The 72,089-nt window shown below is 45.3% G+C and overlaps 1 protein-coding gene across 1 annotated transcript; it reads left to right on the top strand.

The window, feature by feature from the left end:
* The first annotated feature begins 33,595 nt into the window (after window positions 1-33,595).
* On the top strand, window positions 33,596-62,633 carry FOXF2 (forkhead box F2). The gene is made up of 2 exons (XM_085607142.1): window positions 33,596-36,617; window positions 61,571-62,633. Exons 1-2 carry the CDS (start codon window positions 35,699-35,701, stop codon window positions 61,735-61,737), a joined length of 1,086 nt encoding a protein of 361 aa, XP_085463268.1. The 5' UTR covers window positions 33,596-35,698; the 3' UTR covers window positions 61,738-62,633.
* The last annotated feature ends 9,456 nt before the right edge of the window (window positions 62,634-72,089 follow it).

Raw genomic sequence — 72,089 nt, 5'->3', positions numbered from 1 at the left:
TTCCCACACAGAAATGTGAGAAAAATTTGATTTTTTTCAGCTAAATTTGAGGTTTGCAGAGGATTCTGGGTAGTAAAACGTTGGGGGTCCATGCAAGCCTTCCGTCCCTGGACTCCCTCGGTTGTCTATTTTCAGAAATGTGTGGGTTTGGTAGGTTTCCCTAGATGGCTGTCGAACCCGGGGGCAAAATCCAAGGTGACCCCCGTTGCAAAACCAGGTAGTTTTATGATAGGTAATTTTGATGTCCCCACAATACATTTTGGGCCCTTGCCTGTCGCAGGAACTTGGCCCACCCACACGAGTGAGGTACCATTTTTATCTGAATACTTTGGGGAATGTGGTGTGGGTGGAATTTTGTGGATCCACGCAGATTCCAGAACTTTCCATCACAGTAATATGAGGAAAATGTGTTTTTTTTAAAGTAACTTTGAGGTTTGCATGGGATTCTGGGTAATAGAACCAGGTGAGAGACGCACAAGTCACCTCATCCTGTATTCCCCTTGGTGTCTAGTTTTCACAAATGCACAGGTTTGCCAGGTTTCCCTAGGTGCCAGCTGCGCTAGGGCCCAAAATCCACAGGTAGGCACATAGCGAAAAAAAGGTAAGTGCCTAGTTCTGCCACCTGGGGGGGGGAGTTGCCCTGATATGCCCTCAAGGACGGCAGAAAGACTGTGGCTATATTTTTTTGGGGTGGGGGATAACCATGCCCATTCTGGCAGGCCACACCCCTATATATAAAGAAAAAATCCTTGGTGCCTAGTTGGCTTTCTAGATGAGGGGCTACTGTCCCCATCTGCCCCCTGAGGGAGCAGAAAGACAGTGGCATTTTTTTTGGGGGGGGGCATTGGCATGCCCATCTTGAGCAGCCCCCAACCCCTAAATCAAATTTTTAAAAATCCCTGGTTTCTAGTGGGCTTTCTGCCCCCCAGGGGGGCAGATTAGGGAATACTGCCCCATCTGCCCCCCAGGGAGGGCAGAAAGACTGGAATTTTGCTGAGGGGGTGTGGGGTATTGGCATGCCTATCTTGGGCAGCCCCCACCCCTAAATATTTATTTTTTTAAATCCCTGGCTTCTAGTGGGCTTTCTGCCCCCGTGGGTCTGGGGGGCATTGTCATGCCCATCTTGAGCAGCCCCCACCACTATAGCAATACAAAAGAAATCCCTGGATCTAGTGGGTTTTTTGCCCCCCCGGGGGCAGATTGGGGGCTACTGTCCCCATATGCCCCCGAGGGGGAAGAAAGACTGAATTGCCCCCCAAAAAACTGGGGGAGCAAAGGCCCTTGCCCATGGGGCCACTCCCCCTCCCTGGTGTCTAGTGGGTGGATCCCTGCTTGGGGATCACCTCCTGGGGCAATCCCAAAGCAGGGATCCACTAGGTTGGGGTACCATTGGAATGGGGAAATTCTCCTCTTTCCAATGATACCTCTCCTGACTTTCTACATGCTCAGGGGGATGAGATAGCCCCTTGACCACGTGGCAAGAGAAACTGAAATGAGCCTATCGGCTCACTTTAGTTTTGGTTTCTATGAAACAAAGTGCGCGCTGATTGTCATTTCACAGAAACCAGGGGAACAGCCTCGGGAGCCGGGAAACCTCTTCCCCCGGCTCCCGAGGCTGTTGGGACAAAAAGTAAATCCCTCTGGTGCCCGCACCAGAAGGATTTCCAGTGCTATGTGTGAGGACGGCCGGGAGCCGTCCTGAGCACACGAGCACCGTGGCTCTGGACGGCTCCCGGCCATCCAGAGCACTGAAGAGGTTAAGAACAGAACTCCGATGGCTGATAAGTTGCTCAAGGTGTACAAATCTCATTCGACGAGGGTGTTACCAAGCTCACTGAGAGAAACACTGATAGTAGAAATTGAAGATCAACTGGATGTTCGCTCATATCATCCCCTGGCCCTTCTAAACCAGGATTACAAAATCCTGAGTCGTGTCTTCGTAAATCGGATGTTCCCCCATCTCACCATACTTGTCCACACTGAACAAAACAGGTTTATTCCTTTTCACAGTACATTTTTAAACTTGTGCACTGTTTACATTGATGGACACAGTTGGATTGACAGACGGGAAAGTAGCTGAGGTATCCCTGGATTTTGAAAAGTCATTCACCACCCCCAGTTGGGCACAAATGGGTCTAGTGCTCCAGTGCATGGGCTTCAGTTTGGTGTTCCGGTGCTGGGTGAGGTAACTGTACACAAGACTGCACATGGGGCAGTGCATCTCAACAGAATTTCCAATAGCGAAGGGCACCCGTTAGGGGTTTCCCTTGTTGACAATTCTTTTTGCCCTGGCCATGGAACCACTCGTCTGCATGCTCCAGCTAAGGGCAGCGGAGTGAGGTAATCCCTACAGTGGTAACTATCATCTAATATCTCTTTATGCGGACGATACGCTTGTGTTTCTGTGCAAATCCAGGGACTCCCAGACAGCACTGATGGCAACCCTAGATGACTTTGGGACCGAGTCGGTCTCAGGGTGAACTGGGAGAAGTCCTGTCTCTTTCCGCTTTGGAGGCAAACGCTCCATGATGAGGCAGTGACCCTTGAAACCAGATTGATGTGGGCACCTGACACTTTTAAAGATCTTGTGCGTCATGTGTACCATGAAAACGCTGACCTGTTGACACACAATTTGGGTAGGGTTTTAGCGAGCTCTAACTAGAAGCTAGCAATTTGGTGCATGCTACCTCTTTATACAGTGATCTGCATTGATGTTGCCAAAATGCTTTTCATGTTGTGGTTACTGTATAAGTTTTCGGCAATTCTGGTATTGCCGCAGAGCTCTTTCTTTACCGATTTGAATTTGTTGCTCTGGGACTTGATCTGGGGGCAAGCAGAAGAGAATGGCACTGCATAAGACTCAATGTCCACTTTAGGAGGTCCACAATTATCAATGGTATTACGCTTTAGTGCAATTACATTGACTAATGAGATGGTTGCATGCCTCCGCGGATCCGTAATGTATAACACTAGAGTCAAAGATTGGGCATACCAGACTAGTGGAATGTTTTTTTTCCTGCCAAGTCGCCCGGGGTATGGTTGCCATGCAAATGGTGCATTGGCTTGTGCCCGGGCGTCCAAATGGGGTCCCAATGCACCGCACTCAAATGCAGTACCCCATTGCCTGCTGACGCACGGGGGCGGGAAGGGCTGTAGAGTAATTATATGGTGCCCTGGAGGAACAACTGACAAGGCCTAGTCATGGCACGAGGGCCAAGTGGGTCCAATGTATGCAGATGGATATTACCGACGTCCAGTGGAAAGCAGCAAAACAATACACTAAGGATCTCATGGAATGCACACTTTAAATACTTGCAGTTTAATTATCTGCCTCAGGAATACCTCTCTGCAAGGCGTATTGGGCATAAGTTCGCAGGGAAGGCACCGTCCACTGGCCAGCGATGAGCCACACCAGAGGCATCCTTCTACCATATGATATGGGAATGCCCCGAGATTCAACGAGCCTGGATGGAAGTGATGACCCGGGTGCTGGACCATGTCGGCAGAGAACTCCCACCCACACCTGGGCTTTTATGCTAGGGTGAATGGCATGAAATACCAATAAGTTGGAATGTTGTATGGTAGACCTGGCACTGGCGTTGTACTAACGTCGCATCGCGATGGCTTGGAAAGCTTTGGGTCCCCCTCAGTGGCATCCTGGATGGATGACCTCCGAAAACGGGCCGTGGCAGAGCAGGCATCTCTAGACATGGCCGGTCGCCGGAGTGGGGTGGTCCAGGGCATAACAATATGGGACGCCTACATCATCAAAGTGGAGGTAAGACTTGAGTATAGACCACGATGAGTGAAGAGAGGCACTGGCTCTTTTCATGTGGGGGACACTGGTGACAGATAAGACGGGTGAATGTTAGATAAACAATGGAGCACTGGCTGGGAGCCTTGGTCAAGCAGGGTCCTTCACAAAGGCTTCTCAATTGTATGGAGAGGGTGCGGGCTGCTGGGATACTTGACAATCTTGTTATTCAGGCAAGATACATTGCAGTTGTTTGTGTTCATGGTTTGCCATTTTGTTCAGCAGCACTTCACGTAGAACATAATTAATCTATTAGTTGTGATACATACACATGCTACCTCCCACCCACCATGCTGGACCCCCTGCTGGAATGTGAGAAGTAGGGATATGGTAATTCAAACTGTGTCACTTTGCAGTGACAGGAAGGGGCTTCCTGTTCAACTGTACAGTGGTCTTGTGGAGTGGACTGGTATAAACTAATGAAGAGCAATAATATGTAAATAATGTTGAAAAATAAATGTAACACAATGAAAACATTCCAATATAATTGATATGTTTTATTTAATAATACATTTGTATTGAAATGTTATTTATATATCACTATGATTATTTTTATATAAGTACAAATATATATATTAAAAATATATACATCAAATAAATATGAATAAAATAAATTCAAATTACAAATTGGGTTGTGTACCTTCATTATAATCAAATATGTAATTATTATTACTGTACACAAGAAGTACACAACCAACTCCTATGAGAAGTATTTTTCTAAAAATGTTGGATGCTAGTTCAATTACATTAACTACTCCTACTTCATACAAAACCATTTTAACAAAGGTGTGGGACACTAGAAGGATCAGATTTACTATTCCAACTCCGATCGAAATCATTTTGAGGATGGCGTTGAACACTAAAGGGGTTACAGTTACTATTCCAACTCCAATCTAAACCATTTTGGAAAAGCTGTTGGACACTAAAGGGTTTACATTTAATATTCCCCCTTCAAATCTAAACGATGGTGGGCAAGGTGCTGGGCACTAAAAGGGTTACATTTACTATTCCTGCACCAATCTCGACTATTTTGGGGAAGGTATTGTACACTAAGGGGCCGATTCCGATCCGGGTCGGAAGGGCACCGAACGTGATCCGGCCGGAAAAATGACGAGCCGAACGCGTGTTTTCTGCCCGACTCGTACAGCTGTACGAGCGAGCAAGTACGATGTGAGCTACGTGAAATTCACCGACCGAGTCGTTTCCGGGTCCGAACCTCTCCGTACGTCTCGGTCGGAAGCTAACCGTGGTGTGCAATGTGGCGATTTATGACCGAGCCAGTACGATACACGCATCGGACAGCCTGTGCGAGCCTGAGTGTCCGGCTCGCAAAACGTCTGGGTCATTGCCTTTGGGGGTCCGCGTCGGACCCCCTGTCACCCGAAGCCCTACGACTCGGACACAGGGGGAGACCCAAGGGTACCCCCAACACAGGCATGTACGGTGCGGATGGCACCGAAGCGTACCCACTTGCACGAGACGTACCTATTCAGTCAATGGGAGCCCATGTACGCGTCGTACGACCGGCTCCATTGACTTCTATGGGAGTCCGACCGAACCGAGTCTGGCAGCATACGGCCACATCGTACTCGCTCGGTCAGACTGCAGGACTCCGGCTCGGTCAGAAAACACTCCGGATCTGGCTCCGTTGGAGTGCTTTCCGACCCGGATCGGAATCGGCACCTAAAAGAGCTACATTTACTATTCCCACTCCAATCTAAACCCTTTTGGTGAAGGTGTTGGACACTAAAGGGGTTACATTTATTATTCCCACTTCAACATAAACCATTTTGGGGAAGAGTTGGACACTAAAGACTTTGGGCCCGATTACGATGTCAGGCGAACCGCAGCTGACTGACTGTAGGTTGCGGTCCAACCGACATCTGACAATGCGGTCCGCCCTTCAAATTATGATGCAGCAGGCGGCGGCATCAGGTGGAAGGACCGTCCGCAACACTTCCAACAGGCTGTACGTCGGAAGCCATCCATAATCCCCTGATGACGGCGGAGCCAGGCTCTGCTCTGCCATCGGAATTATGAGGACAGTTTCTGACAGACCTTTCATGTTGGCCTTTCTGACATGGAAAGGCTGTCTGAAAGTGTTTTTGGGGGCCCCATAGCCCCATTGGCCCTCCACTTTTGGGCCTGGGGGGCCCCATAAACATCCCTGCACTGTGTGGCAGGCACCTTTTTAAAATTTATTTTATAGATAAAAAAATATATATGTTTGACTGTGGGATGTGGGAAGTTTATGCTGCTTGCCACACGTGCAGGCATGTTTAAAAAACATCCAATTTACAATTTAAGTTTGTGCTGCAGGCCTTTTCCACTTGCCGTACAAGCTTCCATTGTAGAATGGATGTTTCTGACCACCCTATGGGCGATTGCATCCTAATACAGAGATCAAACCGCTGAACTATGGTTGGGCAGTTCCAGACCGATACGTGTTGCCGTCCGACATAGTAATCAGGGCTCTAATAATTACTATTCCCACTCCAATTTAAACCATTTTCAGGAAGATGTGGGACACTAAAGGGTCACATTAGCTATTCCGACTCCAATCTAATCCATTTTGGAGAAGGTGTTGGACACTAAAGTGGCTAGATTTACTATTCCCACTCCAATCTAAACCATTTTGCAGAAGGTGTTGGATAATATTAAAGGAGTTAGATTTATCACTCCCCCTCCAATCTAACCCATTTTGGGAACAGTGTTGGACACTAAAGGGGATCACATTTACTATTCCCACTCTAATCTAAACTATTTTAGGCCAGATGTTGGACACTAAAGGGGTTACATTTACTAGTCCCAGTCCAATCTAAACCATTTTGAGGAAAGTGTTGGACACTAAAGGGGTTACACTTACAATTCCCACTCCAATCTAAACTATTTTGGGGAAGGTACAGAACACTAGCAGGGCTACATTTAGGGCTACCACTCCAATCTAAACTATTTTGGGGAACGAAGAGGACACTAAAAGGTTTATGTTTACTATTCCCAAACCAATCAAAACCATATGGGAGAAGGTGGTGGAAACGAAAAGGGTTATATTCACCATCCATATTCCACATTCAATGGTATATATGTTTTTATTTACAAAAATGTTAGAACACATTGGAAGCAATTAAAATCTGTATAGATTAACATTACACATTAACCTATTCCATATTTTTATTGTTTAAAAATGTATTCATATAACAAAATGTAAATATACAAAAATAAAAATAATGATATACAGAAAATAATAAAATATTTTAACATTATATATAAAAATAAATATTAAAAAATTTACATAATTATAAAATATATTCTTAAAAATATATATATATTGTATTCTCATCTATTTTATAACAAAAATAATACATAATATTTTTATTAATAAAAAATGTGTGTTTGGAAATTATAATACACAATAAATTATAAATATGAATCTAGTGTTTTATAAATATATTAAGTTTCATACATATTTATTACAAATTCATAAAACAAATTCACATATAAAATATTATTTATAAATGTATTAAACATTAACAATTAAAATATAACATTTTTAATACACAATTTATTAATAATAACACTAAAATAATCCACAGTTCTAAAGGAAGACCAAAACATATATAATGTACGTAAATATTAAAAAAGAAAACAAAGTTATGATTTTTATTTTTTTTTGTAATTAAAATAATAATTTTACTTAAATGTTTATAATGAATAATAAAAACTGTAATAGTTTACTTAGAAAAATAATCATTTCCAAATTTTTTAAAACTATAAAAACATATACAATTTACATTAAATGAAAATGTTGATAATATTTTTTACTTATCGATTTGTATTAATAAATAAAAAACATAATTTGACAATTTTACAATACAAAAATTCATATTTATAAAAATGTTACATACAAATCAATTTTAACATTTTAAAACTCTCTTAAAAACACTTATCCCCTAACATGCCAACATCACGCTCCTAACCAACAATAACATAAACATTAATTATACACATTTCTAAAATTGAAAAAAATATTTCAAATTTTGCATAAATAAAATTCTTTACAAAATACATTAACCAAAATAATTACCAACCAACTAAAATAAAAAACAATACAATAGAATACATATAAAATAACAAATAAAATGATATTAATGAAAAACAATATTTTTCTAACAATATTTTTTACGATATTAAAAACAAAACTTAAAACAATATTCTTACCTTCGATATTCCAGTTGATGATATTTTTGACATCTTGATATTTTTCATTCGATATTTTGTCCAAACACCAATAAAAAGATATTCTAGAACCAGTGAATTGGCCAAGGAGGCCTTTGTGACTTTGAAACAAGCATGGTCCTCTCACACTGCCCATTTATAATAAATCATTCACATTGTACTGTTATGAAAAAGATGGGTTTGCCTCGGGGGCACTGATGAAAGACCAAGGTCAAAAGAAACCTGTTTCATACTTCTCCTCTGCTCTCAAAGTCTTGTTTCCCAATTGTTTTCCATACACGTTATGTACATATATTGTGTGTGTTCGCTGTTGAAAATTTATAGATTCTGAAGACCTTGCTTCCACCAGCTTTCTGAGACATGCTGTCACTCTGCCGACTTTATCATGGGTACCTATGGTCGATTGCAAACACGTAAGATACATACATACTTACTTTGAGTTCTGCATTTATGTTAAAAAAAACACAATATAGCTAACTCGAAATCCATTTATTGGCTAACAACACAGAACTACATAATTCAAATTACTAAATAATCGTGTACATCACAGAATTAAAGATTGTCTCTGCTGGTTGATATATTCCCTTTTTTGCTCATATCCATGAGTAAGTATGCGCAGATGACAATTATCCGAATACTTATTCATATCTGGTCAAGTATAATGAACCTTTCCCTGATGTAGAGGGCTCCGCATACAACACCCTTCAAAGCATAGAAACAAGTTTAAACAAGCCTTGAAAAGGTGACAGTGTTGCAAAACACGTCAGCTATTCCAAGGACCTTATTACGAGTACGGCGGTCTAGAGACCGCCTTACTGTCATTCTGACCGACGCCTTCTCGTCGGTCAAACCGCCCAATTACGAGAAGGGCAATTGGACCGCCACAAGACCACCTCAACCGCCAGGATCTTGGATCCCGACGGGGTGGCAGTGGGGAAAGCGGCGGTGCCAATGCTGGCACTGACGTGCAGCTTACGACCTGCCTTACCGCCGACCTGTGTGCATCCACATGGAGTAAGGCACAAGGGGGCCCTGTAGGGCCCCTTTTCTTTCCTCCCTGCCACTGTTTTCATGGAGGAAAGACCTCTATGAAATCAGGGGTGATGAGGAAAGTCAAACTGCAGTGATCCTGCCAAGCATATTACTGCCTCAAGCCTGCTGTGCCACCGCCAGAGAACAACGGTTCCCTGGCGGAGTCGGTGGTCCCAGGGCGGCAGGACCGCCAAGGTCGTAATGTGGCAGTCGGAAAACCACAAGTCTGGTGGTCCGAGGACGGCTAGGCTCATAATTAGGCCCTAAAAGTCCTGCTCTCATGCCTGGCATTGTGGACAACTGATTCTTGGATAACTTGCTCAGCACTGAAAGTTTACATTTCAGGATCATTTTGAAGGTCAATTGTACCCTATCTTGTGTCTACTTTGTTCGGGTTTGTCACTTGATGTCCTGTGCATGAAAACATATAAATATATCCTCTGTTATTGCTCTCTTAGCTTTTTGCTTGAAGATCCTCTTGTTGCCAACCTCTGTGAATCAGACAAATTTTTCGTTCTGTTAATAAACATTAACAGACTTCGAATTGGCATGTGTGCATATACCTTTAACAATCTGAATCAGTGTAACAGTGGTGTCTCGTGGGCCATGTAATCTCCGGTACAAATAAATGGAAAATACCATGGTTTGAGAACAAATCCTGCAATCGGTATCAATAGCTTTCTCTTATTTTTAGAGCTATTTTGGCTGCATGGGATAAAGTAAATGGTGTCCTGGGCCTAACCTCATTCCCACTGCCATGCTCACCAATAGTAGGTGTCTTGGCTTCAAACTAAATAAACTAGTGCACCTTGACATACATTTCAAAAATATAGCCAAGAATGCCAGATTTCCTATAAAACTTCTCCACAGCCTTAAGCCTTTCCACTCAAAACAAGACCTTAAGCTGATCATTCTAACCTCAGTAATTTCACTGACAGATTACGGAAAAGCACTACTGACCAAATTGGTTACATTTCGCATATCTCCCCTTAAAGCAGTCCTCCATACGACAGCATGTCTTGTCTCATATACAAAAATATCTTAGCGCATCATACCAGTTCTTTCATCACTAGGTTGGATTCCATGTATCGTCACCACAAATTTAATAATGCATGCATCATCTAGAAGACAATTCCCATGAACAGTTCCTCAATACAGATCTCAAAAACGTTAGCTTTTTCATTAGAAACAAGATTAAGAAGCTAAGCTCTATTCAAGCTGGAGACACTACATATTTAGAAACTCTTTTAACCTGAAACAAACATACTCTGAAAATACATCAAGAAGCTTTAAAAGCGAACCGACACAGCACTTCCTAAAAGGCCTTTTACGACCTGCACTCCCCTATTGTTTCTCATCTCACCAAACCTGCACTACAAAGATGCCAGTATTTTTCAAAGACTTAATCTCCTGTTCTTGTGACATGGGGCCCATTAGGATAGCGGGCGGATCGCCCCCGCCGGTCCGGCGGTAGCCACCGTTGGCCCGGCGGGGGCAATCCGTCCGCCATCCATGCCTGATTGACCCCTGCAATATTAGTATGGCTGGGGTCCGCGGCGGACGGGAAGACCACCCGCCGCCTTTCTGCCGGTCGACTCGTGACCGGGGGGAAAAGGGTCACAATATGGTGGTGGTGTCTGCAAGACACCGCCATCCATATTATGATGCATGTGGAGAGTCGCCCGTTGCCGCCATGGAAAGGCATGTGGTGTCTGGTGCTGGGGGCCCGTTGCGGGCCCCCAGGGTGTGGGGGGTGCACATGGGGAGGTACCTATGATACCCCCCCTCATTGCCATGCACTACATGGCAGGCACCACGTGGTGCCTGCCATGTAGTGCATGGCAAAGATGTGCGCACTCCTATTGCATTGCGGGCCGGTCTGCAGCCAGCAGATCCACCCGCAATGTAATAGGCCCAGGATGCGCCCGCCAGTGTGGCGGGCGCATCATAATATGCATTGCGGGACCACTGCAACTTCGGCGGTCGGTCCCTGGCTCCGTTGCAATGGTAATGGACCCCTTAGTGTTTGTTTACTGTAATTTCTATGCCGTTCTCTGTAAAGCGCTGTGACCCCTTCTGCCCTCTCTGCCAAAGGTTTTGACACATAATATACACTATCTAAATGCATAAATAAATGCATAACTGGCCTCTCTTGTGGAAGGGTTCTCATTGGTAGAGCTCTAAAGCAAAAAAAGGATCTTGCCTGCCTCAAGGACCCGAGTGACTGTAGCTGCACTTCTGCACACTAGGGAGAAGCAAACATGAGCCAGATTGGTAACCACCCCCTAAGAAACCCTCAGAGCCTGTTTGAGCAAAATACTTCTGTAGAGAAAATGAAAACTAGAAGCAGGATTGAATGGGGAAAGACTGAAAACTTCTCTGATAAGAGGGCAGAAGACCATCAGTGGAAAAGCTGCTGCGGTTGTCTAGCTTTGAAAAAGTGATTATGGTGGGAAAATGGAGACAGAAGGAGGAAAACAATAGATAGTAAACCAGTGACAAAAAGAGAAATTAGGGGCAAAAAAGTAATCTGCAAGACTGGGGTAAAGTGGCAGGGGCTCTATTAACAAAGGTATTTTGTCTGTAAACTAGGTTAATCTGTGCACAAATGTTTTGACTCCAGAATCCTGAACCGGGTCCAGGAAGTTTAAGGTGGTGGAACAAAGAAGCAGGCGGTGGAATCAACACTAGAGCCCTTAATACGCGTGGCGTGGCTAATTGTGACATGAATGTAACTAAAATTATCGCAATGAGGAGTTTGGTTGCTAAAAACGCACTCCCATAGTTTTCAGGTGATACATTTCAGCAGGTCATACCTGAAGAAATTTATTGGGTGAAAAATGCCTCATAATTATCGGTACGTGTGACTTTTGTGAAGGCTGAAGCTAACCTGGTATCTGGCTGCAGCAGCTGGCCATGTCGCTTGTAGAGTGACAATAGAGTGGACAGAGTCTTAGTGTTTTCCATATTGCCGATAAAAAGAATGTATGTCTTCTGTGGCCACGACAGAGAAATCTTGGGTGGTGCGGGAACTGCTGCCCTAGTTAAAGCGCACAAGATACGCCTGCGTGCCTCTACAAGATTTGGGATGGGGGCTATTTAAGAGGGCTCCCAGCAGCTACTCGGCCTCAGACCCTACCTATGGGCCAATAATGGTAATAAACTTGTGGCAGTTTCTCCTAACCATAAACTGCGTGGTCTACTCTTGTGTTGCATATAGAATCATCAATGATTGGGTTGCAATAACAAACAAGGCTTGGTGTGGAAATACTTGGCTGCTGGTCATGTCGCCTGCAGAGTGATGATAGAGTGGACAGCCTCTTCATGTTTTCCATCAGCCAATAAAAGCAAAGTATGTCTTCTGTTGCCACCACAGAGAAATCGCGGCCAGTGCTGGAACTGTTGCCCCAAGGAACAGCGCAGAAGTCACACCTGGCTGCGCCTCAAGATTTGGGAAGGGGGCAATTTAAGAAGGCTCACAGCTGCTGCTTGTCCTCTTTCCTCCTGCATGGCCGCAGTGAAAACCACCCAGTCGCCCAGCTTTGAGAACAAGAAGTTATTACATAATGTTTCTGGTTTTCATTGTTGCAAGAGGAGTTACATGGCGGGCCTAATGCAAAAAGTAAAATATGCCCCAAAAAATGGAGCTGGAACCATAAACTTGATGGCCTCTGGCCACAGGAGGGCCCTGAGAAGAAAGCAAATGGCAACCCCTTTACCCGCTAAAGGAAAGTTGGTATCCTGACAACTGGGGGTTGTCTTTTAATTGCTGTGTGTCTCACCGGTGCAGCAACTCTGCAAAGCGCGAAATTCAAGAAGCGCGCCATTAGGGCCCGGCACCCTGGGGTCCAGGCCCCGCCCACCTCTTGCACCGGGGTAGGACGATTGGTGACCGGGCGAGGCAAGTACTTCCGGGGCAGATGATGATGCACTTCCGGCGGGGACCGGCAGGGGGTGGAGCTGGGGCCTATTTAGGTCATGGCGCCCAGGCCCTCGTCCTCTCTTCCTACAGCCCCGGCCCCAGTCGCATCGCGTCCGCGAAGAATCTCCAGGATTGCCATACGTTTTCTTTCTCCCTCTTTTGCAGGTGGCTGTCAGAGAAGCTACGGAGTCGACGTAACGTTGGTGGGCCGGCGCTCTTCATCGATAAACTGCGATCGGCATAGGTGAGCTTCACGGTGGTCCCAGGATTTCGAAGACCGGGAAATTTGCAGAGGGAGTGTGGCACAGATTAGGAGGAGTACGGCGAAACTGGAAAGGCGGGCAGTGAGAGTTAATGTACTCACGGTACACTGAGGTAAAGGGAGGGGGGCCTTGGATTGTGGCACGGGGCAGTCGCGGGGAAAGCTGCGTTATTGTTTGGCTTGGAAATTGTTGAAGGGGTTTGCACTAGGTGATCCTGCACGCCTCCGGTTCCTGTGGCTGCCCGGTGAGCACAATTAAAGATGCGCGTAGCGGGTGGTGCACGCCAGTTATAGTCGGCCCCTCTCCTCCTCAAAGTATCAGCTGCTAGGCTTTGGGGGTCTTCGAGAGCAGTAAGATACAGCGATTAGCCACGCTTAGAGGGAGCGGAACTCTTGCGGCGAGCCTCCAAGTGAAGGGGCTAATCTTGAGCACATACAGAGACCCACTATGGGCCAGAGTCACGCGGGAGATTAATTAACCGGAACAATAAGGCACAGGGCAAGGCCAGGACTCTTAAGCCTTTTTGCAAGGAAGCTAGGCAATGCCTGCCAAAGGGCGTAATGCGAAGAGAAAGGACAGCGAGCCTAACCTTTCCCAGCTGTTGAAACTGGTTTTGGCTAAATTAAGCCAGAATGAAGAAAGCGAGGATGAGGGAGTGGGGCCTGACCCAGAACAGGAACAGGGTACTTGGGGGGGGAGGATCGCCCCCATAGAGCTAATGTCCCTCCCAGGACAGCATTCCCACCTTTAGAGAAAAGGCCCAGGGCTCGCCCTAGTAAGGAAAAGAGTAAGAGTGGGAGAGGGGGAAGAAAGAATGATAAAAGTGGAGAGGAGGAACCGGGGGAAAGCCCCCATCCAATGAGGCACCTCAGGGGGCACCTAGTGTACCAACCACTCCCGCGCCATCGCAAGAAGTACCTAATGTAGCAGAGCAAAGTGATGTGGGGGCAATGTTGGCAGAGATAAGGGGCACACTGAGAGCATTAGCGCTCGCGCCTCAACCTCCAAGCACCATGGTGAATGTTGGGCCCCGAGTAGAGGGAGCAGTACAGGGCATGCAAAAAGACGTAGCACCTGCGGTAATACTAGCTCCAGTGGCACAGAGTGTGTTAGGAGGGGGAGTGCCAGCTCAGGTCAATGCATCTGGGGGGATGCCGGCTCCCACATTAGGGAATCCCGAGGGGTCATCGGAGCTAACACAAGGGTCCACAGCAAGCATATTAGCCTCTGTGGCGACGTTATTAGCACAGTTTGCAGCGCCTGCGACAGGAGGTCAGGTCAGCAGCTTCCCAGTCGCTCCATGGGCATCGCCACCAGCCTTGGGAAGCACGGTCAGTGAAATTAGTAAACAAGTGGGTCTCATGGCGAGGGCGCAGGAAAAAGATTTGAGCACAGCCCCTTCAGCGGAGGGTCAAGCGGCCCCTGCACAATCCATTGCAGCAACAGTTGCCCCAACAGGTAAGGGGGCTGAGAATGCAGGCAAAAGTGTCAATTGCGGGGGGGGGGAAGCCATTGGGGGGCAGGATACACTACTGTCCAAGCCAGGTAAATTGGCTTCTCATGTCCCGATGGACGTTAGAGAAAAGATTTGGAAGGGTGAATTCATAGATATATTCTCATTAATCAGGCCAAAAGGAGGGAAGTGGAGACTAAAGAAAAGGATGGGAAAGATAGCTCTTTCAAAGACAGGAAACCAAGGGTTGAGGAGTAAATTACGAATTGACTGTTTGGTTTTAATGTGTTTACAATGGTGATGCTTGAAAAAAGGCCTGAGTTGGAGGCACTGTTGGTATTTTATACTAATAAAATTCTGAAGGCTCACACAAGGTACGGCGGGATGGCATGGCTGTATTACAATAGGGATTTCAGATGGGCTAAGGTTGAGGACCCAGAGATGGGTTAGGATCAGACAGAAGTGAATGTCTGGTTAGAAAGTGTTAACAACAAAAGACCAATGAAGCAGCCCTTTCGAACTTCACAAGGGGGTCATGCTAGAAGAAAGGGACTTGCTGGCATTCAACCGGTAAATATGTACACGGCCGGCTGAATCGTGAACTATTAAGCATGCCTGTGCCTTTTGTGGCCACCCATCGCACCCAGTATTCAAATGCATCAAGAAATCAAAAGACAGAGGTAGGGATCCCCAGGCATCTTCACAATAGGTTGTTGCCCACGCCAGTTGAGATTGAGAAACTGATTTTCTGGCTGAATCAGTATCCCAAAAGGAATGGAGCCAAGATATTGTAGCAAGGTTTTTCCACAGGTTTTTGCATTCCCGCGCAGGGGGTACCACCTGTTAGCCATTGCAATAACCTGCTATCGGTGCGCACACATTCCACTGTGGTTTCTCAAAAGGCAAGTAAGGAAAGCGCATTGGGGCGGATAGCGGGCCCCTTCACCACCCCTCCATGGCCTGATTATGTTTGTTCACCATTGGGGGTAGTACCTAAGAAGGACCCAGGTCAGTTCAGGATGATACATAATTTACCTGGAACCTAAGGGGGCATCAGTGAATGACGCAATAGACCCGGCATTATGCTTGGTGACATACTCTTCCTTTGACACGGCACTGCAGAAGTTGCGTGACCTGGGCCCCAACGCCTTAATGGCAAAAACAGACATTGAGTCAGCCTTTCGGCTCATGCCCGTGCACCCTGAGGATTACCACTTATTAGGTTTCCAGCTAAATAACCAGTAATACTATGACAAATGTATGCCAATGGGGTGCGCTGTATCTTGTACATATTTTGAGCTGTTTAGCTCTATGCTGCATTGGTTGTTCACTTGCAGAACAGGGCACTCAGACATCGTGCATTATTTGGATGACTTCATGGTGATGGGCCCGTCTTCGTCAGAGACATGTGGGCAAGCTTTGAGAGAACTGGTGTCCATGTTGGAGGAGTTTGGGGTGCCGTTGGCGCCTGGGAAAACAGTAGATCCTGCGACATCCATGTCATTCCTGGGGATTGAGATAGACACAGTGGTAGGAGAGTGCAGGTTACCAAGGGACAAAGTGCAGGCCTTCTCCCAGGCAATTGATTCTGCACTTGCAGGAGCAAAAGTGACGTTACATCAACTCCAGGTGTTGGTGGGCCAGCTGAATTTTGCATTGTGTATCATCCCTATGGGGCGCCCCTTCTCCAGATCAATTGCAAGACCAATGGCGGGCTTGACGCAGAAGCACCACCATGTGAGGCTGTGGGCTGAAGTGAGGTAGGACCTGAAAGGATTTTAAGGGGAAAGAAGTGTGGCCGGCGCCACCAGTCACCAGTGAGGCCTTAGCTCACCGATTCAGCAGGTAGTGTAGATTTTGGAGCAGTGTTGGGACCTCACTGGTGCAGGGACGATTGGCCGGCGGCTTGGCACGAGAAATGGTTGAGCAGGAACGTAGTCTTCTTAGAATTGTTCCCAAATGTGGTGGCAGTTACGGTGTGGGCTGACTTCTTTAGGAATAAATCTGTTGTTTTTTGGTCTGACAACATGGCTGTAGTAGAGGCAATTAACAGGCAAGGGGCTACTTGTACTCATGTTTTGAGGCTTTTAAAACATCTAGTGCTGTTATGTTTGAGACTGAATTTGTTATTTAGAGCTGCACATATCCCAGGTGTAGAGAATCAGGCGGCTGATGCTTTGTCTCGCTCCAAGTTGCAGGAATTCCGGAGGTACCATCCACAAGCAGCGGACCAGATGACAGTGTTCCCGACATCTCTGTGGAGAATTGGAGCCCCGTATTAGCGGGTCTAGTGGGGGCCTCACTGAGCGAGCGCACCCGGAAGGCTTATAAGCATCATTTTAAGGCCTAGAGGTTTTTCATGCAGCACACAGGGATAGTGGGCCAGTTTTCATCAGAAGCCATATGTAGTTTTTTACTGACATTGAGGGAGCAGGGCAGGCCTGTGTCATGTGTGAGGGCTCACCTAGCGGCAGTGGGCTTCTTTGCAAACCTGACAGGAGTGCAGGAGGCTGGGAGTTCGTTCTTAGTCAAAAATGCGCTGGCAGGGTGGGCCAGGTTAGAGGGTGTGAGGAAGGATTGCAGAAGGCCACTAGACTTGCCCACGCTGGGTGATATGCTAGACACCTTGCAGACGGTGTGCTCTTCTGCTAATGAGACCACCTTATTTGCGGCTGCTTTCACACTAGCCTTTTTTGGGGCTTTTAGATTGTTCAGATTGGTGGGAGCCTCCAAGGTAGATTATGCATGCGGACTGCAGTGGCAAGATATGGGCTGTCGGTTACATTGCGTAAATCTAAGACAAATCCTTTGGGTAAAGGCACCACGATTCGTCTCAGATCGGCACCCGGAGCACGAGTGTGTTCAATAGGTCGAATGGGAGCATGTTTGGCTATTCGCCCACGGGGGAGAGAGCAAGTCCTGTTCATCCATGAACAAGAGGGGTGCCTGTCAATATACCAATTCAGGGCGGTGTTCATGGGTTCCTTGAGGAGTCTGGGGTTGGATCCCACTGGCTACTCGTCCCACTCATTCAGAATTGGGGCGGCAATTTTAGCAGCAGGAGCAGGCCTGTCAATGGATGAAGTGAAGCGTGTGGGGCGATGGTCCTCCTCATGTTTCAAGCGCTATGTGCGGCCGGACTTATTGTAGTATGACGCGAGAATGCGCAGGTGTGACCACTCTAATGACCTTTTCCTCTTTCCGCTGTAGTATGCCCTATAAGGTGATATGGGTGTTGGGACACTCTTTCGTGCAGAAGGCTGCCTGCCGATTGCAGCAGCAGCTGGGGTCAAAACCGGGTTGTTTGAAGGAGATGTCGTTCCATTGGCGGGGCACAGGGGGCCTGCGAATCGGGCAACTGTGGCGGCTAGTGGAGGAGACGAGGGCACATGAGGGACTTCAGTCCCCAGATTTAATTATCCTGCATCTGGGAGGCAATGACATGGTGGCTCTTGGTCGGCAGGCAGTCAGGGATGCATTGCTGACGGAATTTGCATGGTTGGGAAGGACAGTCCCTCAGGCGCGGATCGCATGGTCATGCATCATCCCGCGGTGGGCATGGGGCTCTGGAGTGAGATCCAGGGCATTGAACGCGCCAGTAAGGGGCCTGAACGGGGAGTTGGAGAAACTGTGCACTGGGAAGGGCCGTCTGTGCCATATACCTCACAGACTGCTGAGAGGTGACCAGATGTTTCATTGCGACGGCGTGCATTTGTCAGACATGGGGACTGATGTTTGGATCAATGGCATTTGGTCATTTTTGCGGAACTTGTTCTGTGGTGGGGAGGGCGAAGGACCTTTGGGCCCTGGTCGTCCTTGTGGCGGTAAGGAGGCCACAGAACATTGACTCACATTGTTAACGCGAGTCCTCTTGCAGACTCCCTAGGCTAGCACTGAGAGGGAGAGATGGTAAGCTCTGCACAGAGAGAATGGGGACACCGGCTGGGGGGCAAGGGCGCCAGGTTACAAGCTAGGGCATGGGGCGGCGGCCCCTGGTTATACCCTATGAACCCCCTTGGCCAGCCTGGTGGTAGAGGGGTGGGCCCTAAAGTGGCGGACAAGGACCAGAGGGCTGAGGCTCAACCCTTAAGATGCAGGTGGGTTGCGCCTTGCGTGGTTGTCAGTTTGGGGACGCGAGCCAGAGGGCCCCTTGGTACTGGAGCGATAGAATGTGTTGTAGATAAGTAAGTCAGTCAGTTAGACTGATTGTTCACGATGCTAAGTTAAAAGTGTAAATATTGATTAGTGATCAATTCCTTAGGTCAGCATCAAAAATGTAAACAGGTAATTTTAATTTGTCATAATTATGTGTGATGGTGTGAAATAAACATGGCCATTTTACCCACAGTTCTGATTCAGGTATTGATTTGTGGGTTCCGTGGGGGCAAGGCAGGGAGCAACCTGGGCGGTCCGGGCTCTATGGAAAGCGTGAAATTCAAGACTCGCGCCATTAGGGCCAGGCACCCTGGGGCCCATGCCCCACACACCTCTTGCGCCAGGGTAGCCCGACTGGCGACCGGGCGAGGCAAGTACTTTCGGGGCGGGGATGGGCATTGGAGGGGGGGGGGAGCTGGGCCCTATTTAGGCATGGCGCCCGGGCCCTTGTCCTTTCTTCCTACAGCGCCAGCCCGTCGCATCGCGTCCACGAAGAATCTTCCACCCACCCGTCCCTTAGGTTTAGCGTTTGGGAAGGTGTTGCGGTAAGGAGGCCACAGAAGATTGACTCACATTGTTAACGGGAGTCCTCTTGCAGACTCCCTAGGCCAGCACTGAGGGAGAGACAGTAAGCTCTCCGCAGAGAGAATGGGGACACCGGCTGGGAGGCAAGGGCGCCAGGTTACAAGCTAGGGCATGGGGCAGTGGCCCCTGCTAATGTCCTACGAGCCCCCTGGATAATTGCGACATGAATGTAACTACACATATCCAAATAAGACGTTTGGATGCTAAAACCGCACTCCCACAGTTTTCTACTGATAGATTTCAGCAGGTCATATCTCAAGAAAGTTATTGGGTGAAAAATGCCTCATAATTATTGGTACGTGTGGGTTTTGGTGCCCCAAGTTTCATGTTATTCTCCTTTTTTCTAAGAGAATCTCCTAATTGGGAGTTATTTGTCAGACTCAATAAATTCTGACCCAACTACTTGTAATGAAGGCTGAGGCAAACCTGGTATCTGGCTTCAGCAGCTGGCCATGTCGCTTGCAGAGTGACAATAGAGTGGACGGCCTCTTAGTGTTTTCCATCAGCTATAAAAGGGATGTATGTCTTCTGTGGCCACGACAGAAAAATCCTGGGTGGAGCAGGAACTGCTGCCCTAGGTAAAGCGCACAAGTTACGCCTGGGTGCCTCTACAAGATTTGGGATGGGGGCTATTTAAGAGGGCTCCCAGCAGCTACTCGGCCTCAGACCCTACCTATGGGCCAATAATGGTAATAAACTTGTGGCAGTTTCTCCTAACCATAACCTGCGTGGTCTACTCTTGTGTTGCATATAGAATCATCAATGATTCGGTTGCAATAACAAACAAGGCTTGGTGTGGAAATACTGGGCTGCTGGTCATGTCGCCTGCAGAGTGATGACAGAGTGGACAGCCTCTTCATGTTTTCCATCAGCCAATAAAAGCAAAGTATGTCTTCTGTGGCCACCACAGAGAAATCGCGGCCAGTGCTGGAACTGTTGCCCCTAGGAACAGCGCAGAAGTCACACCTGGGTGCGCCGCATTATTTGGGATGGGGGCAATTTAAGAGGGCTCACAGCTGCTGCTCGTCCTCTTTCCTCTGCATGGCCGCAATGAAAACCACCCAGTCGCCCAGCTTTGAGAACAAGAAGTGATTTAATAATGTTTCTGTTTTTCATTGTTGCAAGAGAAGTTACATGGCAAACCTAATGCAAGAAGTACAATATGCCCCAAAAAATGGAGATGGGGCCACAAACTTGATGGCCTCTGGCCATAGGAGGGCCCTGAGAAGAAAGCAAATGGCAACCTCTTTACCCGCTAAAGATAAGTTGGTAAACTGACAACTGGGGGTTGTCTTTTAATCGCTGTGTGTCTCACCGGTGCAGTAATTCAAGATTTACAAGTGGGTAGCAGCCTCACGCAAGAACAGAGAGCACTTGGTGTCCATGTACTATGGACAGCGGTGTATTCCCAGTTGCTACGGTTTGGAACTCAGAATGAGGTGTCAGGGATTAGATTTTAACACAGCACTGAACAGTTGGATTTATCCAACGCAAGACTGGGAAATGGGGAACAACATATACCGATATCCTCCCTGTGTCGCAGACCCGTCGTCACGCACACTCATTCATACACGCATTCATTGGTGGGGCCCATAACACCAACTCACACACGTCACCGTTCACGAGTCTACCCACACAGGAGGGATGAGTAATTCAAGCGCTGGACATGTGGGGGGGAACACCTTATAACCTATAGGGAGAGAAAAGTCAATTTACAAAATATACATTAGCAATTTTCACCTATAGATCCCTAATCCTAAACATCAAGGCACTCCTCCCACTTGGTCGAATGGACCAAATTAGTTGGATTGGTTGATGGTGATTTAGAACCAGCTAAAACACATTTAAGATTCAGAATCCTTAACTCCCTTTATGAAAAACCACAAACTCATATTTCTTGTTAATCAATATTTGTTTATCTAAATTTTCATAAAAATCTATATTTGCATTTGTCTCGTCAAAGTTTAGAATTTCTAGATCAATCCAAATTAATCATAGAACATCATATTGACCTAATCTGGCTATTTTGGAGTACTCTAATTCGTTAGCTCTGCATAACCAAATTTGTCGTGAATTGTCCGAATAAAGCAGGCCAGAGCTCAAATTTCAAAGTCCTCTGCTCAGTTACAGTGCCCAATTTTATCAAAGGATCAGAAATCGTGCAAGCATCTATCATAGCCCGTAGATTTGGAAAGAGTTCGCAGTCATCAAGTAGTCGGGCAGCATCTATACCATCAGGAAAAGCGTCACGAACTAACAAATGAACTGCACCACACCACACTTTTTTCTATTCTACCACCCTTCTTTTATAAGGATTTCATGTAAAAGAAGATACATTTTAGGCTTAGGACAGTCGTGATTGGCTGGTTGGGATCGTCCGATTTTTATTCCCAGATTCTCAGTACAGTTCGAGAGGTGATGTCACTTGTTAGCCAAAGAGTCGGCTTGTTCCGGTTTACTGTAAGGTTGATTGTTCCCTTATCTTGGCGAACCTCCAGTTTCATATCCTTGACCAGGGACACAATGAGTAAAGGTCGCCACCAGGTTCAGGATACATACTCGCACTTGCGCAGTTGATTCCGCGCCTCACGAGACAGTGGCCACTTCTGCCTGCGATGTCAGCGGCCATATTGGATTTAGGCCCAGATGTCAACTTAAGCGAAACAAACACAAAAGAATAATTAATACATAGAAATGGTGATTCTAATGTTAACCCCTTACTAATCCCTTTATGTGCTTGTATTTATCTAGCATATAGCAACATTTAAAGCCATTATATTCACCTTTTTCGATCCTCCTCGAGGATGCAACATCACAAAGCAACATATATCATGCAGTATTCTATTACCACGTATACTATTATTATTATGCGTACAGATTTTAGTTATAAAAGTTATTTAGCCATGCAAATAGCAAATCCCACATGTAATTTAAATATTAATAATGTTGATTAGTATACATGCAACACTTATTTAGTAATATTATAGTTAATAGATTATAATTAGTATTTTCATGCAAGAATAGAGGAGGTATACAAAATTTTGTACTACCTGCTCCATCAGATCGCCCGTAAACTAACCCTACTTTTGTGTCAATAAATTTAATAAACTTGCAACAGTCTCTCCCAACCAAAAACTGTGTGGCCTACTCTTGTGCTGCATATAGAACCATCAATGATTGGGTTACAATAATGAACGAGGCTTGGTGTGGAAACACTAAGGCTGGTGCTATGGTACGCAACTCATTGGTCGACGCTAGTGTCTTCGGTAAACTGGGGGCTCCTGCCAGCAGGACCCGTGCGTGTCTCCCTCTCCTCGGGCAGGCTGTTTCGGATTTAGCTGCTAAGTGTTCATTCTTCCGAGAGAGCCGTTTACATTGACTGTCAGCTGCACGTAAACACAGAGCGGCTGCGTACCATATACACCGGCTGAGGGCACAGAGGGTGTGTGTGTTCCACCGGCTCCAGATCCAGTCTGTTTATGTCACAGGGATATGGGTTTCCTGTGGGGGAAATCGGGGATGGCTGTATTGGCAGCGCGCACCGCCCACGTGAAGCGCGTCCTCTTCTTTCGGCTTCTCAAGAATTAACATTGAGACTTTTATAGGCTGCGTCCAATTAATCGGAAGAGGCTTTTTTAAAACGAGATATCATAATTTTAGGTAAATATCAGATTTTCAATGAACCAATGAATAGTACACTACACATCTGCAAATGTGCCTTTCTTTTAGCATTAAATCATTGATCGTCTGCCGATTTTCCATTACTAATCTTAATTTATATGTGGGCTGCCGGAACACTTCAGCCTTAGAATCGGATAATTAATACGAAAAAAAGGCTTACTCGTTGCTCAAAATCAGATTCGTGTACTATTCCTCGTTTCAGAAAAGTCGTCGAATATGCAAAATGTTCCCCGGTGAAGTTTGTTTCCTGCGTGAATGTTATTCTAAAAGCACAATAGCGGGCCGGCCACTAGAAGGCAGGAAGAACTGCCCCATCCGCAGTCCCTGCGCCGTACAATAACAACAGGCGCCGCGGTGCGCGTGACGTCACGCTGCTCAGGTCGCGGAACGCGCGACAACAGAGGACAGACTCGTATTCTTCACACGCGGAAGGCAGCGATAGTATAAAACGTGTTTGTAAAGGTACAAGACTTGTTAAGGTGTCCATGGTCCAGGGGCATAGCTTCAAGGGGGGGGGGGGTTACACCCCCCCCCCCCCCCAATAAATGTAATTTCTGAAAAATAGTTGGGTACAGGTGACTTCAGTTGGGCATTGTGAGATGTCAGTCGGATGTCACCAAGGATTTTTACATACACTCAGACAAAAACGCACACACACGCTTCCCTCTTTGTTTTGAAAATCCTCAGAATAATGGTTATTTTTATAAAATATTGTTTTCTCTCTTAGTACCCCATAACAATCCTCATTCCTCTTCCTTTCTACTGCTCTTAGGCCCCTCTCATGCAGCCTGATTGTCCTATAATGTATTTAAATATTATATGCCAGCCTGATTGACGGAAAATCTCAAACTCGCCCTCCCCCCCAGTCTTAATGACCAAGCTACACCCCTGCCCTGGTCCCCATCTTTCATTCATGCGATGGTAATACTACATAAGTGTATATACATACGTGTCCCCTCCTCGGGTGCAATACTTATTTATATTGCAGCAAACGACGTATGTGAACCCCTAAGATTTCCATCATAGGCACAACGCCTTTTGTGCTTCTGCTGTTTTCAGACCCTACTAATCACAACATCGCGTGTTCTAAATATGCCGCAATTCGTGTTTTAAAATGTGTATTCATTTGTGTATTAATTAGAGTCCAACAAGATCATGTGTTGTGGGTATTTGTAAAGCGCACTATTGGCGCTCGAGGTCTCCATAGCACAAAACCCGAAATGTCTAAAGAAGGGGGCTGAGTGTCCATGAATCACAGCAAACAAACGTCGATTTAACTGTATGATCATTTTTGGGGTCCTTTTGGGGGGAAATGGGTACAACATGAGCAGAGGACGACAGTAAAAGCATTAGAGAAGAAAAAGTTACGAGTACCTAAAAAAGCTGTGCACTCAGAAGGGCGCGCTTATTCACGGAGTTACAAAATCGCCCAGACTGTTATGTTGAAAGTTATTGTTTTAAGCCGAATATGTTCTTGCCCGGAAATACATTTTACCAGTCATAGATTAATCCTTTTCAGAACTACGCTAAATATATTAAAATGCAGTTGGAAACCATGGGAGCGTGTGCCCAGCATTGTCCTGTGCTCCACCGTTCTGGGCACAGCTACGTATTCCCTGCACCCACCTGGCCGAGAAAACGCATAAGGATAGTTTTATACCTAGATTATTGGATCACGGGAGGACACTGCAGGTCTCCTGGCATCCTCCAGATGTGACACCTTGCAGCATCTCAAGGCGGCCTGTCAGCTGCCCCATTCTCCAAATGTGACACTTTGCAGCATCTCAAGGCGGCCTGTCAGCTGCCCCATCCTCCAGATGTGACACCTTGCAGCATCTCAAGGCGGCCTGTCAGCTGCCCCATCCTCCAGATGTGACAACTTGCAGCATCTCAAGGCGGCCTGTCAGCTGCCCCATTCTCCAGATGTGACACCTTGCAGCATCTCAAGGCGGCCTGTCAGCTGCCCCATCCTCCAGATGTGACACCTTGCAGCATCTCAAGGCGGCCTGTCAGCTGCCCCATCCTCCAGATGTGACAACTTGCAGCATCTCAAGGCGGCCTGTCAGCTGCCCCATTCTCCAGATGTGACACCTTGCAGCATCTCAAGGCGGCCTGTCAGCTGCCCCATCCTCCAGATGTGACAACTTGCAGCATCTCAAGGCGGCCTGTCAGCTGCCCGTCTGTGAAGCAAGGACCCTTTTAAGCTGCGACAGAGGGTGTGACGGGGCTCGGGTGCGCTCTGGCTCATATATTACAAATTAAGGGGCATATTATCAAGACAGGCGATACAATTATCGCCGCTTTAGCGGCAGATAACTGCCGCTAAAACGGCGATAATGGGCTTGATAATATGCCGCAGAGAATTCCAATAGAAGCCCATGTTGACACCAGAACATGGGCTTCTATTGGAATTCACAAGGGCATATTATCAAGCCCATTATCGCCGCTTTAGCGGCAGTTTTCTGCCGATAAAGCGGCGATAATTTTAACGCTGGACCCCTAAGCTATTCCGAGGATGACGGTACGTTCTGGGTCACAAGAACAGAAAAAAAGTGTACAGGTGGACTTGTCCATAAACCCGAGAAAAGCCGAGGGTGAGGGGAGTTTAGCTCCTGGCTTTGCCTTGTGCGCTCTCCTTTCTAAATAGTCGTCGGCGTGCGTTCCCTCTCTCCTCTCCTGTCATTTACAGGCCGTTGGTATATTTCTTGTCAGTCGGGATTCTATTCGCCGATCATTATGGGATGAAAGTCGCAATGGCAGTGGCTTCTAATGCGGGACAAACATCAACTCTCACACAATCTTTCTACCCGTCTAGGTACTGCTCTATTGATATAGAGATAGACACACTGAAAACGCAACTATGGGGGCTATCATTGCATGAGCATAATCACTAAATATTATTACATGGATATTAATACACATGACGGTTATAACATGGTTGTGAAAGCTAAATAGTTATTTCACAGGTATAATCACTAAACATGTATTATTTGAGGGTATGAAATCCATTTATATGGTATAATACATGGTGTTACTTGCATGTCCATTGCATGATCATAATCACTAAAGAGGGAGCATGTATCACTAGACTTAGTTAACATATGCACAGGTATTAGCACTACATTTGTTATTGCATGGCCATCACCTGTTATTAAACCCTATGCATCCACCTTAGAAAGGTAGAACAGACACCTGGATTGAAATCGGTGACCTTTATGTCATTGCATATGTCAACAGCGAGCACTAACTCACAGATAACATCAGTGGGGCTATTTACGTCAAACTCAGCAGTGTTTCACCACACATAACACGCTTTATCCCAATAACAACACAATAGTCCATTTGATGTAGTTTGCTAGAGCGGCCTGGTGGACAGTGGCACTCTACACACGCCCCCTCTCAGCTGGTACTCATGTGTGTGCATGCAGACAGCCCACACTGTCTTGTGTTTCCAGGCTGTGGACACTTCTATTTTACCTTTTCCACAATAAGTAAATACATACACAAGCGGTTTTCAGAGGACCTGGGAGGAAAGAACAGGAAGAGGGCATGAAAGCAATAGCAGACAGCCGGAAGGGAGGTACCATATCCATATGCCAGCAGTGGGGCAGTTACAGTATGTAATTGTTTCGAAATATTTCGAACCTGGAGTCTAGAGCAAATCAAATAGTGTGGGCACAATTCATGATGCTCCCCGATGTCTCAAGTTTACAGTATCTCGCACAACAAATCTAGAATATTGTATTCAGAGCTTTGCGTCTCTCCTCTCAGTCACTCTATCTAGTGACAAACACAATGGGGTGGGATGGGTGAGGGTAGGGTGCCATTCTGACATTGTTCAGCCGCTGTCACCGGGTTTGTTCTGGGGAGGGAGGGGGTGGCCAGTCCCCACAGGTGTCCTGGGACTCGGACCTAACAACCCTTGGGAATCCTACAAAGTGCTTCCGACTTTATTCCTCCATCAACTGGGAATCAGCGGCGTTGCAACAGTTAGATTGTTGCTATAGTTGCAACCATTTAATTAATGTTGTATGTGCCATACAGAAGCATCACTTGCTGTGCTCCTGTCCTGATACAGTGTTAGTGAAGGTAAGAACATGAAGGGTCAGGACAGGGGAGACAGGAAATTCGGCCTAATGCAGGCTTCCATTTTACTCCCTTAACCATTTCTGAAAGCTAGAGCAGCCGACCTCAAAGCCTGGCGTTCAGGGATCAATTTACTTGTTTTCCAATATAAAATGACAGGGTAGTACAGGGGGATGGATGGATGTAGGTTATTAAGACGAGAAATTAACAACGGTTAATGCATTTCAAAATTGGTAGATCTCCCAGAATCTATGCAGAAATATGAGACTTCTGACGCCTGTCACTGAAAGCTACTGTTTCATGGGCAGTGGATCAGGGGAAGGGCCAGTCCTTTGGGGATCCCTAAAGCAAGACTGGGCAGAACCACCAGAGCTGGCAACTAATGTAACATCACCTTCTTTGCTCACAAGCCCTGTCTGATAGAATCCCTAAATCTTCACCCTTATTGCTCGGCAAGTATGAGTGTCAACAAACCAACCCCACCACAACAGCTACAAAAGTGAACATTGTAGCTGGAGACGTCATCTTCGCTTCTGCCACATGACACTCTACAATTATTAGATTATTATATGCAGCCCACATGTAAGTTGTGTACTGGAGTATTTTACACCATAGAAAAGGCTAGTGCCCTAATCAGCAACACACATGGACGACCGACACGCAGCACTGTGACCAAGTTTCACCCTGCCGTGCAACCCTTATACCATGACAAAATCAGCGAGCCAGGATTGTAATACTATAGCTGCAGTCTGATATGAAAAGTGGTCATAACAGGTGAAAAATACATCTTTTGATTTATGTGAATTCCTAGATATGTTTTAAAACTAGAAATATTTTCACTTCAAATATTCAAAACTTCAACAAAAAAAAAAGAGTAACATACTCCTAGTTCAACACTTTTTCTGGAGCACTCTGTATAATTGCTAGTGATACTTGCTGTTGCCTATCTATAATAGAAAATATGTGCATGGAAACAATGTTATGTATGTATATACAATCATTGGCTACAATTTGATGAGTGCACCCTTTTGCTTTTGAATTTTTGCTCTACATATTTGTAGAGTCCAATAAGCCTTGAGGTGTATGGCCACTTTCTGCAGTCAAAGTAATACATGAAGAAGTTACTTGTGACTGCAGTTCTCCAATGTTGGTACCGTTCATAGATTCACATGTTTGAATTATTCTGCGGTTAGGCTGGGAATCCTGGTGATGAGGAACAATTCAAGAATATGAATCCATGAAGGATCCAATTCTGGAAAACCTATTCTTTTGAAACTTTAAAACCACCTTATACTACTTTGGGAACATTTTCTTAATCTGGGATTGTTGATCAACTATCTATTTTCAGTGGAATATGTATGTCTTTTCTTCCTATATTGGCGTGTATGGTTGTATGACCAAGCAGAACAGCCTATTTGTGACCATCTGATCAGTAGGAGGCAATTCATTAATTTAATGCACATTTGCAGTGTATAGGGAATTCTGTTAGCGCCCTCTACAGCACTGGCTACTGAATTCAACATGTTTTGGAGTCTCATGGTCCTCTAGCTGGTCAAGGACATGACCAGGAAGTCCCCAATGGAAATGTGTAGTTTCAGGTGCATCTGCAATCGGCGCTAGCCCATACATCTAGCATCTTTGCAATACAGTGTATCGGTGAAACTGGCTCATAGCGGCCTGAGGTGTCAGGTCAAGAGAAGGGTTCTTCAGTACAACAGGTTCAGACATTATGCTAAAATCTGCTGAAACATCCCCTTACATGTATGATTTGTTCATGAAAACATCTAGGTAGACAGTGACTGTGCCACTACTTGATCAAAAATGTAAAGGAGTCTACCAGTATCCATGAGAGTTATTATTACATGGGCATCCCTGGCTTGGGCATATAACTGCTGACGTCAGTTATTATTGCATGAAAATCATCAATACAAATCTCACAATTGCATTTTCATGGCTAAAAAAATGGCTATTGCTGTTTCATTGTCATCTTACTGTTATACTGTACTGGGCATCAGCAATGAGGGTTATAGTCGCTAAAGATGGTTTAGGGCACCCTTGGATGATGCACTTTTTCTCTGAAATGACACCCCTTGTGGATCTAACCTCTGTTTGACCACCCCTGGCAGGCCTGACTAGACTATGAAGACTCTGCTCTTTAAGAGAGGACACCTGTATAGAGCCCCCTAGAACGTCAATCCTCGCACCCTCCAAGCCTGTCGCCATCAAAGAGGTTAAATGGGTATTTGCCTCGCATAAGAATATAGCTAGACGTTGATATCACATTACAGTTTGCATTGTGATACATTTACCTGCTAAACTCTTACAGCATTATTTCAAGGGTAATAAAGATACCTTATTTTACTGTGACTAAAGGATAAGAGGAAGCAAATAGCTAGGTGGGCACCTTATATTAATGCATGTGGTTACGCATAAAGGCGAGTGACACACAATACATGGGCAGTGCTAAAAAATGTATCTTTAATCTGAGTGTAGCCCAAGAACAAACAACGTGGCCCTTCCAAGTGTATAGACTCATTACTTCATTATTTGTGTTAAAAATATTGAAATATCAAAATATGTAAACTATAATTAATCAGAAATATCCCTGTGTAGCTTTTTGGCATATAAAGACTGTGAAACAGAGTATGTCTCTCTGTTTCTGCAGTATTTGCCACACATCATTTTTGTTTTAACATTCTCCTTTCTCTGCACAATCTTTATCATGTACTAAGAATAAATCGTTTTTAGCATAGCACTATGCCAACGCCTCTTTCTACGCCCTGTAACAAAAAGATATTAGTATTACTCAATGTAATAGTTTTGATACATAAACAGGAAATGAGGATGCCTCAGTCGGCCTTGGTAGGTTTGGAATCGTGACTCTAAGATGACTGCAGATGTCTGCAACGAATTTTACTCACTGAGTTATCTTGCCAGCCAAAATTTGTAAAAATCCATGCCTAAATAAATAACTACAAGGACTATTATGTTAAGTTTCAGAGTGTGCTGTTAACGAACGGTTTCCCGGTGCTGACATTGTTTGGTGTGATGAAAAGAACTATGAAAAATATCTGAGTTTTTCTCGAAGGATAACAAATTGCTGTCAAGAAGACGAGAAAGCAGAGGTTTGTGAGCACTGCTTTGAGATTCTGTAACCCCACACAAGACATACCACAAAAGGGGCGACAAAGGTCCTAGGCGTGTGGTACTGGCCACTACTTGTTATTATGTATATTGGGAATGCATTATGATAATGCTGTTTGAGAAATAAATCGGCAATAGATTTTTGAAAAGTACAGGTGTGTGGGTAGACCCCTGGAAGGTCTACTTTTTGAGCATGTCCCCAATCTCCACAAACTATGAGAGAAAAAGTTGCTATTGTGGCGCAGAACACAGCCAAACGCAGAGTAGCTATTAGGCAGATGGTTGGTTGATGGATGTAGATTAATGGTCAAGGGTTGAAGAAACGCATTTGAGGCTTGGTGGGCGAGATAAAAAACCTGGTAGATTTGACCAATTAGAAAGAATTTCTCCAAGTGGTGTTGCATCCACACCGAGGCCTCCCTAGCTTTCAGTGGTAAATGATGTGGCACAAGTATGGATTGATGAACTCCAGCCCAACCCTATTAGTAACAAGAATATCCGGACTAGAAACCAAAGTCAACCCTGGCAAAAAGTTTCACACCAGCCTCATTCATCAGGAGGCAAAGTTAGGACAGTCCCTGGGGGCATGTTTGGGTCATGGAAGCCATCCTGCTCAAAATGCAACCCCTAGACTGCACCCCACCGAGGAAATGCCAAAGAACCAGAATTGTGAGTTCAGCTCTGGTAACCAAGACATTCCCTTGCTAGCCCTTAAGTATATCGTTATGTATTACACTGCTGTTAACTAATGCGGCCAGGGTGCCAGCTCTAACCTTGACAGCTGATACACAATTCACAATTATTATACTTGAAACTGGTGATAGTTGTTTATGACCACGGTCATATTATTGATACATGTATGTCTCGAGTCTGTAACTCGGAAACGTGATGTTCTTTACAAAGTTAACGCATTGGGGCTTGACAATTTGGGATATGAGGCCAAGAACTATTGGCAATTGTTATATAGTAGACAGACTGAACAGCATATCCCTACAAGGCTCATATTGACATCGAAGAACAGGAAAACTGGAAAGGCTATTAACGCCAAGAAATATATCCGACTGTCCTTAATTATAGTTTATTGTAGTGTGCCCCCAATAAACACGAACCACTAAACTTGAGTGCTTAGCTACTGGCAGTGTGACCAGGTTTTCATGCCTTATCTGAAGGATGAACACCCATGATTGTCTGCCTCTTTCTGTCTCCAGCAAATATGACTTCTTGTTGTCTGGGAGACAGAAGGGGCAGGTCTTGCGGAAGACTATGCCTGGTGCCTAATTTACAGTCAATATTCTTTACTCATGAACAGGCAGTGGGTTCTGTTACTGTAAATGGACCTCAGCACACCTGAAAGCACAAGTTACCCTATCTTGGGTTATGTTATCAAGAATCTGTACAGTGCTCATACAGAAAAATATCTTCGAAATGAAGCTTTACTGGCACTTTAGAAAACAGTAGTGTGTTTTATTGAGAAATGTGGAAACTGGACAACATGTGCGTCACTAGGAAATGTATACTTAACTTCAATGGGAAATGCAGAAATTGTGAAATACTTCTTTCCTCATCAAGTGTGCAATACGATGATGTGTGCTTCACTCTGCCATGCTGAAACGTATGATTTTAGTGGGCATTATGGAAACTGACATGGCTTTACTATGCATTGTGAGCTATGTCAATTGAGTCCTCATTTAAGCCTTGGCAGGGGGAGGTGGTAGCCTTCTTCCACCAAGGTCTACCAATTGGTTGCCGATTTCAAGCCAGTTGGAGAAGCAGGAAAAGTGACAACTAGACGGAGCCACCCTTTCCTCCCTCGTCACCACAGCAACCCGCCAAACCCTCAACCCCGATGTCTGGTTCTGGTGGTAGCATTAACCACCCAATTCTGATATGGCCCTGCAGAGCAGAAGGTTGGTGGTGGGGTCTACCAGGCCATCCACCTTCACCTGCTGGAAGCTCAGAAAATCCCCGGGGATTCCCACAACAGCCTCCAGCACATGCCCAGTAGGTAATTTTTGACATCTCTTGAATGTTTGGTTCCAGAATGCGGATTGAAGGTATTGATCAGGACCAACAGACTCTGCAAGGTGCCAATAACATTGGGCAGTCTTCTGATGGCACCAGGAAAAACATTAACACTAGCATGTTGGAGCTTGCACCTAAATGCTGATGTCTACCCCTATAATTAAGGGCTTGGAGAGGTGGTGGTGTTATTTAAGCCTCGGTAGAGGGAGGGCCTTCGCTGTAGCCAAAATGAGCCCTAAATTACTTCTCGAGTACTGGGCGAACTGGCAGTACCTGCTTTAATGGGGCATTTGCAGACTGGCAATATCTCAAGTGCACAGCAATGTGGCAATTGCCATTGTCTCTGTTAGTATGTGTAGAAATAGCCAATAGTAATCACACTGGGCAATGTGAAAATGGCAAATCCTAATGATTCAGTGGGACAAAGTGGAGAACCCTCAATCGTCATGGTAAATAGTCTTTAAACCTTATGACTGTTGTCTCATGCTACTTGCCAAAAGTGCTAAGACAAGTCCTACTTTTTCACCAATGTTCAAAATGTCTTAGAAGATAACTTATCCATTCCTTAAAGGTTATCTTTTGAAAGTCTCAAATTGTAATTTTCTATAGCTTTCTCCCTCAGCTACACCTCCACACAGACGCAAACTCTGTGGTCCACGCTGTTGATCCCTTTCCACTCCTATTCCTTTCAATTTTTTATTCATTTACATCTCTGACTGTTTTATATCCCTTCCCTGGTCTCAATCGTCCTTCTTCGGTGGCCTTCCTCCTGCTGTAAGTCCGTCTTCTTTCTTCATTCTTATCTCTCGGTGTCCTCAGCCTTTCTCCAGTTCCTACCATTGCCCTCTCCTGTCCCTTCTTTACATTTTCGTTTGTTATTCGTCTGTTTATTACCCCACCTCTAACGTTTTCTTGCCTCCTTCGCTTGTTTCTTGTTCCTTTATTTCTTGCTCTCTGTTTTCCCTTCATTTATTGTTTTAACTGCAGCTCTTATCTTTCGTCCTTAAGTTTCTTTTCTCCTGTTTCTTTCGCCTTCCGAACCCACACTTTAGTGAAAGGCGGAAACACCCACCCCCTATATCACCACCACCGCCTTGTGCGCTCCGCTGTGGTCCTGCCATGCCATCGGGAGCTCAGATGTTACCTAGGCAGTCTGGCACACTCTTGCGTGTGGCTGTGTTGATTAAACTGTCCACTGGGGGTTGATAAATGGGGTAATTGCGTGTGTTTGAGACGAGGCAGCTTGAAAGCTCTGGTGGCGCGGCAGCGCCTCCTGTCCACATGACGGCTGGACGGGTCCAGGGTGGTCCTCAGCTTCTCACTGCCGATTTCTCCCAGAGATTCAAGGGGGTCCGGGCGAGAGGTTTCTGAAAACTGATAGGTGGGCGAGAGTTGTTTGGCTAATCAGCCTTTTACGCAGAACTTAGGGGCGCCCTGTTTCCTCCTCTTAAAGGATTAGGCGGGGGCGAGGGAGGGGGGGCAAGATGGTCACCAGGTGGGGGTAGCTGCAAACTCACAAACGCTCGAAGCAGCTTGGGCACAGCTAGGGAGGGGTGCAGCAGCCTCGCAGCCGGCAGAGGGTCCACTGACCGGCTGAGTGTGGAGAAGTGGGAGTGCCTTGTCTCAGAGCAGCGCCTGGCCCTTTCTGGCTGCAGAGCTCCTCGGCGGACAGCGGGAGCAGCGAGGACTTCGCGGCGCTGAGATAGCTGATTCTTTGGAGGATTCGAATCGGCACTTCACTTGGGGAGCAAGTCTCACCTAGGCTTGTGCTCTTCTGGACAGAGGACATGCGGAGGGGATAAGGGCGAGCATAGCTTCCCAGGACTTGGGGTGAGAATACGCGTGCCTGCTTTCCAGAGCACGCGATGGGGGGTTCCGTTGGTCTCATGGTCACGGCAGAGTGGCAGGGCTGATTTCAGGTCTCTAAAGCACAGGCTGTGCCGGGTGATGCTGGCATCTAGTCTCCAGGACACTTGACATTTTACAGGGTATACGGGAGATTTCTCATGGTCGCTGATGTTCAAGGCATAGCATTTGGCGGAGGGGGAGGGTTGCTCGGCTGACCATACCATATGAAGCAGGGTAAAGGCGAGCAGTGCGCTTCAACACGCAGAGTTCAAACTCAGCTCTCGAAGGCTTTTTATGGCACAAAGGTTGCATGGGGTTAGACATATGTGCTCCGCAGGCCACTGACGTCTTCGTCTGGTCTCTAGGGCTCAGTGTTTACGGGGTCGAACGCGGTTTTCCACTACACACGGTGGACAGTGTGACAGTACTTCTGCTGTCCATCTCTGTATAGGACGGGTTTGCAAGCGGGTAGGTCCCTACTTTCCATACAGACTGTTTGCAAGGGGTAGAGGTTCCGCTCTCAGGGAAGATTGTTTACAGAATCCGTACTCCCTGCTGTCCAGGGCAGGGGGTGTACAAAGAAGTAGTATTTCTGCACACCATGTGCCAGGCGGAGGCGCACTTTGCTCTTTACAGGAATCAGGATTTGCAGAGGGTAGAACTCAATTTGCTCAAGCGCCAGACTATAGGCAGCGTAGGGGTGGCATTGGTTACTAACTGAGTAGTTCACAACTCTCGGGGGTACAGGGTTTATAGGGAACTGCGCGCTCTCCTTCCCGGTGTGTAGGTAGAAAGGGGATGACCGCTGCTCTCTCGAGGGTACGGCTTACAAATGAAGTAACTCTCTGGTCTCCAGGGTACCAGGATTACAGTGGACCGTGCCACCGTGCCCTCGGCCCCTGAGGGTGTATGCATTGTAAGGGTGACCAGCCCTCCATGGTACATATGTTACAGTGGGCTATGCTGTGTGCGCCCCACGATGTATAACGTATAAGGGCGTCGACCAGTCTTTGGGGGTTAGGGTTTACAAACTGTGTAGTTTTCTAGTTTTAGGGGTTACCGTGGGTCGCGGTATCTGTCCTCCGGGTGTAAGCAACGCGAGGGTGACCTCTGCCCTCCGTTGTGCATGGTTCACATACGGAGTAGTTCTCTTTTCTCCAGAGTACAAAGTGTGCAGTGGGCCGTGTTATCTATCCCCTAGGGAGTAGCCAGTATAGAGTTGTCCTGGTCCACCGAGGATACAGGAGTTGCAGTGGTCCGTACTCTCTGTCACCCAGGGTGTAGAGTCAGTCTCCAGGAGTTATATAGTGGTTTGTGGTTTCAGTCCCCAGGGTGTTGGCAATACACGGGTGACCTGGTCTACAGGGCAGAGGGGCTGCAATAGGTCGTTGTCTAATTAGACAGTACTAGGGTGACTCCTGCTCTACAGTATTCGGGAGAGGGCCCCCTTCCTCCAGATGACCGCCGAGCCTCCGCACCAGCAGCACCTGCCTCCGCGGGCCCCTCTGCGGCCGTGCAGCCCCGGCAGAGCCGCGCAGCCGGGCCTGCTGAGCCCGCCTCCCACCTCCATGGAGCCGCCGGCCTCGTCGAAGCCCAAGAAGCCGTGCGCCGGCCTGCGGCGGCCGGAGAAGCCGCCCTACTCCTACATCGCGCTGATCGTCATGGCCATCCAGAGCGCGCCGGCGCGGCGCCTGACGCTGAGCGAGATCTACCAGTTCCTGCAGGCGCGCTTCCCCTTCTTCCGCGGGGCCTACCAGGGCTGGAAGAACTCGGTGCGCCACAACCTCTCCCTCAACGAGTGCTTCATCAAGCTGCCCAAGGGCCTGGGCCGGCCCGGCAAGGGCCACTACTGGACCATCGACCCGGCCTCAGAGTTCATGTTCGAGGAGGGTTCCTTCCGGCGGCGGCCCCGCGGCTTCCGGCGCAAGTGCCAGGCGCTGAAGCCCGCCATGTACCGTATGGTAAACGGCCTGGGCTTTGGGGCCTTCGACTTCCAGGCGCCCCCGGCCCCGCTGGGCTGTCACTCGGGGGGCTATGGCTCCGTGGGCCTGGAGGGGCTCGGTGGCGCCCACCACATGCCTCCCAGCCCCGGTTCCAGCTACATGGCCAGCTGCCCCTCTGGGGGGGACTACTTGCCAGAGAGCGGCGGCAGCAGCAGCCCCCTGCCCTCCTCGCCTGCCCTGGCCAGCGCAATGGACTGCCACTCGCCCTACACCAGCCCTCCAGCGCACTGGAGCTCCTCGGGGGCCGGAGCCTACATGAAGCAGCAGCCCCTGCCGCCTGGTGGCGCTCCTGCAACGGGGGTGCACTCGGGGGTGGCCCCCTACTCCCTGGACCAGGGCTACCTGCACCAGAACACGAGGGATGAGCTCTCAGGTGAGCGCTGCGGTTAGTTAAGTGGGCTACAGCTGGAGGTGGGTGGATGAGTCTTGTTTAGAAATGGAGTTCTGCACAGTATTTTTTATCTACGGGTCTCTTCTTTAGCAACCAGACTATGGTGCACAGCGCATGCCATCGAATTCATACACGCATTCATTATCTTGTTCATTCACACACCCTTGTATTCATTCCTGCGCCCATTTATTAATGCATTCACAACATAGCCATGCAATCACTTCTCCTTTAAAATTATTTTTCCATGAATGAACTTATCTGCACAGTTTACTCTTCAGTTCTAACATTCCTCCGTTCACTCACAGATGAGCCCATCTCTCCAGCCATTCATCGATCCAGCTAATCATTCATCGCTTTCTATCATCAAAAATTCTTCTGTAAAGAGATGTAGACAAATGTAGTACTCTAACACTGCAGAGATTGTTTCTTTAAGGTGTGAACTGCCCTCATAAACAATTGTATGCATTGATTCTAAACGGATATTCAATTATTTTAAAATACTTAGATTCTGCTTATAGTGAAAAGCAGACATGTTTGCACCCGCGAGCATCGGAGTTCCACATGCCTGCAAGGTGTTCACGAACAAGCAGACCCGGCTTCCCGTTTGATCAACAGTGTGGTCCTGGGGACACCTTTTTATTAACCCAATACCCCTGTTCCTTCCACCGCCAAATTGCTGAGCTCTTAAAATACTCCTCACGCGCACTCCCCTACACCAACAAGTGTCGTGTAAAAATGGGCTTTTACAAGAAAGGGAACATTAACTTCTTTATAAGTAGTCTGGTGTGTTACAGAGAGCGGATGCGGTAAAATCGGGGCTGCAGAGCAGGAGACCTCGATTTCTAATCCCGGTTCCTCGTTTACCCACATTTGTGGCATCCTGAGCAAATAATATATTGCATACTGCTTAATTTCCCTAATTTATCAAAAATGTAGATCTTAGAAAGTGACTAGTCCTGTCCAACTATATTTATCGTTAAAAAACGGAACATTGTGTGTGGTAAGTTTAAACCTATTTAAATGTTTCAATACACATTCATCTTTTCTAAATACCAATGGTGAAATATTCCTATAAAACACCTACTTTTGTGTGTAATATCCGTTATTGCCGGAAGCCCCCTCCAGTCGCACCAGGCGCCTCTGTTTTTTTTTTTTATATACATGTTATCTTGTTCACCCCCTTGAAACACGATTGGCATTTTGGTATTACGGCCCGTGTTTAAAGTGCGTCTCTCCTATCATGGACACCTTATTGGTAATAAGACGCGTGCCCAGTTGACACAAGTCACTCTGTAGTGCTACACTAACACTGGATACATCGCCGGATGGGGCAGCAATTAATGTTATAAGTGGACTGTAAATGGACGTTTTGCATCCTGAAAAGGCTATTTATTCTTTTACATAAGGCCCTCGATGCCACCTTTTTGATATATCGGGAGATGTAACAGAATAGAGGATGGGGTTAGTGCTTTGCATTGAAACACGTGTATGATATTTTAAGAAGGAAAATGTTGTAGACAGAAAATTGCCACGGGAAACAACTAAAAACAACATAATCGATTTTAAATATGCAGCGATGGGATATATGCGATTTACATGATCGCGTTTGCACGGTTCCGGTTACCTGTTTAGCATGGTTTGCCCAATGTCGCTTGCGTGGGTCCACTTCCGTGGACCTCACACACTGACACCCCCCCCCCCCCATTGCCCGCGAGCTCGGTATCTCCAGGATACACAGGATGCCCCCCAAGCCCGGCCAAGTCCAGCCCAGAGCCCCCTGCAGCCCCTGCTTCCCGACCCTGCAGAGCGAAGCCCCCGAAAGACGAACAAATAAACAGAGGCTTTCGCCGGCGGGCAGAATAATAAAGGTTTAAACTTGGTGCCTGAAGGGCTGGATTCATATCCTGATATGTGAAAATAGCTCGTGCTTTTTTCCAGCGCGGGTCTCGGGGGTTAACCAAACAAAGACAGTCTGGGCTGGACCACACGGAGAGCATCCGAGGCAGCAAAGGCGAGTTGGAGGCATCTGGGGTCTGTGGGAACTTCGGCCTGTAACATACACACAGACCCCTTCCTCTCGCTGCTGTCAGTCAGCTGTCAGGCGCTCCTGTTATTGAACTTGGAAGGATGAAAGGCTGAGGCGATTTTGCTGTTATTCGCAACTTCGAATCCCCAAATGCCTAGCAGCCATCCTTGACCATCCAAGCTATCTTACGACAAAGACAGTTATTCAGATAATATGAATGAATTCATTAGAGACACTGAAACAAATACAGATTAAAAATGCAATGGAAATACTAAAAGGAGCTTAGTCCAGTGGCAAAGACAAGTATTAAATAAGCCATTAACAAAGACGCATACCTGTTAGTCTAAGTGGACACCCCCCCAAGATGTTTATATACAAAATAAAAAGTATGCTTTCTGGGTAAAGTCCTATGCTTACACCAAGTTTGGTGTAGATCCGTTTTGCGGTTTTTGCACTGTCTTTTGGCAACAATTTCTATGGGACCAACAAAGGGAAATTATACACCTTTTCACCAGCCCATAACTGTTTTCCCTTTGTACATCTTGCCATGCCGAAATTTAGCCTGCCTAGTTAACTGCCAAGCTTCATGGCAATCCGCCCAGGAAGTCATAAGCTGTAAGCAAAGCCAAAAATGCATTTTTAAATGGAAAGTACTGCTGTGCCCTAACTATTCAGTGGCGACTGTCATTGCGATATAATATATATATATATATATATATATATATATATATATATATATATATATATATATATACACACACACCAGGCCGTCTTGTTCGCACAAGGCAAAATAAACCAGTATTACAGCTTCACATATGATTCCCTGCATCATAGCTCACCGTCCTAGCTAGATCTACAATGGAAATGAAAAGATAAAGGAAAAAAGAAGTGCTCGAATTAGAAATTCTAAAGTTAAAGAAACAGAAAAAAACACCCCTTTCAGTGGTTGCAAACTTGCACGTGAGTCTGGGGAGCCAGCACCCCGAATACCAACGTCTTACAGAGTCTGCAAGGACATGAAAGAGCTCTTACTCGGGAGTGCACTCGGCGCTAAGTGGAGAATCTCTCACGTTGAGCGCGCCTTCCCTCACCAGGAGACTCGTTGCTAGGTTTAGTAACATACTCGGAGTCACTCTGTTGTAAAGCAAGACTATGGAAAGCTTGAGGCGTTTAGCACCTGTTTCCACTCTATTGTGACCCTCCAGATGCGTTGGGTTCCAGAGGTCACTGCCTTTATTTATTTTGCCTGCAATGACTTCTACTCTGCGTACAGTTCATCTGTTGACCTCGCCACACATTAGTTTAAAATGATTCTATGTTTGTATTTCTTGATAGATATTAAGCGACAATGATGCAGCCTGAGTTGCATAATAAACAATAAAGCATTGGCCGCCTGAACAGGGACATTCATTTCCCCGTGTAACCCTCCCTCTTTCTTTGTCAAATGCTGGCATCTATGCTTTTCGTACAGGACAAGGGTCATCCGATTGAACAAACTGAAGCGAGCGAGGGAATAATATAATTCAAGTTGATTGTAAAACCTAATCCTCCGCCATAAAATGTAGTGCCACGAAAAGCGGCCCGGGAGCCCGTGTATTCTGTGGTCACGACTTTTTTGGCACAATGAGTCGGGTAGCAGTTGATGAAAGCCAATACATATTTAAATGATTCTCGAGAAAATGTCCACATAAAGGATCAGAGAAGATGATAATATTTGAATAATGCAGGTACCCCCCCAACCAGCCACCGTTTTGCTTATAGGATGTGGCGCCGGAGGGGGTAGTCCTTCCTTTTGGGGTGCAGCCGCAGCACTTCCGCATGTTTTCTGTATTTACCACAAACGCCACCCTCTCTCGCAGTAGAATAGGAATAACGGGATTGGAAAAAGCACCTTCACGTGTCCTCTGTCCGGCTTTGTTGAGCAGTGCACCCCGCACCCCCACGGCCTTTCCTCAGTACTGAGCAGGCAGTGCCTGCGGCGGGGGGGAGGGGCCGGGGGGCTGCCGCTGCGGCCGGGGTTGCTCCGCTCTGGATGCCTCTTAACAGCTTTATCGCCACTGAGTTCGGCGCTGAAGCCCCCACGCTCAGACCGGTCCCCCGGGGTTGTTGATCACGTGTGCCGTATGGAGAGTGCGGAGTAGGGCGCGCCGCCCGAATGCCTCTCTGGCAGGCAGCCTTGCTACACGCACGGTACTCCGTGCTGAAGGACTCCCGCTCAGATCGGACGTTCATGGTCCCAGCGCCTGGTGAAGGCTCCTCGGCGGAAGAGTCGAGCGGTGGGTGCTCCCAGAGCCGAGGGGCCGTTGTGGCATAAGGGGAGTGCCATGGGAGGGGGGGGGGGGTGCTCTACTCTGGATGTCTCTGACAGGATGGATTTGGGCCCTGAAGCGCCCTCTCTCAGTCTCACCCATTACCTCAAGTTCGTTCATTCTCCAGCGCCTCGTGAAGAGCCTTCGCGAAGGCGCTAGTTGCTGTCCCGCCGGCAGCTCCCACAGCCGGGCCCGGCTGTCATGACTAATTGAAGGAGCACGAGTGTTGGTCACAGCCTAGGTCGACCTAGGAAACTACACGCGCTGCACCCCCTGTTAGAGATGAAAGCATCTCGGATGAGAGAACACAGAGGCCCGCCCGACTTTACCCAGGATTTAAATCTGAGGATCATTCTGGTGTTTATAGAACACAGGAATTGCACATGACATGCTATGACAGAGATTGCAAATATAGCCACTTGGACAGATTCCTTGGCGTGCAGACTGCCGGGTGGATGCAGGGATTGGCGGGGAGAGAGATACAAAAAATCGGTAGATTTGTAGTCTGATTCTCAGACAGTTAATATATTCATAGGTTCTTAAAAGTGACAGCTGAAAATAGTGGGTTGTATGGACAGAAATACATAGATTGGAATGCATAAATACACGTAGAGAGGCATAACTAGAAAATAATACATAAATAGATAAATGGAGTAGATAAAGGTATTGTATTGCAACATTTATACAGCGCTTACTATCGCTATTTGGGGCGCCGAAGCGCTTGCTACATTATACTTACCTAGACAGGCATACATAGATAGTGCACAGATAAATGTACTAGTAAGGGGTAAATAGATGGATACATTGTTGAATAAATGGGTAGATAGTTCTAGGTAGATGGGTATAATAGACAGACGAATAGAATGGACAGACGAATAGAATGGAGTGCATTGATGCTTTTAGATAGGCATACACAATGGCTAAAGAGAGTGCGGTGCACAGAATCATGTATAGACAAACGTAGGTAGGCATTCATGGATAGATAAATAGAGCGAAGTGCATAGATACATGCAGACACACGTGGAAAGGTATACATGGATGGATACATAGTTGAATAAATGGGTTGATAGTCGTAGGTAGATGGGTATAACTGACAGACGAATAGAATGGAGTGCATTGATGCTTTTAGGTAGTCATAAGTAGATAGGCATAAACCATGACTAAATAGAGTCGAGGGCACAGAATCATGTATAGACAAACGTAAATGGGCATACATAGATAAATCGAGTGAAGTGCATAGATATATGTAGACACACGTGGATAGGTATACATGGATGGATAAATAGACTGGAGTGCACAGATATATATAGAAAGATATAAATATATGGACGAACAGATACACGTAGAAAGATCTAAACATATGGATAAATACAGTGGAGTGTGCAGATTATACACGTAGAACGATATAAAATATGTGGATGAATTCAGCGGAGTGCATAGATGAAGACAGACATGTGGATAAGATAAATGGATAAATAGATTGGAGTGCACTGATGCATTTAGATAGACAAATGTAAATAGGCATAAATAGATAAATGGAGTGAAGTGCATAGATATATGTAGACATACGTGGATAGGTATGGATGGATACATTGAGTGGAATTCATAGATATATGTGGAAATATATAAATGTATGAAGACGAGAGAGTACATAGATGTAGATTTGAAGTTTATGGATATGCATAAATAGATGAATAAATAGAGTGGAGTGCGCACATAGACGTAGACAGATATATATGGGTGAATAGAGTGGAGTGCATAGATGTAGATACACTTTTGTGGATAGGCATAACTAGATGACAGACAGAGTGGAGTGCATATATAGATGTAGACAGATATACATATATGGATGAATAGAGCGGAGTGCATAGATGTAGATACATGTTTGTGGATAGGCATAAATAGATGGATAAACAGAGTGGAGGGCATACATAGACGTAGACAGATATAAATATATGAATAGAGTGGAGTGCATAGATGTAGATGGAAGTTTGTGGATCGCCATACATAGATGGATAAACAGAGTGGAGTGCACTGACAGATGCAGCTAGATATAATAGATAGTCAAACATAGGATAAATAAAGTGAAGTGCTGAGACACATGTAGGTAGACAGAACTGTAGGAATAAATTGGAGTGCATAGATAGATGTACATAGGCATAAACCTATCGATAGCATAGAGTGCATAGTTGTATAGATTTGAAAAAACAGGCACATAAATAGAGGGAGATTGCTGGAGTGACCTAGATAGACAGATTAGTAAATAAACTGGGGTGTGTGAATGGATTAATTGACTGGTAGATACACAGACATAAGAGAGTAACATATATAAGTGAATGAATAAGTGAACAGACTAGAGTGTGTTAATGATGAATTGACTGGCAGATGGGCAGGCATAAGAGTAACATACATAAACAGAAGGATGGATACGTGGATAACTCAGGGTGTATGAATGGTTTAATAGACTGGTAGATATGCAGGCATAAGAGAGTAATCTACACAAACAGGTGGGTGGATAAGTGGATAGACCTGGGTGTGTGAATGATGAATAGACTGGCAGATGTGAAGACATAAGAGAGTAATATACATATCCAGGTGGACGGATAAGTGGATAGGCCGGGGTGTGTGAATGGATGAATTGACTGCTAGATATGCAGACATGAGAGAGAAACAGACATAGATGGAGAGATAAGTGGATAGATTTGTATGTGTGACTGGATGAATACACAGGTGGGTATGCAGACCACAGATACATGGATGGATCAGTGGGTAGACTGGGGAGTGTGCATGGATGAATAGGCTGGTTAGTTAACATGTGCATCGAGTGTCAGACATTCAACAGAAACATAGATATGAAATGGACAGAGCGGGTAGTGGATTGATGAAAATGTCAGCTCCTATCCACTGCTGTGAAATGCCTCATTCCTTGAAGCTCCCTGTAAAGCTGCTCTGCTCCAGTGGCCCAGCTCCCTGCACCCCAGCACAGGCATGCCCTCCTGTTCATCCTCATGTGACTGCCCCTTTCTGTCCGGAGGTCTGCGCCTTCCGCTCGGTCTACAGCTCATCCTTTCACCTTCATATGATTATCACCTGTTACTCTTTCTGTAGCTCGTGCTCAAGTGCTCTCCTCATAACCATAGGCACTGGCACAGCCAGGATGCAGTTCTTTGTTCCCTTGCTGCAGTTTGAGTTTTGGGACCAACTATTTCCTTCCATCTATTTCCTTCGATGAGGGAAGATCTGAAGGCCAGATTTACGAACACTTTGTGTTGGATTTGCATTCGTTTTTTTTTTAACACCGATCTTATGCAGAGTGTTGAGTTGGTATTTACAATCCAAAGCAAATCACGATTGGCGTTGGATTGTAACCCAAAGTAACTTAATGCGGTGCAATATGCTGCTTTACGTTAATTTGCATCAAGGAAGCGTGCCATGGCTGGTCCATGGGCATTCCTGTGCATCCACCCATGGATTCTGGTGCAAGTCCACATTACAATGACTTGTAGACATGGCTTTGCACCAAAAGCCTGCGCCGTCCTGAGGCTGGTGTAACGAGAAGAAACATTTGTATTTCTCCTTGTTTTTTCTTCTTTGCATGTGTGCTGCTTTTTGCAGCACACATACAAAGATGAAATTGCCTTTCAGCATAATTTTCATGCAGGAAGGGACTCCTTCCTGCCAAAAACGATGCTGACCATAACGTAGTTGTAGTGCAAGCGTGTCTGTGTTGGCACACAGCTGCTGATAGTGCACCGACGCAGGGAGAAAGCAGAACAGCGCCCCTTTTCTAGATAGATACAGCACTGTTCTGCTCTCTCACTTGTTCATGCAACACAGTGCAGTAACTTCATTTGCTGCACTGTGTGTATGATTTATTTGTAAATCTGGGCAAGGGCCATAAGGTCTGTGTTAAAAAAGTAACGCGAAAGTGATGCAAAGTGTTTGTAAATCTGGGCCCTGATTTATAAATCGCTCGCCAACACATGAGGATCTGTAGGCACTGGCCTTAAACCTAGGGTCGTCCCCATAGTACAGCCACGTCTTCATCTTATGCCCGGTACAGAATGGGCAGGTGCAGTGTCATAGTGTGAGGAGTAAGGAACTTCAAATCTTAATTATTTAGGAGATTAACCTCCTGCAGTCTTTGGAGAGAGCATGCCAGATGGAAACCTTGACAGGGCTCTTTTTGAAGTTTATTTTGTGATGGCTTCATTGAGTATTCCCAATCGACTGGCCATGCAGGCGAGGTACACATGGATTCTGTTCACTACTGGAAGCCAGTGCAGCTTTGTTCTTTCCTCTATAAGGTGGTCTTCTTTCATTAGCTCACAGACAAGTCCTGATGTCACAGTGCGTGTGGGGTGATCACGTGTCTTGATTTTGGTGGGACACTCCTCTTTTCTCACCAACTATCCCAATTATTTTTAGCAAATATCTTAGTTTTCAGAAAGGGTTGGCTTAACATAGAGGGATGTAATATTTTTGTGTCTTCCCTTGCAGAATTAGTTAGCAGCCCCTAGCATAAAGGACTGTGGTTAAGACTGTGTGTAAAAGTTGCTTTTAATGCCCGTAGGTGCCTCACTGTTTGTGTTTTCTATGTTGTGGAGTCCTGTCACTTAAGTCATTCTGTGTGCCTCGGTCGACATAGAATTGTAGTCCTACATACATTTGTAGGATGCCCAGGTTTTTGGTCTTCAAAATGTGGTCATAATAACCATGGGCTGGTTGAAAACATTGTTGCATTGTTTCATGGAACGACTTTAGAGGGTGTCGCATGGCCTATCTGGAGATAGGTTCCTGGGACTGAAGGGGCATTGCCATCTTTAATTTAACTTACTTAGGTTCATGCATGCCTGACTCCGGCTGAGCATCTTATCGAGGTCGTTTAAAGAGAAATTTGCGTTCATGAGAACAAACAAGCAAAAATCCTGCTTACCCACTCAATATGCATTATTCATACACATAGATCGCTTGCACATCACAAGCAATAAATGCATGTATTTACAGTCCACCATTTATTGATTACAATTGTTGTGAACATTGAACCCCATTATTCTGAACTCAACCTGCAACAAATACAAAAGTTAAGAATGTTTAAGTTCCTGCAGCATTTACAATCTAGCATCCGAAATGGCACCACTTTGCATTACAGAAAAGATGCTCCAACATGCTTTCATGCCAGTCAGCTGAGGCACCGGAAACTGGCTTCCTCTGTTCTGCCAGTGCTAGGCGAACACATTCCAGGACCGATGAGAGACTACCTGGACCACCTGACTGTGCTATGCTGCTAGATGGCAATACAGGCTACTAATGCTATTATCTAGAAGATATATAGCCGACAGTCACACTCTGGTCTGATTTTGTGAAGACATTGAAGCACTACAGCCCTGCCAATTGGGTCAGGGGCATAGCCATGTCAAAAGTCACAGCTTCACCCTTCTTCTCTCACAGCCTTGAATCCCAGGGACAGATCGCTGTTTGGTTTCTTACTGTTTGATCCCCCAGACAGAGAAACAAGTCAACTCTCTTCTTTCTGCTAGTAAAGGCTGTGTGTCAGGAAATCACAGTGGAGGAAAGCTATAGAGCATTTGTTAGAGACTAACAGACATAAGAGAGGGTGGGAATGTGTCCTAGTATATGTCAGTCTTATCAGTCTTATTCGACCTATTAGGATGTGTCATTGACAAATAGAACCTGGTGAGTAAATTCTCGATTTCTACTCGCATGTTTAGGGCGAATGTATGACCGAATTCCGCATGTTTTTTGCACACATACCTTAGGAACAACGCCATTTGAACAAATGCGTCTTTAGCACACATTTGTTCTGCACCCAAGTCGTTTTAACGACTTGCCTTAGGGAGGCACTGGATATTGGACTAGTTTAATTTACTATTATAACTCCAGTCTGAGTAACAGTAGGGAAGGTGTTGGACTTTAATTCCAATGCCACTCCAACATTGCGCCCCTCCCCAAAGTAGTAACGACTTGCGTGCAGAACGATTGCGTGCTAAAGACGCATTTGTTCTGTTGCCGGTGCTGTGAAGGCACAGCGTGATTCCAGCTTCCTCCTAAAGTACATTTCCCGTCTAGGTCCTCCAACATCTAGAGGTAACTCTTGTCCATCACACAGTAATTTCTGTTTAACTGCACAGTGCATCTCAAGTGATCAGCCCTCACAACAGCACAGCGATCAGCTGGTTACCCTCTTTAGCAGCAGTAGTACCTCTTTCTGTGAGAACATCCAACTATCATGGAACCAGCGGGGTAGGAGGCTTCGGGATCGAAGGGGGGGTTTGGTGGGAGTTAGGCTTGACTAAGCTTTAGCATCGTATGATGTAGCCTAATGGCTGTTCTGCCTCAAATGTCAGTTGAGGAGATATGTTGCTCCCTAAGGAGCTTAAATGTTAGACTCCCGATGACCTCTATCTGGTGGCAATCTTTCTGGCCCTGCTCTATTCGTAAACCTATGAATCTCTCCCTGGCTTCAGATGAGGCACCGCTTTTGTAAAAGGGTGATCGTAACTGCCATGGTCTGGAAGCAACTGTCTTGACTCAGCAGCTCCTACCAACTGTCGCCTGATGACCTTGCTTCCTGCCATCTTGAAGGTTGATGGAAATACATTTTCCAAGGTGGCTGTTGATGTCTTATAACCCAGGGTTTTTTGGATGGGAGCGTGGGCAGGGTTCCTATCTAAACCTACTACTGACCCCCTGGAAACTTTAAACAATCAGCAATGACAGGGCCAGGGGAGGAGGGGTAAGGAGGCCTCCTGTTGGTTGATCTATGTGCCACATTCAACACACCGATCTTTACAATTTGATCAATGAGTTGTGGGACACAGGATTTAGGGGGTCGGAAAAATGGTTAATTCATTACAGCCCAGCTGATCGAGGTGGTCGATTTCCCTCTGCTCAGGGGTAAGGGGACTTATTTACAGTCCAGTACGCTCAGGGATCTTTGCTCTCTCCTGTTCTATTTAACCTGCATCCCACTGCTGTGGGAATTAGTGTGGTCCTTCCTCTTACATTTTCCTATGCTAATGACACTCATCTATTCCTCAGATTTCATTCTTTGACAGCCAAGTGAACAATGTTTGGGATGCATAGTTTTTTAACTCAAACTGCTAAATAAGACACTTCCTTTTCTGTCCCTTCCGTGCATGCCACAGTAGTCGGAGGCTGTGAACCTTAAAGTAGCCCTTGAGGCATTGCAATGCACTGTAGCACTTTTGCAGACCTGGTCTCCAGCGCATCTGTAGCTCTTTCTAAAACATATGATGCAGAGAAAAGGCTTTGTATTAGATAAGGAGCACTGTACCCAATGAAAGTATAATAAACAATTAGCGGAAAATATAGTATATAAAACTCCTGAGCACTATTTACAGTTTCAGCTAGAACATAGAATAAGGCATTGTATTCTTCTTCTGCGACTAGGAATTCTCCCTTTACAAGTTTATTCCTCCAGATGGGACTCCCTTGAACATACCTTGGGTATTTATGACTTGTGTGATGGCGGAGTACAAGACCGTATCCAAATATTTTTAACCTGTCCAAATCCAACTTTGGCAGAGGCTCGGCAACGTTTTATAAAACCTATCCGTTTTGGATATGTCATCTTAACCCAAGATTTAATTACGCTGCGTAAATCTCCCCCAAATTAATTTGTCTGCTATAACTTGTTTAAGTTTTTATAGAGTTTTTAAAAGTTGTTTTAAAAGTGCATACATTTAACAGTTAAAAATTCATGTATTTTGTTTGCCAACCCCAATTTACTATGCCTATAATGAGTTTTAAAGCACTAAAAAGAACAGCAGTTTTATTCCTGAAAGGGATGATCTACCATTAAACCAAACAATATAAACTTGGGCTGACCTGCTTGTGATTGTAGCTCTGAAGAACATGGATCTGTTGGTTCCCCAAACCTTGAAAAGGAAAGCAATAGCCAGCCGCTATGAAGGATTCCGTGGCAATTCACATTGCCTTACATGATAAATCACATTACTGAAACATACAAGGACATGCTAAATCAGAGCCACGTGACTGTGCGTGGTGGACTTTCTAAAAAGTCCACACAGGAGTGGAGATAAACCTCTTCTGCTTGGCCTTTGATTTTGTAGAGCCTTGTTTTCCTGTAGGACTCTTCTAGTCTGAAGTCAGTCTGAGCAAGACTCCTCCATCCTGCTGTTACGACGCCTATGTTTGGCCAATTCCCCTCTTGACTGCGGGTCTCATAGGACTCCTGAGGACCTCAACTTGGAAGGAATCTTATATCACAGCGAGGCGCTTGCAATGAATACAAACTGGATACACCACTAGAAAAAATCGGTCAGGGAGCACTCGATTTACAGTTCAAACTTCATCAAATCCATTTGATTTTGTATGCATACTTTATTATTGAATGCAAATATATATTATATACATGTTGAGTAAAGTTCATTCAAATGAAATGCATTGGCGGTTTGGCTTTTAAATCAGAACTAAATATAGAAGGTTGTTGTACTAAATCAAGACTGTTTCCTTTCATAAATTGGATCTAATTGATTTGATTGATTTTTTTACTGTAAATCGAGTTTGCCTTGATTGATTTTTCTCTCTATGTTTTTTTGCCTGGGTAATAGTACTTCGAGCATCTGGCGTTGTGTGGGGTGGAGCCTATGCGGAATTAGAAACTGATCTGGATGTGCTGTATCTGTTTTTGACCAGCTGCTTTGTAAATTGTTGGGTGCACTGCACTAGTGAACCATAATGTCTATTACTTTTGTATAATCCTTGGACCTCCCTTCATTATGCAGAGGTGGTCTAAAATTTATGAATTAAATCTTCTGCAACCTATTAGAGGCACCCATGTTTCCCTGACCAGTTTCTCAAATGCTTGACTGTGTTTGTTTCTTTGGTCTTCTATGTATTTGTTTGTAGAGGGTCTTGGCTCTGTGCGCTGTGTGCAGTTGTCATTGTCTTGTGTAAGAACCAAATGTAGTATGGCAACAAATAGAAGGTTTTCATAGAGTGTGGCAAGTTGGACAATACTGGAGGATAATAACAAATGTAAATTATTTATAATACTATTGTAGAGAGTAGCCTACATTCAGACAACCTGTAGGATTAGTGGTAGAGTGAGTTGGAAATTGTAGAGAAGACAGTGGTTTCATGCCATCATGCAGGTGCTTGTAATTGGCTGTTCTCTTTCTGAGGGCCTAGAGGACAAGGATGGAGATGTCCCTCGTGGAAGGTAGCACACAATGATGACGTGAACATGCCTAACCACCAGTATGTGAAACTTGTATACGGACTAGTGGTACTTTGAAAGTAACCTGCTTGGGGTCCCGTGAACGTGAATCTGGGAATGCTCCAGAGGACGCAGGGGAGAAAACAGTACTTTTTCAGGGGGCATGCAAGGAGGAGCATGCTAGTCTGGCGTAGGCTGTCGCCGTGTTCAAACTGACTGGGGAATGACTGAATAGTCTGTGAGGGTAGGGCAGATTTTGTGACACTGGTTGGTTGTAGTGGGCAGAGGTGATTGTGCCTATGGCAGTCAATAGTTTCATCTCACTGTCGAAGTGAGCACCAAAAGTTTGTGTAGAAGGGTCAGACATTACAACAGCATGGAAGATGTGGGTTTCTTGTTGTGGCAGCAGGTGAAGATAAGTAATGATCTCTGTCTTGAGGTGGTGCATCATTAAGACATGGATGGCCATCCTGTTCAGATGGCAGAGGGACCATCCGTTGAGAGAAGTAAAGCAGGAGAGAGTGTGTGTATTACTGGTATAGAAGGGATAGGAAAAGCAGACAATCAGATGAGGTCACCTTTTTTGGATGAGGGTTATGATTGAGGAGCGGGGCTTTGGGCAGAGTTGACGGAGAATGAGGGCAAAGAGTACAATTACACAGCAGGGTTCAGAAGGCCATCAGTGTCCCCAGTCCCCATGACACCTGTGAGGCATCTAAAGCTTTAGAAAGCCTCGACAATCGACAACATACTACATCAGGAACATTTCCTTTGGACACCACACTACACTGTGTAAATTTGAGAGTAAATCACATCAGCCCGTGCGCCAAGCCAGAAATAACAATGTTACCATTGTACACTTCTTGAAATATGCGCAGAGCAGACCAAGTCCAATTCTTGATTGCAATACTGAACTGAAATATTTACATGAGTCATCTACAAAACATGCTTACTTAAAATAGATGCGCGGGGTTTCATCCAACAACTAAAGTGTCACTTGGAACAGAATTGGAGAAGCAAAAGGGAGGAAAATTGTATACTTTTCTTAGACCTATTAATACCATTTTTCAAGAACTGTCAAATTGTGCAGATAAAACCCAGGCTTTTATAGACCCACCACACATGTGGTTCTAGTGATCATGTTGACACAACTATGGTCCCTATTTGCTAAAGATTTCCAGGGGCGCTCGTGCAACGCAAAGCCGCGCAAAAGACACTGTCAATGTATTTTGAAAGCCCACATATGCAGCACTCTAGTGTGTTGCCCCATGCGAGCACCTGCGCAACCTTTAGTAAATAAAGAACCAATAATCATCTAAGAAGTGGAGAACAGAGTTTGGAAATTAAGGCACATGGCACAAAAAGATGGGATAGTGTTTCTTTCATTCAACTACATACATAGAATTGTATAGTATGTTACCCTGGCTTTGTTTTTTAAGATTCTGACAGTTAATCCTGGTTTTCAGGTCGCACATTTTGTTCAGTTCATAAAGAAACATGACCTCTACCTGGTCTGGGGATAGGTGACAGGGTGGGTGGGTGGACAAACCGATAGATAATGATAGACTACATACCCTTGTAATTGAGGTGGTTGTGGAGTAAATGTACTTTTCCGGTATGATTTCCAATTATTATCACGGTTCTGGTATGTCTTCTAATCATTGTCAAGTCGTTAAATAGCTCCAGCAAAGACCCGAAATAAAAAATTATCTATCAAAAAAATAGATTGGTTGTGAACACAGGGAAAATGTACACAGGTCGAGGTCGTCCTGATTTGATAAGCAAGTTGGAGCTGTTTATGATATGTACCCAAACATGTGAACACTTGATCAGTAGCACCAGTATCACAAAGAGTACCACCAGTGCCACACATTACCTGTACCCCAGCAACAACACCTCCACCAATACCACAAACAAATAACACCTACCCCACCATCAATGCCACAAAAAATAACAATACACTACCAAGCATGGGCTGCTCGAGTGTCACCATACAGGTGGGTGGGCACGCACATAAAGGGGTGAGTTTGTGTGTTATGATTCAATCTAAGGCCTATTAATTTAATCTATCACAAGGAAACAGGAGAAAATGCATGAAATAGTTTCCTTCATAGCCCACGACTAATACCAAAATCTAATTAAAAAACAATATTAACTAATAACAACTGTATTAACCACTAACCCTGGGTTCTGTTGCGTTGTGCTACTGGCCGTAAAGTACTACAGCGCCTCATCAGGAGTAGTTAGCACTAAATAAATGCAATTACAGTACAATCCATGCATAATACTTTTCTACATTTTAGCATTCACCATAGAGCCAAGTTAACTTTGACAGATGTGTGTATGATGAATAATTAATTTAGGCCTGATTTAAATAAAGTGAAGAAATCCATACATATGTAGGCGTAAGTCTGATTGAATAGATTTCCATATTTTTGGCACCCAGACAGGTGTCAGGCACTGGCCAGAGAAGTCTCACTTTGGTAGAATTCAGTAAAATGTCAGCTCTACAAACTTCTGCACATGTGGATGGTCCACAAAGTAGACAAACCAGATGAAAAAGTGCGAGGGGGGTTGTGCATTTGCACACTTTTTTTCTTTCTAACATATGGAGACATCCTTTCCTGAAAAAATAGTGTATTTAGGTCACTGTCCTTCAAAAGAGAGACTGCATAATCCTGCTTTTTGCAAGTGACCATTAGCGCTAGAAAGTACCTAAAAATATTTGTAAACATCCACAACGTTCACCCGATGTTCACAACATTTGCATTGCCCCATGAGACTCTCACGGAACAGCCCATTCTCGAATCCACATCTGATTCTTACCGATTTGGAGAAGTCTTCACATCTATGAGAATGCAGGCTGCCTTGAGTGCGCTCTGCGCCGGAACAGTGCAAAGATTACGATCCTGTGAACCAGAATCTGCTATTTATTTATTTCCACGCTATAAAGAACTGGGCGAAAACTAGTTATACATTTCTAATTAGGTCCAAGCATAGTCAGAAAATAAAATGGAGCAGAAACAGAGAGCGATGAGAAAGCACATAAAACACTAGAAGGCAGATGAACAGATGGACGAAAGACTAAACGTTTGATAGACTGCTAGCTCCGAAGACTGATGGATCGATAGGATGACTTAATGATAGATCATAGATGTCCGTCTGCAAGTACCAGTTAACAATAACAACACAAAAACAAGAAATCATTTTCTGATTATCCACCCTCGATGCACATAATCTGTAAATAAAATGACCAACGCTCCCCTAGAAAGAACGTTGATGCAGACTGTAGTCTACAAAGGAAAGTGATACCCAGGCTATGGAATGGCGCTGTGATTCCTTGCTAATGGCAGATTGGCGCTATAAAATTGCAATCTGACTGCAACTACAATAAGAGCAGTGAACACGAGCAGCGGCCTTATACATGCCTCCCAGCATTCACAAGACACCTCTAAACCGGCGTTCGAGGGTGGCGCAAATGCAGATGCAGTTGGTTTTGTCCGATATTGCCAGACCATCTAATCTGGAGTTTAAACTAATTGATTTGCTTTGTCGAAAGTCATTTCTAACACAAATAATAAACAGGGCCAATTGAATTATGCAATTGGGCGGCCGAAGCTTTTCCCGCATAATTATAGCCCTTCCGCAACATAATTTGCTGCATAATCTGCAAATGTTATCCCTCAAAAATTTGGTTCTAGCTCAAACGGTTCAAAGGTCACCAAAAACGCAGTGACACGTGTTGTCGCAGAGTGGAAGGCCCTTTGTAAAGGTTGTCTGGTCACCTTTCAGTTGCTTATTGCTATAATTGGGTGGTAAATAAGTGTAAAAATCACAAATTAATGAAGTCATACTATCACAAAATGTGCTACATTATGCCGCATAATTTGGCTTTTCCTGCTGCATAATTTATTCAACCCTGCTGCATAAATAGGCTCAAAAATCCTCAGTGCCTCATAATTGGTTCATAATTCCTCACTGACTCATAATTCCAGTGGCCCTGATAATACATCGCAATACCTATGCACAATTATTATACTGCACATAATAAATACATTATGTATATTCAAATATAGATCGACAGCCGATTAATTACACGTGATTTGCACAACGCATACACAAGTACAAATGCAGTGGGAAAAGCTAAGTTTAGAGGTATTTGTAATTTTCTTTTTTTTTACTTTTAGCCTTACTTTAACTGAACTAGGTTAACCTAGTGGCCCAGATTTACTAAGATTCTGTGTAGCTTTTTTGGCGCAGCCCCAATGCAAAATCTATTTTGAGATTGACAAAGCCACGCAAAGTAAAATTTGTGTTAATTAAAAAAAAATGTGGCACAGCCCATAGCACTGCCTTGCGCTACTGTGCGCCAAGTAACTGTTACATGTGTTGGAGCGTGGGCATTCCCGTGCATCCCCCCCATGTATTTTGACTCGAACCCATGTCTCCAAAGACTTGTGAACATGGTTTGCGCCAAAATGATGCACCTACATCAGGCAGGCATAACCAGGCGAAATATCTTTATTTCTCCTCATTACTTCCTCTTTGCGTATGTGCTGTATTCATCAAGCATGCGAAGAGGAATAAGCCTCAAAGGCTAGTTTTTGTGCAGAAAAGTACCCCTTCTTGAACAAAACGATTCTGAGCAGAGCTGGCACTCTTGCGCCTTGACACAAGGGTGCCTGCATTGGCGCTAAGCAGCCACAATTGGTCCAGCGTTAAGAGAGAGCAGAGCTGCAGTATATCTTTGTAATTATGCTTCAGTTCTGCTCTCTCCTTTTCACGCAACAACGCAGCGCAGCGCATCAACTTTTATTGTTGCACTGCCTTGCGTGGAGACTTAGTTAATCCTGATCTGACGTTTTTACTAGTTCTTTGGTAGGCTCATTTAATTCGCAGTATGAAGTTAAATTATGGAATTCTGAAATGGGATTCAATTAAAGGTTTTAAAACATGAGTGTGTGTGTGTAGGTGTGCAGGGTAAGTTTGGCGTGTGTGTGTGTATTTTGTGAAGTTTTATGACTGTGTCTTCAGGATGAGTGTGCGTTTGAGTGGGTGGATAGAGTGCAGGTAGCAGATGAATGGTTTTTAAATCATTCATCATTTCCCCACTTTTGAGAACCAGATCTCAAACTGTCTCCTTTTCATCTAAATTTGGAGCTTTTTAATTCTTCTCATTCTTATCTCTCGACTCCTCAGTCCCATTTACTTTCTGTCCTGGCTTAATTTCTTTCTTCATGTTTATGTCACTCCTGCTGAAGCTCACCCTGAATATGCGCTTTCTTTTTCAAAATAGGTAGGCAAAAAAATATGTTTATTTAGTCCTTAGTCTTTAAAACATTGCACAGTTCAAATAATCCTGCTATGTACACCACATACAATTTATTGTAATTGTATTTGCATTTATGTGGCGCTTACTACCCCTGACGAGGCGTCCAAGCGCTTTTCGGCGAGTAGCACAGTACTCTGGAACCCAAAAAGGATTAGTGGTGAATTAGTATACAAAATCACCCAAAATCCACCCAAAACACGAGTCACATCTAAAAATGCCATATCATTTGAAAACCTTCTTGCATCATGTTGTGTCTTAATCTCGTATTTGATCAAAAAACAGGTTTTAAAATTCGACAACTCAAATTTATAAAATATAAACAGTCACATAAAAAGTGCAGAGTGGCATCCTTTACTGTGAGTCCACATAAGCAAACTCCTGCCTCACCTAATAAATTCTTCAGTGTCTCACTGTAAGTAAATAATGCGTTTAGGCCTTTCCTAAACCTTAATATGGCTACATGCATTTCGTCATTTGGTCATTTTTCCAGGTAAAGGAACACCGTAGCTTCCTGCAAAGATGCATGCAAGAGCTCTGTTGGTTTCTTTAATGAAACATATTCAAGATCCCTCGATCTGGATTTTTTTTCAAGGAACATTGCGCACATTTCCTTGGGCTGCTGCTAATTCTATTTAAATCTGTAGAAGATCCGTAGACTTGTTTAGAGTGCAACAATAATTTGTACTTAGGAGAAAAAATAGTGCTAACTTGATTACTGCTCTTTTTGCAGATTTAGAGTGATTGCTATACCGAATCACATCAAAATAAAAACCTCAATGGTTCTGCCCAGCATAGGGCAAATGCAAACCAAATGCATGTAGAAAACGAGTCATAACTGTGCCACTGCAAGTTTTTACGCCTGCCCTGGCACCAAAGTCTAAATCTGGTGGTATGCCAAGCAACAAGGTAAAACTAAGGGGCATGTGTACAAGGAAATGTGGGAGCATGGAGCTGCGCCAAATTTGGCAGTGCAGCGCTCCGACATTTCCAAAATACAGGAATGCTTTGTATTTACAACAATACGGTGCACCCCTGTTTTTTCCCTAGTGCTGGTGCTAAAATTAGCAGCCTAGCGCCAACGCCGGCACCCTTCCCGCACATAAGCAATCATAAATGGTGATTTGTTACTTCTATGTGTGCTGCACAATGTAGCACACATAGAAGTAGCAAATCATCAATATTTAATGCAGGGGTCTCCAACCGGTCGATCGCGAGCTACCGGTAGCTCGCCAAGGCCCAGTGAGTAGCTCGCCCGGTAGTATCGCAATTTAATAGCCCATTAACATCGTTGAGAGCATTTCGGCCTTTTTTTTATGTTGACCTCCCTCACCCAAACCAGCTGCTCAGATTAGCCTGAGTTTAGCTGTGGAGGGGTGGGCGGGCGAAGGAGGATGACGTTGTTCCTCCAGAAGTCTCAGAGCCACCTGCCTTTCACATCCTGGCACCGCGCTTTTCATCCTGCGCGTGGAGTGCCGGTGCAGAGCAGCAGGCATGGCAGAGCGGAGCGGAGCGGCCGTTGCTGGCAAACGTGCAGATGGTGCAAGCAATAATAAACTGCCACCGAGACCCGTACCACCTGCCTTGTTCAGCATGCCACCAGTTTGACCGGAGCAGCAGGTAAGCTAAAGAACCCTATACAGGCCTCATAAGCTCCACACCCGTAGTGAGCCCCTGTCAGGTCACATGAAACCATTAACAAAAGAGAAACGGAGTTAAACGCTGCAGACTCTATTTATGTGATGATTTCTCTCCTGTTTAAACTAACTTGATATTTGCACACTGCAAGGAAACAGAAAGTGATTTATTTTTCCGCTTGAAGGAATAGTTTTAAGAACTGAAAAATGTTAAATGTAAACAATTAAAATGGTACACATGCAATTCTTCATTTGCAGAGAAACACTTCAATTGCATAAAATAAGCAGTGTATTTGCTCACATTCCGAGGTTTAGCTGAAACGTTATAAAACAGTTTCATATGAGTGCAACTTTCAAAGGCTCGCTGAAATAAAACATTAGGCATGCTTGCTACCATGTTTGTGTTCAGTCTTATGCCAGATCATTTTTACGGTGAGGCAATGCTTGTTAGAATATCAAAAGTTGAGGGAAGTTCTGATGCCAGGGGTGGTTACACTTCACATCCATTATGTGAAAAGTGTGTGTATTGTCAGGGGTGTCACGCTGCATATCCATTATGTACCAAGTGTCTGTGCTGTCAGGGGGTGTAAAATGCTCATCATATACATTACCTCTGCCTTACTGGAAGGTCGGAGGCCCCAAGGCACACTCTGCCCCACTGTTATCTTACAACTCAACAACATTACACAGGAGATAGCAGTCAAGGTGGGTTACACATGGTGGCAGTTTGTCCGGCCAAGTTCATAAAAACAAGCCCATTCTCTGCGGCTAAGGCAGACGGACAACAAGAACATAAAATTACGTTTTAAAGAGGGATTTTTTTTTTTTAAATAGCAACGCTTCGAATCACAAATAATGTAATTTAAGTAATAGACTAAAGAAGGCTGGAAAAGCAAGGTGTAAATGTGTCTTCATGAAAATATATGTCCATCTTCCATTTCCAGAAATGCCACCAGACACGTCACATGCGACTCTTATCCAATCTTGGCTTTCTGCCCAACAGCACGTTGCATTCTGGGCCTTGTGTATGTGCTTTTAGAATTGGAAGTTTGAGCTCTAAATGTCAGCATGCAAGATTTGATCTAAAAGCCAGGACTGTGTGAACGTGTTACAACCGATATCAGGTCACTTGGCTAGCCATGATATTATTGTAGTAATGTTAGTAGAAATATTACCTTCCTGCCCTCAACAATACACAAACGACAACAATCTGTGGTTGTGCAGTCAACTGTAGTTCAAACACTAGTGTAGCCCTTACAGATGGGCGTAGGGGGAGGTCTCTTAGAAAAATGCGCAAGCTGCTTGGCCTTAAGTAGCTCACGATGATTGTCACTGATTAGAAGTAGCCCTCACTACAGAAAAGGTTGGAGACCCCTGATTTAATGACTATTTATGTGCAGGGAGGGACACCTTCCTGCACATAAACAATCATTCATGGCGTTTTATTCTTTCTCTGTGTGCTGCAGAATGCACTACACATAGAAAAAGCAAAAACGAGGAGAAATAAATGTATTTCTCCTCTTATCGCTATTCTAACGCCTGCTGTTGCATGGATTTTGGCGCTGTCTCAGATTTTCACATTCTTTTAAATCTGCTGCACTGTTAAAAAGCAATGGTTGTTGCGGTGAAACGCCCACGGCAACACCCATTACTTGACCGTTATATTTACAAAGCGGCATTAAGCAACAAAAAGTGGCTTAACGCCACTTTGTTAATATGGAGCAGGGCGATGCGCCACAGGAACGTCGTTAAAAGTGTAGTTCCTGCGACTCAATGCCCTTGTAAATATGCCCCTCAGAATATCCTATAGAAGTGTTTTCTGAACTTGACTCCCCCTCCCCCCACCCCAAAAGTTGTAATTTGGGCCCTTATTTTATCACAGTTGAGTGCTGCTCTTCCCTCACTGTGTTCTCCTTTTTTTTTTTTAGGTCTAGGCTAGAGAAAGTTTTCACTGTTTCTAGCCTCAGGTGTTCCAAAAAATCATATACAATAATTACAAATAGAGGATCTTTAAGTCCGCTCTCTTCATCCAGTGCCGTGTTCAAGTGCCATTCACATTTTGCTTATGCCCACCACAACCTACAGCATGACGTAGCGGGTCAGCCCAAGAAACTTATTAGCTTTCTTCACTGTAAGTGACAGAATTATTTTCTTGCACACTGTCTAAAAAGTAGTCCTCTTCAGTGTGAGGGCTGGAAGGCAAAGTTCTGTTTTTATGTTTTTGTTTTTTTCAATTTATACTTACGATGGATCATAGTTTACTTCCTTTTTTTACAAACCTGCACACCATCTTTTAGCAGTAGTATCTTTACTTTTTGTTACTTTTACAATCGTAATGTTTAGTGCATATATTTGATCACAAAAAGAAGAAAAGAAAAAAAAAACTTGCAGGTTTGCTATGGCTAGACCTATTGGCTTTACTAATGCTTGGTTTCTCAGTGTCTTCTTCACAGAGCCTAAACGCTATGCCGGTCTTCTGTTTCAGCTTCTCCTGCCTTATCGTTTTCGTATTCACAGCCTTCATCTCTGCAGTCTTCTCTGGGCTTCCGCAGCACAAACGCTACCTGTTGTTCCTCGTTTCCCTTCGATGTACTTTCATTTATTCACCTAATTGTTCATTCTTTATGGAGTTCTTTTCTTTAAGATTTCTGTCTGTGATCTAATTTGAATTTATTTCATGCCCTACAGAAACTTACTTTCACATGTACTCCTACCTTGTTTTTTGCTTTTAATTTTTCGAAGATCAATTTATTACTGTTTAAATTATTATTTCTTTTTTTTTTTTTTTTTTTTTTTGTTGTAATTGACTCGTATCACATTACCATTTTTTAAATGATGCACAGTGATTTGTGAAATACCACTAAATACAGGCCTCAAGTCGAGGGTAGACGCGCGTAGACACAGTCTACCTTCTATTTGGAGAGTGTAGATGCTTCTATTCTGCTGCAAAGCTGGCCACTTTCAAGTGAGTGCCATGTTCCTTTCCTATTTCTCCCAATATTCACAGAAAAATGCAGAGCTCGTCCTGACGTAATCCTCTGACACCAGGACACTTTCAGCAGTTCCTGCACATTGTATAGAGCAGCAACGTGTAGGGTGTAGGCAGAGAAGGGGCTTATCAGATTCCAGCCTCGCTTATAACAAAAGCCAGAGTCAAGTGGTCATTAGGCCTTGTTTTGTTGGAGTATCCTGGGTGGGAGCTATGGGAGCCTCACACTTAGATGCAACGAAGGGAAACAAGGGCTTACAGCTTGTTATCACTCCACAGGTACTTAAGAGAGGCACACTTTTCACCTTGTTCAGAGATATGCTTGCGCTGTAAGAATGTCAGATGTGTAGGTCTATCCCAGTATTTACACAAATAACAATTTAAATACCACTATTTTAATTTATAGCGTTTTGCTACTCATCCCAATGCAGTATCAGAGCGCTTTACATCACATATACACAATATACATTGACAATAAATCATATGTGTGTAAATCAATGTACAGGATGTGTTACATAGGACAGTGAGGGTTACAAGGTCTAGGAGCCACTTGTCCTTCATACCTCACGGTGCTGTATTAGAAGGATTACAATTTATGAACCACAAGTAACAAAAGGATCTCTGTCTTAAAAGCTGTAACCCACTTACTCATTTACATAAAATAAAAATCTGTCATCTGAGTGTCAAATAATGTGCTTTGCAAGAGACATATTAACCCTCTATGCTACTTTGATTCAAAACGAGGACTAGGCAAAACACAGAAACCTCCAGCAAATACGTTATCCTCCAGAGTTATCTTACCATTAACATTATGCCCTGAGATTTAGCAGGCATACAACAAAAATCTGAAGCAGGAGCCTTAACCCTATAAGATATTTTAACATACAGACATTGCAACCAGTTTAAGCAGAACAGATTTACTGCCACGTTTCTCATTGGTGCCTGTTTCTTTGTGGCAGGGTTTACACAAATAATTGTATAAGTTGAGGCCCAGATTTTGCGTCGGGCTGTGTCAATATTTTGGGCCAACCCCAATGAAAAATCTAATGTGTTAAATTTTGTAATGATAGACCTGCTAAACATATGTGAGATCCTAAGATCTGATGTCACTTCCTGTGAGGTCATGTGTTGCAATGCCACTTCCTGTGATGCCACATGCTATGTCACGTGCCATGCATGATGTCACTTCCTGTGGTGTCATATGCGGTGATGTCACTTCCTTTGGTGTCCCACTCAATGATGTCACCTCCCCCCTCCCCATTCTGCCTAACATGGTGAGTCCCCCCACTTCTGTTTTTTAGGACTTGAGCTCTGACCATATAAATGTAATCAATAGATAAAACATAATGTCCACAATGCACGCACTGCTGTTTTCCTGCCAAAACCTGACAGGCCTGTTTTTTTTTTTCTGTCTTGCAGTGGGTTTGCCGCGCTACCAGCATCATTCATCGCCAGTCTGCGACAGGAAAGATTTTGTCTTGAACTTTAATGGGATATCTTCTTTTCATCCGTCGGCGAGCGGATCATACTACCATCACCACCACCACCAAAGCATGTGTCAGGACATCAAGCCCTGCGTGATGTGAGCTGAGCCCTGATAATAATATACCCAAAGGCTGGGACAGCAGTTCCCAGTGAGTGTCAGACCGCGGGAGGGTGCACCGTGCGAGGACCGGCACCTGCAGCATCCTCCGGGTGCATCTTCTCTCCCCAGAGAGCAGATATTCTATGTGGTAGACAGTGCACAGGAACTGTTCTGTCTCCAGGGCTGGGCGTGGCCTTTTGCACTGCTGGAGTCAGTGGAAACTTCTTTATGTTGACTTGGAATCAAGGTAAACTGAGTTCGAAATGCAACTCCCCACTTAATTGAGTGAATTGTATGATCCTGGGCAGTTCATTTTCTTTCACTGCACCTCAGTATGGTGGTGTCAAATTTGGGAGCTTTAAGAAGGACATGGACAACACCAATAACTGCTACATATACTTTTAAAACTGGACTCTATTCAGCCTGGAAGTGTTTACAGGTGATTGAATTTCTGACTGGTGTGTTGTTTTATTGCAATTTCCACATTCACAAAGAAGACGTCTGACCGTCACCAATCACCAGTGTGCATTATTCACAAGCATTTTTTCGTATGCAACTTATTTTCATAGACAAAATAAACAACACTGAAAAGAAGTTGTTTTTTACATTTCAGTGTTACCGAAACTAGTCTATACACCAGAGCCTCTTTGTCGGTCCCATATGTTTGTTAGGATATATTTAAGTGAGTTCTGTGTCAGTTGTACCCTCCTATGAGGGATTCTCACACGTTCTGGCTTTTTAAATTTTTAAATGTTAAGTATTTTATTGATAGTCGTGTATATTCACACACTATGCTTTGCTTACTTCAAAAGGACATATTTGCACTTATGTATACTTAAAGTTGTGTCCAAAACATATCAATGGAAAATGTTTTCATTAAAAACTGCAACGTGGATTTACACCCTAAGTCTTTCTCTGCCGTGGACTTGCGATATCGCCAAATGATCCTTGTTGTTTGTTCCTCACAGATGTGGTTTTACCCCAAAACATTTGGTCGCCATCCTGTCTTTTGTATGAAGTACCTGCAGCCGAAGGAGGTCCAGAACCACATATTCATCCCAATGTGGTTTGGAGCCTCGTTCTCTGTTATATCATGCATGGCTCCTTATATTGTCAAAACATCCTCGCTTTTAGTTTTATTCTATATTTAATTATATGTATGTTTGTTTGTGGGCCTACGAAATGCCCCCAAAAAACCTTTAGTTGAAGGGATATTATGGTTGCAGTGCAAAACCTAAAAATCATTGGACCTCACCAGTTATGGAGAGCAGTGCAACCAGGACTTGATCTGTGATTCATTGCTCCTTACCTCACACTGCCTGTGATTGGTTGGTGAAGCCATACTGTGAAGGTAATTAGCATGCTATAAGCTGACGCCTGAGGTTCGGTCACACCATGTGGTCAGCACCGCCTACACCAGAGGAGACTGGGCATAGAAAGTCTACTGTGGGTGCAGGGCCTGGCCTCGTGTCAGAGCCTGCATTTCGATTCTGAGTGCATAAGCTCCCTTATGGCATTAGACCCGCAAATAGTTTGCAGATTCACAACCAATATGTATACATGTAATGTGTAGTCATTGATGGTCCACATGTTCCATTGAAAAGACATATTTTGATTTAACTATAACTCATGGACCAATGGACAGAACTGCATGAAAGTTGGTAGTCTTTTGACATGCCAATTTTCGTGCGGATCCATGCCGGGGGAAACAAAACGTTGGAGGGTGAGGCAAGTGTTTTAAAATAGATCTGTGTGCTTTTATTATTTGGTGTCCATTACATAGGTTTTGTGATATAAGCATTTTAAAAAAGGTGCTGTGTGAGCTTGAAAGGGTTAAAGGGTTAAACTGTTTTTATATCTGTGCAATTTAAAATCACAAATTTTGATTTGCTACTCCTCTCAATCAAATCTTGAATTTTTTGACAGATGTGATTGGCTGGAGAAGGGCTCTGAACATTTCTTTAGCACCTTTTTGAAAATGTCACTTTCATAGGTGTCTGACCAAAGAGGTTGCAGGTGTACACCCAGAGGCATGAAAAACATTTATCCCACACCAGAAAAAAAACGTAGAAATTGGAGCACGATTCGTAAATCAGAAAGCAAACACAGTCCCACGAGCAGCTGTTTTAGATGTCAGATTCAACTGCCATTTTGTGAATGATTTGCAAATCGATTACAATTTTTGTCTTTTGCACAGCAGAAAAAAGTTCCACTTCCAAGGGAGATACTCAAATAAGTGTCTGATCTCAGGGCACAAGGGGTAGTGACTAGAAGAGTGGAAAACACAAGGGGTTTGGGCACAGGGCTTTGCTACATACTATGCCCAGTTCCCAACTCTTGGGACTCTTGGCATCCCCCTCGAAGTGCCCTTCCTGTTGGCACTCATGGTACTGGGGGGAGGTGGGTTGCCTTTTCTGAGGACTTACAATCAGGGAACCACTTCTAAGTTGGGGGAATGTGCGTTCTGAGCCATGGAACTACTTTGGGGCCTTTTAGAGAAGGCCTTAGTTGTATTTTTTTCTCCCACCCCATCTACTGGTGTGAATTCTGTCTACCCTTGTGGTGATCTCCCCATGATACCTTCCTATTGTCCCCGGTCCTGACCTTTTGGTCCTCCTCCTTAGCAAGCTCCCTAAGGTCATAGAGCTTACTGTGAATCTGGTATTGGCACAGATCTGGAAAACAAAGATTGAACACGTGCTCCTTTGCAATCAAATTGTACAGCCTCTAATAATCCTTTACTTCACTGCCATTAACCCAACCATTCAATGTTTTGCTAAAGGAATCCACAGAATCCACCCAGGTCTGATTTTCCAGTTTCTGACTGTTCCTGAGCTTCTGCCTATACTTCTCTGGGGCACGGACATACTTTCTCATAAGGACTTCCTTCATGGTGGGATAGCTCATCCTGTCCCCTTAGGGTGTCTCTCCCCTCACTAGGGATGTGCTTCCACAGACTAGCCCCCCAATCCTCCCCAGGGATCCTGTGCATCATTAAAGCAATCTCATAGGCTTCAACCCAGTCAGTTGTCAATGTCATCCCCCATAACAAAGTCAGGCACCAGACCTTTTGGGATATGGACCCTCTTGTCTCCAGAGGGCACTGCAAGTTTGCTGCTACCGTCACTGCTGGAACCTGCCTGCCTGGCCTTGTGGTACAGCTACTTGAGACTCAGTTCATGAGCCAGCAAGATTTTCCTCTCCTCCAAGGCGTTCTCAGCCTCAGCCTTTTGCAGTTCTGCCTCAATGGTTTTGTCTCCTCTATCCTGAGCTTGGCCATCTCCAGCCTGAACTCCCTCTCTGCCTTTCTGTCCACCAGCTCCTCTGGGTAACAGACCTTGGGAAGACTCACTGCTCCCTGCTCTGGCAGGGAGTTCCAACCAAGGAGGTATATCCTCCCCTTCAGCAGATTTCTTCCTTTCAGGACTGACCTCCAATTCTCTCCTTGCTTTCCACCTCATCATCTCTTTCTGTTGCAGTAACTAGTAATTGGTGGACTTCCACCCAGGCCCTCAACACCTTTTGCAGCTCCACCTGCCTGGTGGTGCTCTTTGTTGAAAATCCCCTATCCTTACAGAACTCCTTGGGCTGGGCCACAGTGTAGGACTCAATGTAAGCCAGCTCAAACCCCATACTTGTAGAGGTGGGATCGGGCAACACAGAGGAAGAATTTAGAACAAGCCAAAAGGGCAATCGGGGAGAATTTAGGACTCAAATTGGACTCAGATACAGGATTTTAGTGTATTCCAGATCACTTTATGGCACTGCACAAACACAAGTCTTAATCCTCACCGCTGATCACCAATGTGAGAGATTTGGTTGTTGGTTCACTGGGATGTGAGCCCTGGTCAAGCAGCAACCACAATTCTTGTCACGGTGAGGCACAAACCAACCCTGAATTTACCTGTGCTCATCCTTCTGGAAGCTTGGCTTAGAGAAGCCAAGCTTAACATAGAGGCAATGTTTAAAGTATTTGTGCAACACTACAGACAGTAATAAAGTGAAAAACAATGCACAAATAGGATCCCACACCAAGTTTGAAAAATAGAACTTTCTTTAATAAATAAAACAAGATCAAAATGACAACAACCCAATCAGTAGAACCCGAGATAAGCTTTTAGTGAATGTAGTGCCAAAAAGCACAAAGTGCCAACAGTTAATATCTGGTCGCACTGGACTGGGACAAAGTCACAAGTTGATGCCAACCCTGATGGAGCATGGGCTAGCAACAGGGACCCAGGTAGGCTTTCTGAACAGAGTACTTTACATCCTAGTTTGCAGAGCATTGCATTAATCCACGTCAAAGATACGTCGCGCTGCCGAATCGATGCATTGGTTCCGAGATGTGGCAAGGCTGCAGTGCGAGGGCCTGCTTTGTAGTCGAGGATCCTGTAAATGGGGCTTGTGTTGCGAAGGTTCGACGTTGAGGATGCGGTGCACAGTCGGAGCGATGCGTCGGGTCCAAGGAGCTGCGAGGCTGCAATGCCGAGTCTGTCATCATCATCAAGGTTGCCTTCCGCGAGGGCCTGCGCCGAGGATGCGTCATGCAGCAGCAGTTTGAAAGGTGTTGCGGGCTGTGACAGTGATGCGTTTGTTTGCAACAGGTTCAATACACACAGTAGAAGAGATGTGTTGGTTCTGCTCTGGGCTGTGCTGCACAGCAGCAGAGATGTGTCAGTTCCACTGGATCCACAGAGGCTGGCAGAGCACCTTAAGCCCAAGTCTTGGCTGGGACTCAGGTGGCGGCACTTGGCAGGGTAAACTCACAGATGGAAGAGTCCAGGTACAAGGTTGTTGGAAGCCTGTTATGTCCCTGAGGCTTCAGATCAGGAGGCCAGCCAACTACCCTTTGGAGTCACCCTGGGTTCTGGTTTCAAGATATACAGGTCCAGTCCTTCTCACTCAGGCAAGAGGGCAGCATGTGGTAGGTCAGCACAGCAAGGCAGCAGTCCTTCAGAGCAGCAGTTCAGCAGGGTGGCAGTCCTTCCAGCAGCACAGCAGTCCCTCTTCCTGGCAGAGTGTCCACAGGTCCTGAAGTGTGCCGAAGAGTTGGTGCCTAAGGTACAGTATGTATCCCTAGTTGTGCCTTTGCAATGTGGAGAAGCTTCTAGAGGCATGGCTTTAAAGTGCACAGGTGCCCTGCCTTCAGCTAACTACAGGGGGCATGCAGCTCTTTGTGTGGAGACAGAGCATAGCCTATTAAAGTGTAAGTGGTGTTGGGCCCAGCTCCTCCCTCCCATCCTGCCAATGATGACCCATCTAGTCACACTTAAGCTCCCCATTGTGTGTGGGTGTCCAGGAGGAATACACAAATCCCAACTGTCATCCACACCTAGTCATGTGACTCAGAGACAGGCTGCGGGAAACAAATGGTTAAGGCAAGAAAATGCCAACTTTCAGACATTTTCATGAACAACATTGTATCTTGTCTGATATTATTTGACAAATGCAGTACGTCATTTGATTGTGATCGAGAAATTTAATTAGCATGACCACAGTCTTTAATCATAATATATTTTCAACCTTTTTTTTCTTTATGCATTTTGCATATCACAATCGTAAACATTGGAGAACATCCAGTTAACATCCAGTGATCAGTTGATCACCAATGTGAGAAATTGGGTTGTTGGTTCACTGGCATGTGGGCTCTGGTCAAGCTGGAACCACAATCCTTGTCAGGGTGAGGCACAAGCCTACCATACATTTTCCTACAGTCAACCCTCTGGTAGCTTGGCACAGAGCAGTCAGGCTTAACTTAGAGGCAATGCATAACGTATTTGTGTTATACTTTAAACCGTAGTAAAGTGAAAAACAACACACATAAGGACCCCGCACCAAGTTAGAGGAATAGAATTTTATTTAATAAGTAAAACAAGACCAAAACTACAATATCCAATCAGTAGAACAGAAAATATGCAATTTTAAAGATTTTAGTGAAAATAGCGCCAAAACTACAAAGCGCCAACTGTGAATATCTGGTTGTGCCAGACTGGACAAAGTCACAAGCCCAAGGCGACCGGGATAAAGCAAGGGCCGGCCACAGGGACCCAGGTAGGCTAGCTGAACAGAGTACCTTAAACCCTGGTTTGCGGAGCATTGCAAGAAACCGCGTCCAAGATTCGTCACGCAGCCAAAGAAATGCATCGCTTCTGAAATGCAGTGAGGCTGCAATGCAAGGGCCTGTGTGATCGTCGAGTATCTCATCAACAAGCTTGTGATGCGAAGGTGCGGCATTGAGGATGCGGTTCACAGTTGGGCGATGCATCAGTTCTGAGGAGCAGTGAGGCTTCTGGCATCATCGTCAGGGCTGCCGGCGACAAGGAATGCGAGTGCCTGTGCCGAGAATGCAGTGCGCAGCAAACTTTCCGAAGGCTTAGCAGGCTGCAGCGGTGATGCAGGTCTTTGGGACGGGTCTAATCCACTCAGCAGCACAAATGCTTAGGTTCTGCTTGGGGTTGTGCTGCAGAGCAAAGGAGATGTTGGTTCCGCAGGATCCACAGAAGCTGGCAGAGCACCTTAAGCCTACTTCCAAGGGTTCTTGACTAGGGTGGCACCACTTGGCAGGGTAGGTTCACAGATGGCAGAGTCCAAGTACAGATGTAGGGTTACTGGAAGCCAGTTATGTCCCTGAGGCTTCAGATCAGGAGGCCAGCCAACTAGCCCTTTGAGTCACTCAGGGTTCAGGAGATACGGTCCAGTCCTTCTTACCCAGGCAAGAGGGCAGCAGGTAGCAGTCCAGCAGAGTGGCAGTCCTTTCAGCAGCACAGCTGTCCTTCTTCCTGATAGGTCCAAAAGTGTACTGAAGAGTTGCTATCTGAGGTCCCGTATTTATACCCAGTTGTGCCTTTCAAGTGGGTTGAAGCTTCTACAGGCATGCTTTTGAAGTGCAGGTGCCCTGCCTTCATGGCCCTGGTTCCAGACTAAATACAGGGGTATGCAGCCCTTTGTGTGAAGAGAGGACAGAGTCTATTCAAGTATAAGTGGGGCTGGGTCCAGATCCTCCCTCCCATCCTGCCAGTGATGGCCCTTCCAATCACACCTAAGTTCCCCATTGCACATGACTGTCTCAGAGGAATACACAAAGCACAAGTGTTACCCACACCAAATTAGGTAACCCCAGACTGCAAGCACCAAATGGCTAAGGCAAGAAAATGGCAACTTGGTTTGGCAGATCGGGCTGGACTGTTCCCATTGGAGCAGGGTCAAGACTGATTTGCATATGGCTGGATCCAAACTGAGGTGGCATGGTGGACCAACAACTATGGATTTAAGGATTCCATCCATCACCTTGTTGTTTTTGCAACTTTCTAAAAGTGGAATTTTCAAAATTGTAATTTAAAGTATGACTTCACCACAAGTTAGAATTTTTAATTCCAAGTTCAGAGACACCAAACACTAACTGGTTACCTGTTCCCAGTTGGAAATTACACTTATAAAATGTAATACATTGACACCAATGTAATCCTATAGGAAAGGTAGGCCTTGGAGTTGCGAAAAACGAATTTAAGAGTTTTTCATTACCAGGACATGTAAAACCTAAATGTATATGTCCTACTTTTCAAATATATTGCACCCTGCCATCTGGGCTGTACAGAGTATACCCTAGAGGTGACATATGTATAGAAAAGGAGGGTTTGGGCCCAGCAAAATGTTTACTTTGCCAGGTCGAAATGGCAGTTTAAAAACTGCACACATGGAGGCAGATTTACAAGCCCCTTGCGCCACTTTTGCGTCATTTTTAACATGAGAAAAGTGACGCAAAAGTAGCGCAAGGGGCTTGTAAATAAGCCCAATAGGCTGCAATGGCAGGCCGAGACATGTTTAAAGAGCTACTTAAGTGGGTGGCATAATCTGTGCTGCAGACCCACTAGTAGCATTTAATGGTTAGGCCCTGGGCACATGTTCCATTTTACTAGGGAGTTATAAGTAAATTAAATATGCCAATTGGTTATAAGCCAATGTTCACAAGTAGTGTAGTAGAACACGTACAGCAAGTTAAAGAAAATTCCTCAAATTGATGCGTTCTAGCGTGCTTCAAGGGTATTACTTTCTCATCTGAGAGTGTGGTCAATTAAATACGAAGTAGCGTCCCCTGGATTAGGGGGCTTCCCCTTGAGCACAGCCGAAGACCCTCAGTCGACAGAGTTAGGCGTCTGGACTATGTGGTGGCTTGTACTGACAAATAATACGATGAAGGGTACCAACATCAAACTTCGTGTTAATGGGAACTGTGACTCTACCAAAGTCATATATATGTTAAAGTGCCCGTGCGGCTTGGTATACGTCGGCAAGACTGAAAGATAAAAACAAGAATTCATGAACATAAGAGCAATATTCAAACCAGGAATTCTAAATCCGTGGAAGCAGCACATTTTATGGACAACCACCATAACATTAGCAAACTGCAATTTCTTATTTTAGAAATCATCAAGAAAATCAAAGGAAGAGACAACAACAAACTTCTTTTACAGAGAGAAAACTATTGAATCGAATCACTGAACTCATTAAAACCAGACGGCCTCAATGACCGGATGGAATTTTCCTGCTACTTATAATGCGACATAAAACGGACTTATTATCCAACCTGTACAACAATTTCCATTTCCCTCTTTGTCATCCAATCTACAGTTGTTGGAACATCAGGATTCTATATTGTTGTATTGTCCTCTTTTTCTATCATGAAGGTTATCTTCACTAATTCATTGTTTCATTGCACTACGTTTTTAAGAACTACCTTTTCTAGAATTCCTTTTTTCTGCACTGGTACCCTCCTTTACACTCGTTTTCTGTAGTCACACTCCAGATCACCCTTATATTCATCTGATCACATTTGTTACATATTTCAGGTTCATTTCCTGCCTTTCCACATTCTTTTTAGCCCGTTTCCATTTTCATTTTCATACAGCCTATACTACATCACAGTCCCTCACCTAGCAGATTTCACCACCACAACACTGCGCCCACGCCAGTGCATCAACATCATCACGTCACATAGTCCTATTTCTATGCGCACTATCACTTGATCTTAATCAACACCGAACTCCGCGTTTCACACTCGGATTCACAGCGTTCGTGAATATCTGCACACGCCATAAGAAGTGCTCTTTACTAATATTGTCACCTTTCTGGCACCTGTGAATACTACTGACAGCCTTGAGCCTTCACTAGTACACTGATACACGGCATGGCTAACGAGCCGATGGAGCAGGACGTGTGAACCGGGAGCTCCTCACCGACCCTGCTCATTATCCTGACTTAGAGAGCTGTTGCCTCGGATCCGAGGGCTTGTGCTTGGCCCCACTGTGCCTTGGAACGACAGGCTGCATTCCTGGGCGTTTCAAGGCACTCGGAGAGCCGTACTGACCGAGCGAAGCGGAGAGACTGACTCGAGCTCCCCAAGATGGCGTCGGTCGCAACACTGAGGCGATCGTAGCGGAGGCAGTGGAGAAGACATGGCTGGTTCTCCTGTCAGCAACGTGTTCCCTGGGGGCAATAAGTGTCCAACTGCGGACCCAGCATGAACATCGGAGTGCCAAGAGGGACAGAACCCGATGGTTTTGAATTCTTCGGAGAAGGCGAGTTGGATGCCGCGGCAGTTTGCACCACTACCGCTTGGTTGGATGAACGGAAAGTCCGGAGCAGCGGACCGAACTCCCCATCGGAGCTATGTTGGTTGGGGGACGCTAGCACAGACCTCCATTGGGCTTGCAGGCCACCTTTGCTGATTGGATTGGAGTAGGCGGAGCTCGCTGCTATTTCCCGGGTTGCAGTGGTGGGGTGGTGCTTGGCCCCACTGTGCCTGGGGACGGCTGCCTACGTTCCTGGGAGTGTTCGAGCACTCGGAGAGCTGCATTGACCGAGCGGGGCAGAGGGGCTGACTCAGGCTCCCCAAGACGGCGCCGATCGCTCTGCTGAGGCGATCGTAGCGGAGGCCATGAAGAAGACACGGCTGATTCCCCGGTCAGCGACATGTTCCCTGGGGGCATTAAGAGTACTACAGTGGACCCAGCCAGAACGTCGACACCCCAGGAGAGACGGACTCCGATGGTCTTGGATTCGTCCGGAGAGGCAAGTCGGACGCTGCGGCAATCTACATCGCTACCGCCTGGTTGGCCACACAGATCGGCTGGCGCGGCACACCGAGCTCCCCATCGGAGTTGGGGCTGGTTTGGGGGCGCTGGAACGGACCTCCAGCGAGATTGCAGGCCATCACTCGCTGGTTGGATTGGTGTGGGAGGGGCTCACCGCCGTTTCTTGGGTTGCAGTGGGGAGAGACTTTCGCCTTCTGGATCGCTGCAGAACTCCGGTCCGGGGCGGTGTTAGGGACCTACAATCTTCGGGCTCGGATTGGAG

The sequence above is a fragment of the Triturus cristatus genome, chromosome 5_2, assembly GCF_964204655.1.
Source record: "Triturus cristatus chromosome 5_2, aTriCri1.1, whole genome shotgun sequence".
NCBI lineage: Eukaryota > Metazoa > Chordata > Amphibia > Caudata > Salamandridae > Triturus > Triturus cristatus.
This window is presented reverse-complemented; position numbering and strand designations above follow the sequence as displayed.

What these genes read in the sequence shown, in the direction of transcription:
- FOXF2 (XM_085607142.1), top strand. Translation starts at nt 35,699, where the DNA reads ATGACCGCCGAGCCTCCGCACCAGCAGCACCTGCCTCCGCGGGCCCCT. An exon ending in CACGAGGGATGAGCTCTCAG is followed by an intron (nt 36,618 to 61,570) that starts GTGAGCGCTGCG and finishes TCTGTCTTGCAG; the next exon opens with TGGGTTTGCCGCGCTACCAG.